Here is a 72,089-nt window from a genome sequence, read left to right on the forward strand (position 1 = left end):
AGATCTTTAGTAATATTTACTCCAAGATACTTCATCTGCTCCGTTTCCCATTTCAAATTGGCTTTAGCCTTAATTTCATAATTGGGCTCATAGTTAAAAGTTAATATCTGAGTCTTCGATATATTTAGTTTATAACCTGATATTGAACTAAAGATCTCCAGAAGTGACAATAGCTTGGGGAAAGTAGTGTTTGGATTTGTCAAATAAATCAAAATATCGTCAGCAAACAAGGAAATCTTATGCTCTCGACCCCTAATCTTGACTCCAGTAATAGTATTGCTTTGTATTACACTTTGACTCAGGGCCTCTATGAAGAGAGCAAAGAGTGAGGGGCTTAGAGGACAACCCTGACGTGTCCCTCTCTGTAGGTTAAAAACATTTGAAAGCGCCCCGTTAACTTTGATTCTTGCCTTTGGTGATTTATATAATGCTTGTATAATCCTGATAAACGATTGATGGAATCCGAATTTATCCATGACTTTGTATAAAAATTCCCAATTAACCCGATCGAAGGCCTTTTCTGCATCTAAGCTCATAAGGACCATCTGAATTTTATTTTTCCTAACATAATCAATAACGTGTAGTGTTCGGCGAACATTATCTTGCGTTTGTCTCTGCTTAATAAAACCAGTCTGATCCAAACTAATTATCTGAACAAGAATATTTTCAATTCTTTTGGCAAGAATGTATGTAAATATCTTAAAGTCCTGGTTAAGAACACTAATGGGGCGGTAATTTCCACAGTCAAGCCTGTCCTTTCCTTCTTTAGCTATTATAGAGATAGAAGCCTCATTCCAAGATGGGGGAATTACTCCCGTCTTTAAAATATAGTTGAATGATGTTCTCATCAAAGGAATCGGTACCGCTTTCATTTCTTTATACCAGTCTGATGGGAATCCATCTGGGCCTGGGCATTTATTCGGTTTCAATTTTGTAATAGCTTTTTTAATTTCAAATTCAGATATGTCCTTGATTAGGGTTATATTCTGTTTTTCATTCAACTTTGGTAAGTCGAATGAATCTAAAAAAGATATCATACCTTTAATATCCACTCTAGGTTGTGTATATAGTTCTTTGTAGAATTTTAGGAAGGCTGACTGTATATCTTCAAGTTTATACACAATGTTATTTGTTTGAGGGTCCTTTATTTTATATATTGTATTTTCTAATTGTTGTTTTTTTAATTTATAAGCCAGTAATTTAGCAGATTTGCCTCCTACCTCATAGTATCTTTGTTTTAAAAAAACCATATTTTTTTGTATTTCACTTGAAAAAATTTCATCGATTTCGTTTTTCTTCTTTTGTATTTCTAATTGTAAGTTTGTAACTGCGCTTATTTTATGGGCATCTTCAAGAACCACCATTCCTTTTTGTGCAAAAAGTTTAACAGAAGAAAGCAGTTTGGTGTATTCACGTAAAAAGCTCACATAAATATTTGATAAATGTAAGAAAAATGTTGGTGTCATGGTGTCCCTTTTCTTAAAATGCCAGTACCATGTAACAGCAGAGCCAATAATCTACTAGGAGCACTGGGATGGTCAAAGGATCAGTTTGTTAACCAGTAAGCTAAATAGCCTGCTTTATCTTTACCAGTGCTTTACAGTAGTTTCCATGCTGTATGCTGTGTTCCTGCTATAGATTACACAGGAAGTGCTTTAGTTAGCTGAATGCACTCCACGTCCTTGTGTGCTCGCCTGGGTTTGTGTGTGCAAGTGTTTGTTTGTTAAGTGTGTGCAATCTGGGTTGTTTGTGTTTATCTAGGCCTCTCAGCTCTTTGTGTTTGAGGAGGGGTCTCCGGCCTTGCGGGGCTGACCTCAGGGTTACTATGGAGACCGCAGGAGCCACTTCCTGAATTCTCAGCCCATCCCGCAATACATTACAGAGCAGGGGACCCAAACTCGAAGTGAGGACTGGACTGGAAACGAGGGAGGAAGGAAAACCTAATTCTGTTTTAATGGGATTATTCTAAGAAATGGAAAGTAATGGTGCAGAACTAATATGGACCTGAGCTGAAACAAGCTGAATGCACTGCATGCTAACATTTGAAGACAAGTCTTAGCTTTAAAGTCTGCATGATCCTGCAGAGTCTCTGTAAAAGTGAAAATTAAGATGTCCAAATTAAATCAAATCAGATAATTAGGTAATCCCATAAACTTGGCATCAGACTGCTTTCAGTACCAAAAACAGTTATTAGTCTATAAGCTGGCCTATCAGAAGAAAGCAGGCTAAGAGGGAAGTAGCTAAAACTATTGGGGATAAACTGAAGTTGTATATTAAGGGTCAATTTAAGATTTTTTTTTTCCAGCTGTTTCATGCTTAGCTACTGTAGTTGAGTCCAAGAATACCTGTATGAACATAGCTACCGTTACATCATCCAGGGATTTCTAAAGTCCTGTTTTAAAGCCTTGAATTGACCTTTTCTGCCATTGCTTTCGTGGTCGTAGACAACCGGATGTGACAAGGAGGGGTGTGCCTGACTGGGAAACCACACGCTTATTGGTTAATGACTTGTGGTTGCACACTTTTTAGCCAATAAACATGCGGTTTGAATACTATAGATGGACCTTCATTTTGTAACATGGTGTAGCCAAGGTTTTTTAGCACTAACTAACTAAATAATCAACTTGCTCTAAATATTTAGCTTAGTGCTTTTCCAAATTCTTCATTCCGTATTTAGTGGTGAATTGAACAAAATTCCATTGTGGTGACTGTTAAGTTCCGTATGGGAACCTTACGTTGAATGTGGCGCATGATAGAAATGCAAACGGAGAGTGTAACACTACATTCACAAAGGGACATAATATATATAAAGATCAAAAGAAATTGGGATTTATATTAAATCTTTTTTTTTTTAAAAGCATTTAGATGTTAATTATCGCTGCAAGTCTGATGATGTTTGTACAAAGTTTCATTCAGATTATCCCACCTATTGCAGAGAAGATGGGTTCATACAGATACACATGTAACTATGGTCATCATAGTAAAGAAGAAGATTAATATCATATGTCTGGTTTTTATTAGGTTACAATTTATAGGGGAGAAAGTCAGCCGTAAACAGCACTAGATAGAGAAAAGAATACTTTCTGCTGGCATTTTGGAGTCACTGAAGAGGGCTGGTTAAAGAAATGGTTTATTATTAGCTTGCAAAGCTGAGCTCAGCTTAATTTCAGTTCAGTAATTAATGCACAGACCTGAGAAGTACAAGTAAATAATCTTCTCTCACTTTTGGGAATAAACGAATAAGTATTTCCAAAACTGCTGGATCATTTAAAACTGTAACAGTAAGTATTTATATTTACAACTGCTAGCATGTTGGTGTTGGTGTATTTTAGCAATGTAGACCAAAAAGTGTGTGAAACACCAGGGCATATTATTACCAACTTTTCCAACTAAAGGTTCCTGAGAGTCTCTTTTGCTTTGCAGCCAAGGGTGTTGAGAAACATTAACTCCTCATTTTGGTCCTCTAGGAGTCAGCGATGTTAATAATCAGAGGTTCTGGTTTCACGGGCCACCAGCTCTGTTAGTATTCACAACCCTGATCGGAATATCCACCGGTCCGTTAAACTGCTGACAGAGACTCATACACGAGGCCAGGTCATCAGAGAGAGAGAGAGAACTAAAGAGACAGATCTGAATGGCAGAGGAAGGGAGGGCCTTAAAAAAGGGCCGGATTTGTGCTATCAGATAAAGAATGGAAACTTGTAGAAAAACTCCAGCTACACTCAGTGCTGCTGTGAAGGTCGTGGCCAGGGGCGAGCCTGTTAATGAAGGTGCATTGTAGTCTGATTCTGAGAGCACTTGTTTTACTTCAATGCTAGTCATTTGGGAGACGGTGTATTTGTGTGACGTGTTTTCAGAAACCTTTTGGCTTAACTGTGAAAAGCTTGACGCTTGAGCCATGGAGTGAAGCTTGTAAATGTAAAATCCACTTAGCTGAGCAGTAACTAGCCAAGTGTAGGTGTCAACTTGATAATCCAGGAATCCAGGTACTTGGTCACCAATTGTACTTTTATTAGGAGTCAGGAGTGTTCTTGGTGGAGGTGTGCGGGTTGGCCAAGGGATATAGTGGCGTGTACTGTAAAATCTGGACTCTAAAGTGTTATTGCACTTATTGGTCACACCATATACCTTCTTAATGCTTATACGTTAGTAACTTGACTCAGAAGTGCAATGATACTGTAAGCAACCAGCAGTTACTAGTATTTGTATTTTGACCTTAAAACTCATCCATCAATGCAATTCACAGGCCTGCAACATGTTTTTGGCCTGTATCGGGAACAATGTTTCAGCCACACTTTAGGTAGGAATGTGCACCATGTGAAGCTTGATAGAAGCCAAAATATTGTAAGTAAAGTAATTCTTCTGAAGTTTGATATTAACTTTAAGAATAGGCAATAATGCAATGAGAAATGTGGTTCTCAGGCTTTCAGAGCCCAGAAAAGCTCCTCGGTTTACATGATTGTTAGTTATTTATTCTAATGACCAGTGTAACTATAAGTTATCACACAGCAGTTCTAATGTGGTCATCTTAGTCATCCGGTCCCTTATCTGGGCAGAGTTAACTTTACATTCAATTGTCACCAAGACAGTGTCCATTCATTCATCCATCCACCCATCCATTTTATGCTGCTTATCTGGGTTTGGGTCACGGGGCCAGCAGTCCACACAGATTTTTTTGATTTTTTTAAAAGAAAACTGAATCAGCTTGCTGTGTAAGTTATATTTCTATCACTGTATTTGCTCTAGAGTTCTTCGGTAGATTTCACATCAGGATTTATTCAGTCAGTGATATGTATCTGTCTTCTAATGTTCCAGCTGGCATCAGATGCACCACATTTACTAATTTACAAAATTGTCGAGTTCAGCGTGGGACTTTTAGCTCTAAAAAGCTCATTTTATTTTACTCCTGCATGTCAGATGACTACTTATAGAAAAAGATAATTTATGGCACGACTAAAAAAAAAAATGTTGTTGTTTGTCCAGAGTATCGTAGCAGATTTCAGATTTACAGATCTGACTGATTTGACAAAAGAGCTACAAGAAATAGATGACTAGCAAGACCAAAAAAACCCCCCAAACAAACCTCAAACCCCTAGTTTTAATCAATACAATACGTGAATTTTAATCTCCTCTAAAAAGTCAGCAACAAATCTTCTAGTGTACGTTCTCTGGCAACTGAACAAATGAGAAGCTGCTGGACTTCAAACGCTCACTTTGGCACAATACACTGCTAAGGTCATCTGAAGTGCGTGTCCTTGATCTACTGTACCTTTTAATGGTGTTTGACCTGGCTCACTGTGGCTTTCTCATTGTGCTGGTGTATTTGTGATGTCAGTGAAGTGCCTCTCGAGTGCATGAAAGAATGTGCAGACACAGAGTTTGCTATGCTTTAAAGGTTTCCTCTGTAGCATTTTTAAACATCCATGTATCACCTCTAAACTGCCCGTCACCTTGGAATATTTACTGTACACAGATCAGGCCATGATAGATGGCCTCTGCCTTAGAACACTGATGTTTTTAGTGCTGGAAGTCTTGCAAATTCTAGAATCAATTTTTCTTCATTCTGCTCATCCCTGTTATGTACTTTTAGTCAAAAGTATTTTGCTGTATATAATTTAATTATACTTCCTTTGCTAATATGGCTGAGGACAGGTTCATGACCTCCTGTTACCTGTCTTCATATGGAGTAGTCTGGTAGCCCTTGCTCCACCTTCATCCTTATCTTACTGTTTCGACTGCCAAATATCATTTAACCCTTTAAAATAAAGTGATAAAATAATTTACTGCCATACTCTCTCATTCAAATTGTACACTTCTCTATACCCAAACCCTCGGTGTAAATTCTAGTTTTCCAGCTTTTCCAAACAATAAAACTGCAAAAGAGCTTAGTTTTTCAAAGGCCTTTTCCTCGTGTTTAACCAAATGCCGGCTTCATTTTGGCAGCGAGCTGTGTCAGGAGTTTATCTTCTGGATTTTACGAAAGCCAAACTGAAAAGCAGCCCGTAGTCATGCACTGCTTTAGACGATAAGACAGGAGGCGTCTGACAGCCTGGTTTTAGAATTGGATTTTACTCTTTGTGCTGTTCTCTACCGAACGCCAAAATGTCAAACTATTGCTACATAAAGTTGATACAAAAATCGCAACCATATTTCTAAATGTCTTGATGGATGCTCAATCATCCAGGTAAGGAAATCCTGAAAAGCTGGACATAGTGTTTTCCGTGGGATACGCTACGTCCAGAATCAACTTTTTGGGCATATTTCTAAATGTTAGCTCTAAGTACTTTTCCTGTATCATGTCTACAAAACTTCATTTTCACATGAATTTCCTATTCCCCATTTTCTCTACAACTTTAGACCACTGATAGAAGGTTTTTGGTTGGAAATGATATTCATTCTGCTATTCTTGGATATAGGTAAAGGGCACTCACACTGCACTACTACACAATTACACAAAGACATTCTTGCAAATACATTTTTCAAACATCATTCACAATAGAACAATAGGAGCTGTTTTCCTCCCATTTCAAAATCTGCTCTTGGTTTTTAGATCATCTGGCAGCCTGTTAGGCAACAGTACAGATTGTATTCAAACCTACAGTAGATGCTGTGAGGAAAGATCAGTAGTGCGTACATTTTTTTATTTCTCCTCTTCTGTCTTCCGCTTGTCTCTCTCTCTCTCTCTCTCTCTCTCTCTCTCTCTCTCTCTCTCTCTCTCTCTCTCTCTCTCTCTCTCTCTCTCTCTCTCTCTCTCTGCTCTGTTTTTAGCTGGTTGCCAAGTGCTAAGAATCTGGGGAATGCAGGATTGCAATGTCCTGATAAAGTTTGCTTTGTTCCCCAAAGTGACTTGAGTGAGAGAGGGAGGACTAGCCATAAGTCCACATACACACATATACAGTCCACATGCATGCATGCTTGCACATGAGCAGTTTGTTTTTCTCCAAAAGGACACTGGAGTGCGGAAAGCAATAGTAACCGAAACTTAGTGTAAAGCAGGTGCACACACACACACACACACACACACACACACACACACACACACACACACACACACACACACACACACACACACACTATATATAAATGCAGACACGGCTCGAGGCCAGTAGCATGTACTATTGCGTCAGCAGAATTCATGAAACGCTGTCTTTGTCTTGCATTGTTAAACCATCCATTTACAACAGACAGATTTCTCCTTTAAGGGTTAACATGATATTTCATTTCTTTTAACCCTATAATTTTCTTTGTGGTCCAGTGGAGGCAGCTTGTGTGTCACTGGTATGACTTAAATGACAGAATCTGCTCAAAATGTGAGGAACAATCTTTGTGCTAGTGGCTAAATTACTATAAAAGTAAACAGGTTACAGCTTGAAGGTGTAATAAGAAAATAAAAAAGTTGTTATGTACATGCACAACGGAACATGCAAAATGATTTCCTGTTTTATTTTTACTCAGCTAGTTAGCAGTGACCGAGCAGCAAGCTTTTAACATCCAACAAATCAGTGAAAACTCAGTCGGGGTTAGGGCTAAGGGGAGCGTTTGCCTTAGCTACATGCTAAATTAGGCGATTTCTAGAAACTATGAGATTCATAATTTTGTCATTACAGTTTTTCTTTTTGTTAAGATTTTCCTTTTGGGTTTTCCAGACAGGAAAAATGGTCTAAAAAGATGTAGACGTTAAACCAATCATAACCCTATCCATAGATGGCTCACCAATGATGGTTGTCTTCCCTGCTGTAGCATTCTCGTAGCAAGGAAAACAACATTCTCAAGGCAAAAAGAGCACTGTTTAGCTTTATATGGTCTTGTGCTCAGTCTTACTGAATTGACACAAATATTTCTGCTTATACGTTATTATCTTGTGGAAAGTCAGTATGTACAGCAAAACCTGTAACTTCATTCTTGGTTTAGGAATTTAAGAAATTTCATTTAACCACATTGTTAAGTAAAGTAGACATGCTCAGTATGCATGTAATGTCTCAATCAGTGTCTGTATGATGTAAATCTCATCATGCATCCATCTCCACAAGCTAAAAAAAGCTAACAAAACAATCAAGTGTCCTCTTTTTGACGTAATAAACAACGCAGCTGTTCTTTTTGAACATCATGAGGTTGCTATTGTGTTTTATGAGTACAGTGTGATGCTGTAGACATTCTTCAGATTGTGGTATGTATAGAAGTACATGCAAATCTGTAGCTGTCCACAACAACATTAATGACATTATAGAAAATGACAGCTGGCATGTTATATTTGATTTAAGCCAACTGAGAAGTGGCAAAAACTCCAGTTCCTCTAATGGTCACGTGCAAAAACAATGTCAATCCCACAGTTCTCAAAATGCCCAACTTTGCAATAATAAAACAATATTGTTAATGTAGCAAACAGTGGTTCAGGTCACATGTTTGGATTTTTAAAGGCTTACAGTTAGGGGTGTGGTTTTGACTGACAGGTGTTCAGACGTCTAAACATTTTGCAGCATTTTTTTAGAAGATGTTTGTGTCTTTGAGTTAGGGCTTCATACCCGTACACTTTACAAAAGTAGCTTGCTAACTGAGCTTGCTAACTGAGCTTGCTAGCGTTAGCAGATAACAAGCACACCATGCGTTCGTCACCGAATCCAGAGTCCAAAGTAATAATTGCCCATCTTTTATATACAGTCTATAGCTCTATAAAGAAGCCTGGTCTTTCTAACATGCACAAGCCGCTAAAATAGAACAATGATTGGTGTTAGTTATATGTAGTAGCAAATGTCAAGAACTCCAAGTGACTTTACTAAAACTGGGTTAAATGTAAATGGTAAAGATTGATTTACAATAACTTAACACTTGAGGTCTTTGTTATTGGAGCAGAGGGAGGGAACCATGGGGAAGCAGCATTCCTGTCTTTATCTCAGTGCAGGACACATGTGATTACATGCACGCTTGCTCTTTCACTCTCAATCTCTACCACACACACACACACACACACACACACACACACACACACACACACACACACACACACACACACACACACGGGCACATTCATGCTCTCAAAGCCATGTACACTCATTTACATGTACTCTGCTGTCTTTCTAACTCTGTCTCTCTAGTCTCTCTATCTCTCTCAGACACACACAACACACACACACACACACACACACACACACACACACACACACACACACACACACACACACACAAGAATGCCATTCCATTATTGTATGTATGGAGAAAAAGTGGAGGAGAGAGGAAGAAACAGGAAGTAGGTGTTTGGGTTGGGGGAGGAGGGTCAGAGAGGGCACTATGGGAGTCCTGCACATTTATTTGCGTGTGAAGAAGTAATTAGATTTGTGTGTGTGTGTGTGTGTGTGTGTGTGTGTGTGTGTGTGTGTGTACATATGCTGAGCTGTGGGAGTGTGTATGGTAGCTAAACAGAAATGCAGGGTTGTGTTTACATGGTAAATAGTGTGTATGTGTGGGTTGGGAGTTAAGGTTGTGGAATGTCACATGCTGATAGAATGCTTACTGGACAACAAAGGCAGGGCAGCAAAACATAGTGGAGACCAGTAATTATGCTGGTCTGTGCTGCTCAGCACTTGAGTCAGCATAGAATGAAGGCTGTAATGTATGAACTTTGCTGGGGAGGCCCATCATCAGTTGTTTTCTTTGAAAACTTATCTCGCATCTATGTCACTGTCATGAGGGTCGCTGTTAACTCTCACAAAGACTAGTTTTACAAAAAAGTGTGTAGCGATAGGTCAGCCTAAGTTGTGGTCTTAGATTAGATCCGAGTTAGTGTCATGAAAAGTAAAGCCAGACTTTTCATTTACAGCCTAAATTTGACAGCTTCTGTTGTCATGGATGACTTCAGCCTCTTAGTTACATCATTGGTAAACTGACCAAAATAAACTGCTTCGCATATACATACTAAAAATCTGACATATATGAATTTAGCTGTACAGCCAGTTGGCATTGAGTCACAGTAACATATATTTTCACACCTTATCATCAAATCCTCTGATATTGCTCGCTTTTCTCAAAGCCCTCTCCTCTTTCTCTTGTCTCTATATAAAAGTGGAGTGGGACCTTACCAGCTCCGGCTCCTTTCACACAAAATCAAAAATGATCTTACTTTACTTTTTGTTGGTTTGGGTGGGTAAGATGATGTGTTTGCGGCACTGATCCCAGCTCGAGCACAACTTTACATTCACCCTGAACTTGTGTTGGATGATGGATTATACCCTAAACAGGGCGAGGCTGTGTGGAAGTTTGAGATGTCAGAAAGACTGGAAGTGACACAGACACCGCTGTTGCCTTTCAGTCCAAGTTGGCAGGAGGACAAAAAGAAATCTTCCCAGTAGAGATGTGTACTCTTACGCTGATAATGTGTCCAGTCCTTTGTTTTTAAGACTCACTCCACAATCATGAGACTTTCAGGTGATGACACTTGAGTGCATAACTGTGAGGATCATTCTCATTTTATTAGTAAGGTTGAAAGGCACATGACGTGTGCTTTGAATTATTTCCAGTGCAGATCACTCTGATTCAAGCTTGTATTTTTAAGTGACTGTTGATTGGCTAACGGAAATGTTTGTGTGTTCATAGATTCTTCATCCTCTCCGGGCCGGTTGGCAGTCAGGGCTACTGTAAACATCCTTGACTGGAAGCTGGTGTTAGTTTCTGGGGCTTTCAGTCGGATGTTTGCAGCAGCCAACTGCTAGTACCATCACTGCGACAGGAGTGAAAACAGCTGTAAGTATAGTGACTGAACTGTCATGAACAATATAAGGGAAAGATCAGACATAAAGGAGAACAGTGTCAAAGGAAGGTTATGGTTTAAACTGAGTTTGAAAAAATGGTGCTAAAATGAGTTCTGTGGGCAACTAAGAAAGCCAAGAGGTAAAATGAACTATTCTAGGGAATAAGTGGGCCTGTAAATGGACCACTCCTCAGAAATGAGCTGACTCTTCTGCTTGGGAACACAGGAACATACCTGCATCCTAACCAAATGAGAGGAACCTGAACCTATAAGCTAATGCGCAAAACGATTTAAAGCAAAGGGGGGAAAGGCATAGAGACCGCGACAAAACTCAATACGGAGAAGCCATGTGCCCCCTGTGCTAGGACAACAGGTGGTTCGTTCCAAATTCAGTTCTTTCTGTTTCAAACAGCTCCACCTCAACTTCATAAAAGCAGCACACAAGTGAAGTCATGAAAGTTTTTCTAAATCAGTGACAAGACGCCAGTGAGGATGGTGTGAGTAATATTAAATAACATTAACCAAATGACTAAGTATACTTTTTTAAAAGAAACTTAAATGGAGTAATGATGTTGGAATGTTAGAAACCATAAAACTCTGTTTAATTAGTGCTATGAATGGCAGATGATACAGAGTTTGCTGAAAGCTAAACTGTTATCAGTGATTGGCTGATTTGGGGGAAAAAAGGACCGTTTCCCCACTGTCATGTTCCCACATTGTTTAGGAGTGTTTTGATTAACGGGGTTTTGGATCCATTTTTAGGCACTAATGGTATTTTCAGCTCCCTCATTGTGTATATGAAGCTGTGTAAACTGTGATCTAGACAGGTGATCAGGTCACTCTGCCAGAGAGCAACGCACACGGTCTAAGAGGTGATCTCTGCAGAAACCATCACAGAAATGTGTATCGTATGGCTGTGAAGAAATGAAAAACATTTCAGAAAACTTCATACTGCATTTTTTTTTTTTTGTTGTAAAGCTGTAAGGTGGTTACTAAGTAGCACGCTTAGCAAAAATACAAAAAACTGTGCACCAGTGTGAAACGGCTGGCTTTGATAGCTGTCTCCACTCAGGCCATTCAATTCCCAGTGGATGGGAGCGGCTTCATCCTCTCTTGAGACAAGGGCTGGGGGGAGGAATGGGGAAGAATGAAAGGAAGGAGTGGGGTTGAAAGGAGAAAAGCAGGGATAGAAGGTGAGGATGAAGATGAAACGAGGGGTGGAAGAAGATGTAGGAGTGGTTAAAGTTCAGAAAATTTGACTTAAGGGTCTAAGAGTGTGGTGGGTTTTTTTTTTTTTTCTTCTTTCTTAAATTTTTTTTAAAATAAACCATGTCATCAGAGCTGAGGGGAAATGGGTGTAACACAGACTAGAGGGCCACAGACAGGGAAGGAAGGAAGCTTTCTAATATTACAAACTGCCCCCACCCCCACATTCATCATACATGAATGAAAACATGCTGTGCTGCTTGTCGTTTCTGTCTAAACAGTCTCAGCGTTCCTTCCTTGGTGCTGGAAAACCCAGGAAATGGGCCTGTTCCACTCACAAAAGCCCCCCCTGCATAAAAGAGGGTCTCACCAAGGAACTTAAAGATGACGAAGCTGCATGTTTGTTGCTGCACAAGCTTCTGTGCTAAACTGGAGGATATAATTGTAACTCTGCAGACTCACCGGTAAAGCTATGGACCGTGTTTGCAAGTATTAATACTGTCAAACTGAGAGTTAAAATAAGAGTTCAAAATAATTTGCTTATGAAACAATATAGTTTAGTGTGCTTTACAAAGGGGGCAGGGTGCCGCAGTGGTTAGCAAGACACGTTGGCTTAATTGGCGAGTGTAAACTGGCTGCAGGTGTGAGTTGTTTGTTAGCCCTGTGTTAACCAAACGGGCTTCACCCTGAATGTGATTATGTGAACCCGTTCACATAATGAGTACTCAATGTTTTGGCATGGATGTGATGTTGGAAGAACAGCAAGGATACTTCTGTTTTCTTGCCTGTTAGAAGTGTATGTATGGGACTGAAACACAAGGAAGCAGGAAGTGTAAGTTGGTGCTGTGAAAAGTAGTGCGTTCTGTAAAGCGTTCTGAACTACCTCACTTCTGAATTGTGATGTCCATATCAATTTGCCATGACAAGGGATTTTTTTTTTTTTTTTTTTTTGAGAGAATAAAGAATAAACACTGATTTTATTTTCTGTGATTTGGAATTTCTGTTATTAAGGTATTAAAATTAAACTTTGTCCAGCCTGACATTTCCTTCTGACCTCTGAGATCCAGGAAGTGTAAACATCCTACACTCTCGGCATCTGCCCTCTGGTGGCCGGGAGTGGGACTGTTTGCACTCTCCGGCTCAGGAACTCTCCAAACAGCAGAGGAAAGTTGACACTTCACATCTAAATCCAGACTGTAGATTGTATCAAATTCATTTGATAAATGTTAATCCTGAATGTGTTCTGAAAACTTTGAGTTTGCTGATATATAAAAGTTTTTCTTTATACGAGTCAACAGCTGAGCCATGGACCCACTACTTGCTTTCAATAGGAGTGTGGGTTTTTTTTTTTTCCTCCATTTTAGCTTCATAAGGACCTCGTTGGTGTTAATTTGAACTGTCTGTACAAATGATGGAAGTCTGTGTAAATAAAAGGCTATTAAAGTTTCAACTAAAGGACTAGTGTGATTCCTTCAACCTCAGATGCTGTGAATGCTTAGCATTTGGGACAGGAAATGGGGAGCGGCTGACTTCTGATTGGTTGTTTTCCCTGACCCAGAGACCCTGTTCATGCCTCTCCCACTGGGGCTGGGGGTGACACGCACTCTTCAGAGCATGTGACCGAGTCCAGAGAGTAGAATAGAAAAATGAGTTTTCCATAACTCTCTTTAGGTACCAAAACTCTTTCAGCACTAGAAGATGAAGTGAAAGTCTACATAAATCACCACGTTGTTTTCTGACCTATTCATTTTCATTTAGAGGAAGCATTCAGTGTGTTTCCTGTACTTAAACTTGACTGTCAATCTACACCTGGGGGGTGGACAATTTTACAGGATGGTGAAGTTTTATTATTGTAGGTCTTTACATTACAATATAATGCGGAGAAAACCTCAAGAGTCAAACAATGTCCAAGCACGTTAAAGACAGTAGAAATGGGGAAAACTCATGACAGAAAGAAACCTCCAGCAGAACCAGGCTGAGGGGGGGGTCTGTCATGACCAGTTGGGAGTGATGGCAGGAAGAGAGCCAGAGGTTAATAACAAACTCCCCTACCTATATACTTTACCAAAAAAGAACATTTTAAACTTGGACACCTACTTTTAGGATTGTTTCAGGAATCCAAACTGGGAGCTGCTTCCATAGAAGAGGGCTGTGTAAGCTGAAGGCTCTGCCTCCTATTCTACTTTAAAGTACTCTAGGTTCAACAAGTAAACCTGCAGTCAGAGAGCAAAGTGCTCTATTAGGGTGAGAAGGATTTTAAATTTGATCCTGGATTCAACAGGAAGCCAATTATGCTCTCTACTCCTGTCAGGACCGTTAATGCAGTGCTTTCTTACTTTGCAGTGACCAGTACTCCGGTTTTAGCACAAGTAATATGAAAACTTTTTCTAAATATATTTAAAAAAAATCATACATCATATGAGAAGACACAAATCCATAAGATATAGCTTATTTTAGTTTCAAAACAAGCAACCTCTGAAAAAACTGAGCAAAGTCAACTATGGGAGTGTGTGTGTGATTCAGAGAAGGTATAAATTAGAGATGGACCGATCCGATATTACGTATCGGTATCGGTCCGATACTGACCTAAATTACTGGATCGGATATCGGAGAAAAATAAAAAATGTAATCCGATCCATTAAATATCACGAAAGCACCTCACAAAACTTGCAACACGCCGTAACTCGCCTCAGAACGTTAGCACGTCGAGCAGTATGCATCACGTGATAGAGCGGCTGTGGCATGCGGGACCTGTCGGTGGTCTGGATAGCATGTGGAGCTTCGCTAGCAACCCGGCATTTCATCTCCGACAAAGTTATCCCGAGAGAAGTAAAGCAAGTGTGTAAGTCCATCTCTGAATGTTTGTAAAGCATTCCTGCCTTAAGCTTAACAAGCGACTGTCTCTCCTGCTGCTACTTCAATCATGAAACTGCTTAACGATCAGCTGATCGGCTTTTCTGTCGCGAGTCCCTGTCTCTAGTTTGCTTTTGGCCCACTTTGCACCAGAAAGAGGAAACCAGCGGCTGAACAACAGCAGTACGTTTAAGCTTGATAAGCTGTTGTTAGAATTTATTTAATATTACTTTCTACTCTTGGATCTTTTTCTACGTAGCTGACGGGTGGTAACTGTGCAGGGGCGGATCTAGCAAAGTTTAGCCAGGGGGGCCGATAGGGCATTAACAGGGAAAAGGGGGCACAAAGACATACTTTTCTTTCTTATTCTCATTTAAAATGTCGAGCTTTTAATAAATAATTATCTGACACCCAAAGTTTTAATTTGATGCAAAATGAATAGAAGTCCATTACTGTATATAGTAACTATTAAGTCTAATATACATTCAACAAAAATATAAACGCAACACCTTTGTTACTGCTCCCATTCCCCATGGGATGGACGTAGAGACCTAAAATTCATTCCAGATACACAATATAACCATCCCTCCCAAACAGTGGTCACAAATCAGTCCAAATGTGTGGTAGTGGGCACATCTGCTATATTGAGATAATCCATCCCACCTCACAGGTGTGCCACATCAGGATGCTGATGTGACATCATGAGTAGTGCACAGGTGTACCTCAGACTGCCCACAACAAAAGGCCACCCTGGAATGTGCAGTTTTTTTGCGCTATTGGGGGTCTGGGGACCCAGAACCGGTCAGTATCTGGTGTGACCACCATTTGCCTCATGCAGTGCAACACATCGTCGCATGGAGTCTATCAGATTGTCAATTGTGGCCTGTGGAATGTTGGTCCACTCCACTTCAATGGCTGTGCGAGGTTGTTGGATATTCGTGGGAACTGGTACACGCTGTCGTATACGCCGGTCAAGCACATCCCGAACATGCTCAATGGGTGACATGTCCGGTGAGTATGCTGGCCATGCAAGAACTGGGACATTCTCAGCTGCCATCTGCCCTGAACAATGTGAACCATGATTCATCCGTGAAGCGCACACCTCTCCAACGTGCCAGACGCCATCGAATGTGAGCATTTGCCCACACAAGTCTGTTACGGCGACGAGCTGGAGTCAGGTCAAGACCCCGATGAGGACGACGGGCATGCAGTTGAGCGTCCCTGAGACGGTTTCTGACAGTTTGTGCAGAAATTGTTTGGTTGTGCAAACCAATTGTTCCAGCAGCTGTCTGGGTGGCTGGTCTCAGACGATCTTGGAGGTGAACCTGCTGGATGTGGAGGTCCTGGGCTGGTGTGGTTACACGAGGTCTGCGGTTGTGAGGCCGGTTGGATGTGCTGCCATATTCTCTGAAACGCCTGTGGAGACGGCTTATGGTTGAGAAATGAACATTCAATGCACGGGCGACAGATCTGGTTGACATTCCTGCTGTCAGCATGCCAATTGCACGCTCCCTCATTGCTTGTGGCATCTGTGGCATTTTGCTGTGAGACAAAACTGCACATTCCAGGGTGGCCTTTTGTTGTGGGCAGTCTGAGGTACACCTGTGCACTACTCATGATGTCAGATCAGCATCCTGATGTGGCACACCTGTGAGGTGGGATGGATTATCTCAATATAGCAGATGTGCCCACTACCACACATTTGGACTGATTTGTGACCACTGTTTGGGAGGGATAGTTATACTGTGTATCTGGAATGAATTTTAGGTCTCTACGTCCATCCCATGGGGAATGGGAGCAAAAACAAAGGTGTTGCGTTTATATTTTTGTTGAGTGTGTATATATATATATACCCTAGTAAGCTATAGTACTTTTTCCTTTGGGAAGGTACCATCTGTGCAGTCTGCAATTTTGTTGAAGAAAGATGTTGAATCTATTTAATATTTCTTGAAAAATAATTGATTTCTGTGCATTTTTTTTTCACACTGCATCAAAATAAGGTTGATTACGTCGATTAAGCATCATGAGGTGGAGCGTGAGGGGTGGTTCCCTATTTTTTTAAAATTTATTTATTTTTGTTGTTGCTGGGAGTTGGAACCCTATTAGTTAGGTTGCTTAATATTTATGCTAAGTACTCTTTAAAATACCAGAATAGGGAGGATGGTGTAGGTTTAAGTTTATTAGATTGATCAGTATTGCTGAACTATGAAATATTTTTTTTTGCATACAGGTATAACAGAATAGCTTTAGTGTAGTTGTTGTTTTAAACTTGAGTATGAACTTATACAAAATGCAGCAAGATATTTAAAAAACAGTTTTGTTGATTAAAAAACACTATATCGGATTCATATCGGTATCGGCAGATATCCAAATTTATGATATCGGTATCGGACATAAAAAAGTGGTATCTCTAGTATAAATGTTATACTTGATTCTAATCTGCTGGAACTGTAGCTGTTAGAACACAGAACACACCATGAATACCTTTTCAATCAGTCAGGTTTCACTTTCATGCTCATTTCTTGCCACAAGATGGAGGCATAAAATCACAGTAACATCACATACTGTAATCCAGTATGTGCTTCAGCGGCTACCAACCTATAAGATGTCATCTTTGACTGAAGTTCAGGTTGAAAAAGCAATAAGGAGGAAACAAAAAAGCACTTAAGGTTGTTGCAAATATGTCTCCATAAATGTGTGTCACCGAAACACCAAACAAGTGCACTCATTTCCATCAATCACTTCATACATCATACAAATTACACACATGTTACAGTATGCAAACCCATTTTCATATGCTCAAATGTAGCCTATACTCGTCCCCTCCTTCCTCCTTTGAGCACCGCATTTTCGCTTTGAATGCTAAACATAAATTAAAATGCTGCCACTGTGCTGACTAACCATGCTACACATGAGCCTGTTGTTGGAGAAAAACCACTAATGTCACATCTATGATGCTCTTGCTGAAAAACAAGTTGTTGCATAGTTGAAGTCAACAGCTTTGTGACAGGGAGCAAGGTCAGGAAGTACAAGTACTCTATTTCCCAGCACACCCATCAAAACTTCAGACAAGCTGCTTATTTTCAGTGGAGTGTAAAATAATTGAGTAAATATTGGCAGTGCAAAATTCAGTTAATTTGATTTGAATGGTCACAGATCTGGCTCCTCTTTGGGCGTCTTTGAGATGAGTTTGAAATGTGTTCAATGTTATACATTTTCTTCTTACACGTATAATGTTATTCTAGATCTCAATTCATAAGGAAAATTTATACTTTAAAAAATATATATTTTAGGTTTTGGTTTATGCAGTAGTACCATGACTTAAACTGGTTTATTGTCCCAAGGCATGGTATTCAGAATTATCTGAGGGCACATACGCAATCTCTTCTTGCACATAGTTTTCTGCTTATAAGGCAGACTAGCAGCAAGTTAAGATGAAATGACAACTCCCTGCTTTCTGCATCTCATAAAGCAGAAGTATACTCTGTGTCATCACTATAGTTTCTGCCACAATCGAGAAAAGACGGGGAAAGCCCCCGAAACCAAAACAAACCACCGAGACAGGAATAGCGCTAGTCGAGTTTTTACACAATCACAAAAGTATAAACATCCATGCTCAGGCGACTCTGATGCTCATTGAAGCAGCAACTTAGATTAAACCTACATGGAGCCATTTGGAGCTGTACTTTGCAGGGGAAAAAACAAACTTTGACCTGTGTGAAATAAAATGAAATGAAAATGAATATATATTGTCAAAGCATGTTTTTCAAAATTGATTAAATATGCTTAAAGTTTTTAATGTTCAAATATAGCTATAAAAGTTTCCATGCATGTTATACCACTTGACTATGTTACAGGGCAGCAGTTTTTACTTCCCCAGGCCCCTCCTTCAGCTTGTCTGAGGGTGCACAGGGGTGTTTCCAAGTGAGATGATAGAGGTCAAAAGAGATGTAATCTTCCTCTGTCCTCACATATTGTGAAAAAGAGGGTGGGGTATCTCTGAAGCACATCACCTAGGAGGCATCATAGTCAGATGCTTTATTCACTTCAACTGGGTCCTTCTGATGCGGCTCATCCGTGAGCCCCAGGGACCATTCAGAGGAATCCCATTATCAACACTTGTTTCTGCAAGCTTGTCAGTCGATCAGTAACAATAGGCTTTCATGCTGAAGCTCTTGCTTGACCACAACAGGGTCCATCACACTGCACCACTGTTGCACATCGGAGAACCTGAACATGCACGAAGATCTCCAACAGCAGCAAGTTTTCCCCAATCACAGTTTGCCATTTATAAAGAGATACTGAAGGTGCAAATATAACTTCCCAGATGAATAGATGAAATAATGCCAGCTGAACACTGCTTTTGTACCATCTTGGGGAGCTCTCTGCATTGAGTGAATGCCTGTCCAGGGTTGTTTCATTTTGACTGCTCTCACTCTCCTCCCCACTCTTTTTCTTTTACCACTTAGAATTTGCACAGTTACTCTGTTTGTCCAAATGCCCAACATTTCAACCCAGCTCTCATTCCCAGATCTGCACAAGATCCTCCTGCATATTTTCATATTTTAATAAAGTTTGAGTGGGGTCAGGTGAGAACCTTTTGCAGATTTGACCAGTTCTTACGGGAAAAGAACCACAGTCAGATTGCTAATGGTGGCAACGTTGACTTGTAATGAGGGGAAAAGTGATTGAGTGAAGATGGGATGTTTTAGACAGTCTGTAAATACTGTATGAGCGTTTGGTTGAATAAGAACTTAGATTTATCATCATTTAGATTACTCACCTCAGGAGATCTTTATCTAACATCCAACCTGCCATCACATGGGTGCTGCAGTATTAAAGACTATGTTACTGTATTTGATGTAATATGGCACACCTCAGAATGAAAACAGCCTCTGACTGGGATTGATTGATAGACAGCTGTGTGTTGTCAGGAAGCTGAAAATGGTTTCATGAGGTTCATTTTTCCACCGGTGGTTTTAGTGAATGCAGCTAGGACCAGGAGCATTCATCTTTCAGCCTCAGTACTGATATCTGCAGACGGGCGAGAGCAAAACAAATCTGCTGCTGTGTGTTGCAGATCTGGCCTTTTAGACTTACTGTTGTGAAAATAAGTGAGTTTTGGTGATTGTCAGTCTCCAGCGGTGTCTGAACTTGTAATCACCCCTTGATGATGAGAGTGGAGAACATTGTGAAATATCTCTTTAAAGACGCAGCGGTGTGTTGCAGTACATGCTGGGAGGAAATGGAAAACGAGAGGAGAGGAAGCACATGGAGACACCATCTGCTGTTGGGCAACAATGCAGAAAAAAAGTGCCAACCCCCCCATACTCCACCCACACACACACACAATATAAAGAAAAGGGCAGACAGAGAGAAAAACAGCCAGAATCAACACTGTGGGCATGTCAGAGAGAAAGTAATGTGTCAACATTTAAGATCCACAAAGGATGAGAAGATTTGATGCACAAAATCACGATAGCAGAAAATGAAGCAAGTATAGAGCACGGATATTGATGTACTTTGTTTAATTCACATACATTTTCTATTCTTTGCATCCAAACACCTACAAAAATGATGGTGTTCCTATTAGATGAAGCCGTATTCTTAAAGTGCCCAACGTGAGAAACATGGGTACCCACAATGACACAGCATTGTGACATTGTTACTGCTAGCCAAACTGCTGTGTGTGTGTGTGTGTGTGTGTGTGTGTGTGTGTGTGTGTGTGTGTGTGTGTGTGTGTGTGTGTGTGTGTGTCATGGGGGTGCGTTTGTGTGACCATCAGTTTATTATGCCACTGTGAGTTACTTCCTGGTTTATTACAGGAAAAGTACTTTTCATTACAGCATTACAGTAAAAATGAAGACAACATGCTACATTTATACTTCTGTATTTTATATTTAGAATATATTTATGTAAGTTTCTGTGCTTGTATCTTCTTATGTATTCATGCATTTTTCATCTACCTATCTATCTTTTAACCCCCACCCCCTCCCAAAAAAAAGAGAAAAAAAAGAAATCATACAGAAAAAAAACACACTGATATGAAAAATGACAGGAACATTAGCAATAACAGCTCTGGTAAACTCTGAGGGAGAAAAAAGTCGATCATAAATCTGCCTGGATGCCCAAGGAAGACAGTGATAATGGATGACTGCAGAAACTGCAGAATCCTTTCTGTGGTAAATGAAAAGTCCTTCACTGAATTCAGTGACAGTACACAGTACAATCTGACAGTGACTCAAAACACACTGCAACATGAAGTACGGAGTTTTTGAAGTTTTTGAAGCTGAATTTTCCTATTGCTTGCTAAACTGAAGACTAAACTGAAGGTAGCTACAGTAAAGACCCGGCAAAGTGTCGCTTAGAAGCTAACAGTGTCTGGTGACATCCACTTGAGTCTTTACCTGCAAAGAAAATTGGCAAAGTGTTGAAAGTGAACTTTTAATTTTTTAATATATTTATTTGACCTCCTCAAAATGAGGGACTCTACATGAAATAGTTGTAATTCTAATACAGTTAACTTGGTTAAAAGTATATGGGTATAACTCTCTAGACCCTTATGAAAAGGACACCGAGGGAACAGTTTACCCTGCCCGGGATAGGGTTACCGGGGCCCCGCCCTGGAGCCAGGCCCGGGGAGGGTGCCCGAGGGCGAGCGTCTGGTGGCCGGGCCTTAGTCCATGGGGCCCGGCCGGGCACAGCCCGAAGAGGAGACATCCTCCTGCAGGCCCACCACCCGCAGGAGGCGCCATAGGGGTCGGGTGCATTGTGTGCCGGGTGGCGGCCAGGAGCGGAGGCCCTGGAGGACTGACCCCCGGCTGCCAAGACTGGCAATAGGGACATGGAATGTCACCTCTCTGGTGGGGAAGGGGCCTGAGTTAGTGCGTGAGGTTGAGAGGTCCCGGCTAGATATAGGAGGCTGCTGCATTGAGCTGCGGCCGCAAGGTGGTTGGTGCCTGCCGTGGTGGTAATCCCCGAACCAAATGGTGGACACCAGAGGTGAAGGGAGCCACCAGGCTGAAGAAGGAGTCCTATCGGGCTTGGTTAGCCTGTGGGACTCCGGAGGCAGCCGACAGGTATCGACAGGCCAAGCGGAATGCGGCTCGGGCAGTGGCTGAAGCAAAAACTCGGGTGTGGGAGGAGTTCGGAGAGGCCATGGAAAAAGACTTTCGGACTGCCTCGAAGAGATTCTGGCAAACCGTCAGACGTCTCAGGAGGGGAAAGCGGTGCTCTACCTGCACTGTGTATAGTGCTGGCGGAGTGCTGCTGACGTCGACTGAGAAAATTGTCAGACGGTGGAAGGAATACTTTGAGGACCTCCTTAATCCCACTGACACGTCTTCCGAGGAGGAAGCAGAGTCTGGGGATGAGGGGAATGACCCGCCAATTTCCGGGGGCGAGGTCACTGAGGCAGTTAAACAACTCCTTGGTGGCAGAGCCCTTGGTATGAATGAGGTCCACCCTGAGTTCCTGAAGGTTCTGGACGTTGTAGGGCTGTCCTGGTTGACACGCCTCTGCAATGTTGCGTGGAGATCAGGGGCAGTACCTGTGGACTGGCAGACCGGGGTGGTGGTCCCCATCTTTAAGAAAGGGGACCGGAGGGTGTGTTCCAACTACAGGGGGATCACACTCCTCAGCCTCCCTGGGAAAGTCTATGCCAGGGTGCTGGAAAGGAGAGTTCGTCCGTTAGTCGAACCTCGGATACAGGAGGAACAATGCGGTTTTCGTCCTGGTCGCGGAACACTGGACCAGCTCTTTATCCTCTCCAGGATACTTGAGGGTGCATGGGAGTTTGCCCAACCAGTCTACATGTGTTTTGTGGACTTGGAGAAGGCATTCGACCGTGTCCCTCGGGGTGTCCTGTGGGAGGTGTTGCGGGAATATGGGGTGTCTGGCCCATTGCTACGGGCCATTCGATCCCTATACAACCGTTGCAAGAGCTTGGTTCGCATTGCCGGCAATAAGTCGGACTCGTTCCTGGTGGGTGATGGGCTCCGCCAGGGCTGCCCTTTGTCTTCGGTTCTGTTCATAATTTTTATGGACAGGATTTCTAGGTGCAGCCAAGTGGCGGAGAGCTTTCGCTTTGGTGGCCTCAGAATCTCATCTCTGATTTTTGCAGATGATGTGGTTCTGTTGGCTTCATCGGGTGAGGGCCTCCAGCTCGCACTGGAACGGTTCGCAGCCGAGTGTGAAGCAGCGGGAATGAGGATCAGCACCTCCAAATCTGAGGCCATGGTTCTCAGCTGGAAAAGGGTGGAGTGCCCACTCCGGGTCGGGGATGAGTTCCTGCCCCAAGTGGAGGAGTTCAAGTATCTCGGGGTCTTGTTCGCGAGTGATGGGAGAAGGGAGCCGGAGATCGACAGACGGATTGGGGCTGCAGCTGCAGTAATGCGGACGCTGCACCGGTCCGTCGTGGTGAAGAGGGAGCTGAGTGTAAAAGCGAAGCTCTCAATTTACCGGTCGATCTACGTCCCTACCTTCACCTATGGCCACGAGCTGTGGGTAGTGACCGAAAGAACGAGATCGCGGATACAAGCGGCAGAAATGAGCTTCCTCCGAAGGGTGGCTGGCCTCTCCCTTAGAGATAGGGTGAGAAGTTCGGCCATCCGGGAGGGGCTCAGAGTAGAGCAGCTGCTGCTCCACATCGAAAGGAGCCAGCTGAGGTGGTTCGGGCATCTGACAAGGATGCCCCCTGGGCGCCTCCTGGGTGAGGTGTTCCAGGCATGTCCCACCGGGAGGAGGCCCCGGGGCAGACCCAGGACACGCTGGAGAGATTATATCTCTCGGCTGGCCTGGGAACGCCTTGGTATTCCCCCGGATAAGCTGGAGGAGGTGGCTGGGGAGAGGGAGGTCTGGGCCTCTTTGCTTAGGCTGCTGCCCCCGCGACCCGGCCCCGGACAAAGCGGATGAAGATGGATGGATGGATGGATGGGTATAACTCTATCACAGACCTGACAGTAGACTATTACTTAACCCCCCATGATGGAGACTATTCCTTCATCTCTAAACTGCTGGTATTCAGATTGTATCCCACACTGATCCACAGGCTGAGGCTTTCAAAAATCCACACATTTGAAGTTGACATTTTTAGATAATTAAAAAACATTTGAGCTAGGATTCAAACTACTTACCTCTGCTGGCCCCCAGATATCTCCATTTAGTTGCTGTGTTAACTTAAATTTCCCTCACACTTCCTGAAGGTGTTTTTGTGCCTGTCTGTGATGTAGGCTGGATTTTTCCAAGGAGAACTGAACGACCTAAACTCACAATTATTTCTGCCATTTATTCCTACAAACCGCATCACCTTAAAGCTGGATCCTTAATGTAAGAGTGGCTGATTGTAGTGATAAAAATATGCAGGGAGTGCAGAATTATTAGGCAAATGAGTATTTTGTCCACATCATCCTCTTCATGCATGTTGTCTTACTCCAAGCTGTATAGGCTCGAAAGCCTACTACCAATTAAGCATATTAGGTGACGTGCATCTCTGTAATGAGAAGGGGTGTGGTCTAATGACATCAACACCCTATATCAGGTGTGCATAATTATAAGGCAACTTCCTTTCCTTTGGCAAAATGGGTCAAAAGAAGGACTTGACAGGCTCAGAAAAGTCAAAAATAGTGAGATATCTTGCAGAGGGATGCAGCAGTCTCAAAATTGCAAAGCTTCTGAAGCGTGATCATCGAACAATTAAGCGTTTCATTCAAAATAGTCAACAGGGTCGCAAGAAGCGTGTGGAAAAACCAAGGCGCAAAATAACTGCCCATGAACTGAGAAAAGTCAAGCGTGCAGCTGCCAACATCCCACTTGCCACCAGTTTGGCCATATTTCAGAGCTGCAACATCACTGGAGTGCCCAAAAGCACAAGGTGTGCAATACTCAGAGACATGGCCAAGGTAAGAAAGGCTGAAAGACGACCACCACTGAACAAGACACAAAAGCTGAAACGTCAAGACTGGGCCAAGAAATATCTCAAGACTGGTTTTTCTAAGGTTTTATGGACTGATGAAATGAGAGTGAGTCTTGATGGGCCAGATGGATGGGCCCGTGGCTGGATTGGTAAAGGGCAGAGAGCTCCAGTCCGACTCAGACGCCAGCAAGGTGGAGGTGGCGTACTGGTTTGGGCTGGTATCATCAAAGATGAGCTTGTGGGGCCTTTTCGGGTTGAGGATGGAGTCAAGCTCAACTCCCAGTCCTACTGCCAGTTTCTGGAAGACACCTTCTTCAAGCAGTGGTACAGGAAGAAGTCTGCATCCTTCAAGAAAAACATGATTTTCATGCAGGACAATGCTCCATCACACGCGTCCAAGTACTCCACAGCGTGGCTGGCAAGAAAGGGTATAAAAGAAGAAAAACTAATGACATGGCCTCCTTGTTCACCTGATCTGAACCCCATTGAGAACCTGTGGTCCATCATCAAATGTGAGATTTACAAGGAGGGAAAACAGTACACCTCTCTGAACAGTGTCTGGGAGGCTGTGGTTGCTGCTGCACGCAATGTTGATGGTGAACAGATCAAAACACTGACAGAATCCATGGATGGCAGGCTTTTGAGTGTCCTTGCAAAGAAAGGTGGCTATATTGGTCGCTGATTTGTTTTTGTTTTGTTTTTGAATGTCAGAAATGTATATTTGTGAATGTGGAGATGCTATATTGGTTTCACTGGTAAAAATAAATAATTGAAATGGGTATATATTTGTTTTTTGTTAAGTTGCCTAATAATTATGCACAGTAATAGTCACCTGCACACACAGATATCCCCCTAAAATAGCTAAAACTAAAAACAAACTAAAAACTACTTCCAAAAACATTCAGCTTTGATATTAATGAGTTTTTTGGGTTCATTGAGAACATGGTTGTTGTTCAATAATAAAATTATTCCTCAAAAATACAACTTGCCTAATAATTCTGCACTCCCTGTATAATCATCAACTTTAAAGTTCTTCTAACTTTTGTGGAGTTGTGTGTCCCTGCAGAGTGTATTTTACACGATATAATGAGCAGAGAAGTCATTTAAATTTTTTTTTGTTTCTTTATTGGGATTTAATAATATTCAGCCTATAAATTTTCACAGTTGTGTTAGCGACAACTTTGTTAAGCATCAGTGGCTGTGTCAGCAGTGTTGTTTTGAGGAGCCTTCTGGGGAAACGAAATCACATGTAGTCTTCACACTGCACATGATTATTCTCTCATTAGCATTTTATCTGCACACATTGTCTGCATGTCTTCAAACAGTGTGACATCAACCTTGTTTTACAAGCTGCAAACCTGCCCTACTGACATCCTGAAATATGTATGAAAGTAATACAGCTTCAACTCCTGGATCAAACCATGAAACTGTCCCTGCTGCTGTTTTTTTATAGGAAGTGGATGAACCCAGAATCTGAGTTTCTTTCTTTTCTTGTATGTTATTTTCTCTCACAAAAACACAATGTTTTCAGTGTGCTAATATCATAGCATTTTAACTTAACATCCATTAACATCTGGAGCCAGAATTCAATTATATTCTTTAAAAGGGCTTTAAAACACTCCCAGTAGCACCATGAATACATTAAAAAAAACCCTGATTTAAGGAGTTAATATTAATTTATGCCCCTCTTTTAGCAAAGATATACCAATCTCTTTTTTTAAACTACTTATGCTACGGTCATACCGGATGAATGGATGAGTATTTTATTTGTCCCGGAAGAAACTTAGACATCCAGTTGCTTGTAAAACACAAGACATCAAACAAGAGACAAATACAGATATATATACACAAGAAACAGTAAATAGAGGCCACATGGGAGCAATACCAATATGGGATAACAGAAGTTTTATGGTGAGGAAACTACAATAGTGAAGTGTTAGTCTAATGTCAGACTCAATAAAGAGAGCTGTTCCTGTTATATGATGTCTGTGGGGTGTATTTTATGGCAGGTGACTTAAAATGAAGGTAGTCATACAGGCAAACAGCACATAATTCATTCACAGCACAAGATTTATGACTACTGTACAAATTGGAATAAGCTGTACCAGAAACTACATTAAAGTGAAGAGTAAAAGTTTCCATGGAACTAATATAGTCTGTATCCAGAATCTTAGCACTGGTTTGCACAGAGTTATGCTGAAAAATCAATGTCTCCCCTCTATTTCTGCAATGCAATGAAGAGTTTCATGGCTTGTGGTGCAGGAGCCCTCCTCAGTCTGTTGGTGGTGCAGTACAGTGACAGCAGTTTGTTGCTAAACATGCTCCTCTGTCACAGGAATGTGTAGAGAATGGCTTTTGTTGTGTAGATGGGACCTAAGTGTTACCTTAATGTGCACTGAAATTTGAAATGGTTGCTTTGGAAACGGGGACCAGTCCTGCGAGCACATGTTGAGGTTTTACAAATTCACTTTCTGTGCAGCCAGTTGGTCACAGCAGCTACTTGCAACTGGTCATTGAATGCTGAAAAGTTCAGTGGAATCACTGGGCAACTTAGTTGCAAGGTGTTGCCATCGTATTTTTTTCTCTAGTATGAGTGAGGTATTCTCTACCTTAAGGTTGTAAGGTAACTATTGCTCCCAGCTGTCCTAGGTATGCGTGCCGGACGGGTCCTCAGCCTTAATGTCATATCACCCTGAGCATAGCTGGTGTGATCTGACCTTGTTAATACTTGGATGGGAGACTGCCTGGGAATACCAGATACTGCAAGCTTGAGGGTGGCTATAGTTCAGGGGGTAGAGCAGGTTATCTACTAATAGGGAAGTTTGGTGGTTTGATTCCTGCTCCACTCTGCATGATATTGAACCAAGTTGCTCTATAATGTGTTCATCAGAGAGTGAATCCTAGACAGAAAGCACTTATGCATAGAAGAAAGTGCTTGTATGAATGCGGGTGATTGAGGTATGTTCTAAAAAGAGCTTTTAATGCTCAAGCAGAATAGAAGAACCAGTCAATTTACCATCCATCACACATCTATAGAAGACAAGGACAAAACCTTACGCAACCTTTGGTTTTATCAGTGGTGGTTAAGAGTCCAGACGTTATAGCATGTATACATCCATGTGACAACTCAATATGTTGGTTTACTGAAGATAAACAGATCAGCCTGTCTGTGAAGGTTCTCAGTCATCCAGGTTATCGTAGTCTAAGGAGCTTGGAAAGAAAAGCGTCTGAACTTCTTTAAGTTTCTTAAAGACGTTTCACCTCTCATCTGAGAAGCTTCTTCAGTCCAGCCTAACTATTCAATTTAAGCTTAATTAGGGTCAAGAAAAAATGTCTTTCATGGTTTACTGTACTGTGGAGACATCAGGAGCCTTCTTTTCAATATTTTCTACAAAATGCATCGTGTACTGTAGATCATACCTCATGCTGATTTTTGGAACCACGTGAGGCTGCTCCTCTGATGCTTCATTTCTTTTGTCTAGCTTCATCAAGGCTCATCAACAGCAGCAAAGAAGAACAGCTGGATTGACTCTGTCACCAATGGGACAAAGTAGAAAGTCGTAGTAGGAGCGAGATGAGTCGCGCTACAACAGAATCCATGTTCTTTGAAGACTCCGTCACATCTTTCTGCTTAGGCAGCAAGTGTTCTAATCTTATCCCACTTCTTATCTTTCAGTTTCTTTGTAGAGAAAACTCCTCTCACAGAGGGTTCTTCAGTCAGTTGCTATTCACATAATCTACAGCTCCTTCTTGCGCTCCCTTTACTGAGGACTTTAATCCTATTATTCAGCTGGTAGATCTGCTGCAACAGATGTGTTCTTTGTACCAGAGAAGCAGAGCGTTATTTCTTTCTTGCTGTGGCTCTGGAAGGCACAGGCAGTCCATGATTGACTGTAAGATGCTTCAGAAGTGACTATGCAAGTAATGAGTGCTTAACAATACTCCTAAACTACATTAGAAACTTAAATAAAGGTTGTCAAGTGTTGTGACAAATGGAAGCAGCGCATCGTGTCATTTTTAAAAATGCATTTTATAGGCAAAGTATGTGCTGCCTGAGGTCTTTTAGCCCTGCTGTTGTTAATTTATCTGTACCTTTGTTTGTCTGTGCGTCAACGTATAATTAAACCATGTATGAATGTGCAGTGGTGTTTTACGCCTGCCAAACTTGTAATTTATCTCTTGTTTAGACACCATGGAAAATGACAGTGTAATTGTTTTATTAAAAACAGATGATTATGCAATAAACAATGTTCTCCGCAAATAATACTCGTGAGTAATTTATGCACGCTTCAAGGCAAAGCTCAGAGTGACATATGCAGTAATAAATTCTGGTGACACTCATCAGCCCAGTGTAATAGAAGCTAATGACTACAGCTACAACAGAAAGTACATGACATAGGACATAAAACTAGGCACTGATGTTTTGTGATCAAAAGGATATTGATTCCTTAAAGTCCCACATAAACACACTTAGTAGCACAGGGCAAAGCCTAACTGGGGGATACATAGCTACATGTATCCCCCAGCTATGTATCCCCCTGAGCTGTAGCTCAGGTGGCAGAGCAGGTCAGCCACTAATCAGAAGGTCATTGCCAGTGTGTGAGTGCGTGTGTGAATGGGTGAATGACTGAATGTAGTGTAAAGCGCTTTGGGGTCCTTAGGGACTGAGTAAAGCGCTATACAAATGCAGGCCATTTACCATTTGCAGGCCATAGCAAAGGACTAGCAACGATGTGGCAAACAGAGAAAGGAAAATATGTCTACTTGCTAACAGATGAAATAGCTGAAAAAGATCTAAATGAAAATCAGCTGAGGTAAGTGACTGAAGTGAACAAGTATTGCAAAGCCATAGTTTCGTGTGAATTACTATGTATTTGGACTGGACTGAAGTGAATAGGGAGAGAAAAAGTGATAGAAATTGTATGACTATATGTGAAATTTTCAGTCACTAATATTGTTATTACCAGTTGTTAAGAATATCAAAAATTACAAAAGTGATTTTTATTTGAAGTAGCCAAAAATGCTGAAATACACTTCGCCCACAAGCCTGGTATTCAGATGAAAAGGAGACTACCTTGTTAGTTACTGTGTGAAGTCTATATTGTTTAAAATATACAGTATAGCATGACAGGTATTTATTTATTTATTTTTTTAAGATTTTAAGCTATATAGCTAATTAGCTAACTATTTAGCAAATTTTGCTGGCTAACTTAACAAAACTTGTTTTGTTTGTAGATAAGTGAAATATGTGTTCCATTAGTTTTTTCTGTCACAGGGGCACCAGACTTCCCTGATCCTGGCCACCTCTTCCAACTCATCCCTGAGGATTTCCTGGCCAGCCAGGAGGTATAACCTCCCCAGCCAGTCCTGGGTCTGCCCCAGGCCTCCTCCTGGTAGGACTAGTATCAGTGCTCAAAAGACCTCGCCCACGAGTGTCCAACTACGTCATAGTCAGATGCTTGAACCACCTCAACTGGCGCAGTAGCTATACTGCGAGTCCCTCTCAAATGACCATGACCCTGTCTCATGGAGACTCAGGCATCCTTCAAAGGAAACTCATTTTCGCCACTTTCATCTGTGACTTCATTCTTTCGGAAATCTTCAGAGCTCGTGAATGTAGGTAAGGGTAGAAACATAGATTGACCAAATCAATAGCTTTACATTTACACTCACCTTTTCCTCCCCACAAGAGATTAATACTGCCCCAGTCCATCTAACATCTCATACGGAAGAGGATTCTCAGAAAAAAGTCAGAATTATGGCTTTAATCTCAGAATTCTGACTTTTTCCTCAGAATAATTTTTTCTCAGAATTCTGAGATTAAAGTCTTAGAATTCTGACTTTCTTCTCAGAATTCTGGAAAAGAAGAAAAAAAAGACATGCCCACTTTTTTTTTCCAGTGGCCCTAATCCTCTTCCGTACATCTCATGCCCCACTCTGATGATGTTTATGATGATTTGGATCATTAAACAGTCTCTTTAAGATCAGGTCAAAAGCATTTCAATACCCTCATTTTGTTTTTTGTTTGTTTGAGGCACAAACTGATGGCCGGACATTCTACTTCAGGATTTCTAGTCAAGAATTCATGGCACATCAGTTACAGTAAGTTGTACAGGTCCAGAAGTAGCATAGTAGCTTCAGACCATCACACTACCACCACAATGTTTGACTGCTGGTATATGAGCTTTTTATGAAATGCTGTTTATGAAATTTTAAATTCTGTCTCGTCAGTCCACAGAATATTTGGGGATCAGCAGTGGTTTTGTTCTTGGAACTCTTCCATTGATGCCATTTCTACCCAGTCTTTCCTATTGTTCAATTGTGAACTTTGACCTTAACTGGCTGGCCATTCCTGAGAAGGTTCATCAATGATCTCTGTTTTCTCCACATATGGGTAATGGCTCTCACTGTGGTTGACTGGAGTTCCAAAACCTTGGAAATGGGTTTTAAACCCTCTCCAGACTTCTTCTTCATCCTGGCGTTGTTCCCGCTGGTGCAGGGTCCGTGCTTCGGCAAAGGTTTCTCCATTTGGTTCTGTCCAAGGCGTCCTCAGGTAATGTGTTGACGGTCTTAATGTCCTCCCTAATTTTGTCCATCCACCGTTTCTTCGGTCTGCCTCGAGGCCGGCATTCTTCTGGGTCGATCGTCATAGCCATTTTTGCTACGGAGTTCTCATCGCTTCGAATCACGTGTCCATACCACCTCAGGCGGGACTCAAGCATCTTTTCCTTAATTGGGGCTACGCCTAGTCGCTTCCGTATGTCTTTGTTCGTAACACGGTCCCGTCTTGTAATTCCTAGGCTCCATCGGACCATGCGCATCTCCGTGGTGTTTAGGGCCTGTTCATGTGTGGTCAATGCGGGCCAACATGCGCAGCCATACAGGGCTACTGGGCGGACCACCGTTTTGTAGATTTTATCCTTGAGTCGATCTGGCACTCTTCTGTCGCAAAGGATACCAGTGACCTGTCGCCATTTTAATCAGGCTGCATTTATTTGTGCTTGGACATCGGAGGTGATATTTCCATGGTAGCTGATGACTGAGCCCAAGTAGCGGAACTCTTCTGTCTTCTTCAACTCTTCGTTGTCAATTATGATGGTGCCAACAGTTTGGGGGCCTCCTTCCAGGTATTCGATCTTTTTCGTGTTGAGCCGCATACCATATTCATTGAGCCGGGTCTTCCACAGTTGAGTCGTCATTTGGGTCTCTTCTCTGTCTTTGCTGGTGAGGATTACGTCATCGGCAAAGAGGAGAGACCATGGATGAGGTAACTGGAGGTTGGCCGTGATGGTGTCCATACATAGAATGAAGAGGAGGGGTGACAGAGCTGATCCTTGGTGGACCCCAACACTAACTGGGAAGGGAGATGATAGTCCAGCGGCGCATCGGGCTGAACTGGTGACGTTGTCGTAGAGGAGCTGTATCCATTTGACATACGCCTCAGGGACACCATGCGATCTTAGGGAGTGCCATATGAGGTCATGGGGGTACCCTGTCGAAAGCCTTATCAAGGTCTAGGAAGGCCATATGTACTGTCTTGTTCTTTTCCCTATTCTTCTCCAGCAGGAGGCGGGCGGCGTGTATGGCGTCAGTTGTTCCGCATCCCTCTACGAAACCACATTGGTTGGGGGTGACGTTGACAATTTCCCGAAGATGTGCATCGATGACTTTTTCGAAAATTTTCATCGTGTGACATAGTAGGCAAATAGGACGATAATTTGAGCATTCGGCTACATCCCCTTTGTTCTTCCATATGGGTATGGTAATGCTGGTCGTCCAGGCCTTCGGGACTTCCCCTGTGCTGACAATGTTGTTAAACAGTTCTGTCAGGATGGCCGTTCCTGGTTGCCCGAGAAACTTCCAGACTTTGGTTGTTTCCAGTCATGGTTCCGATATTGATTGTTCCAAAACGAAGATGGAGTCGTCTCTTTAGCCCAATCCGTCCATGAGTGGGTAGCCCTTGCTGATTTCCCATGTCGTTCCGTCGAGAACGGCACGCGTCGCCTGCGGGGGACGCCCTAGCATTTCCCAAATTTTGACGTTCCATTGCTATTTGATGCGACAATTTGAAGATTCGATCGACTTGTCGCACCGCCTGACATCGAAGACCATCACCGTTGGTTGGTTATCCAGGAGGCACCGCGAGGAGGTGGTGATTGGATTTTGCCTCCCTCTCCAGGGAGGCCCTCTCCAGACTAAAAGATTAAAATTAATTTGTTTTGTCTCATTTTGAGTTTTTTTTTAAATCATAGCATGATGTGTTGCTTTTTGAGATCTTCGCTTCACTTCTTCACTTTGTCAAACAGGTTGTTTTGATTGATTTCTTGACTCAAGAAGTCTGGCAGTAGTCAGGCCTGTTTGTGGCTAGTGAAATTGACCTCAACCACAAAGATTTTTCCAAAAAATCTTTAGCCAATATTAAAATGTAATGATCTGAAACATTTTAATGCAGAAAAATGGCTAAAAATACATCAGGAAGGGGGAAAATATTCATTCATAACACTGTACCTGCTTGAATTTAGTTAGTACTACTTGTGCATCAAAATGAGATGACAAATGAAACGAACACTGTTAATCCACAACCCCATTTTTATTAGAGTTACATGTGGCAAAATTCACATTTCAGGGTTTATGTCCACTTATTGTGGCCTGTCAGTTCTGAAAACCCCCCAAAACAAAACTGTGTTCAGCAAGCATAGTGAACATTTATCAATGTAGCAATCACAATTTATTCAAAGAAACAATACAAACAATTTCAAGTGTTATATAGTATTAACTTTTCCTCTATATCAGTTCTTCTAATGTATTCCTGCCCATACTCATATACTCATAGTGTACATGACTATATTGTGGACAATGATGTAGATATCAAAACGCTGTACAAAAAACAGGATGTACAGGAAAGACACTCCATACAGCATCCAGATAAAAATTAAAAATACAAAAGAGGCACTTAAGAATATCACACAGACATACACATACTCACATATGTACATGTGGAGTATACTAGAAATCAGAATACTTGAGCCCATGTTATCATATAATTCACCTGAAAAGTTATTTTTACAATTATATCAGATACACTTGGCTGGAAAGCAATGTCAAAACCTTGTTAGCTAACATACGCATGGCCGCCTCCTACAGCAAGAACAGCCAACTAAAGAAGTTTTAAACTTCAATCTTTCTTATACTTAACATGGCTTTTAATCTATTGCTACTAGAAGCATACAAATAACTATTAAGATAACACCTATAATTAAAAAACTTAGCTTTTAGTTTAAGTTGACTGGATAGATCAATGCACACTTCCTGATGTCTAATATTTGCCTTTTATTGAAAACTAAACATGACCAAGGAAATGCTGGGGGCGATGAGTTGACATTAACCTGAAATAAATTATTCCAGATTTGTTTTTTGTTTGTTGTTTTGAGTGGCAAGCAAATTCATCTTAAAAGATTCTGGCAGAAATATCAGCAGCACTGAAAACCTAGCCCTAGAAACATTTGAACTCTCAAAAACATGGGCTGAGCTATGGTTGAAACCTAACAAGGGTGTTTAACTTCTCATTTCAGTAAGTCACATTATTGCAAGGTTAGACAGTATCGTCACTATATCATGACTATGATGCACAGCCTTTTAAAACCTACAGCACTTTTAACAGGAAGACACAGATTGTCCAAAAAGTGCAACACACACATAGACAGTATCAAAGTCTGACATAGCTTTGAATTAAAATGAAGCCAATCCGGATTTGCCTGAACCCTGCTTTTTACCTAAAGTCCACCAGATGGCGATAGCTGTGGATGCAAAAAGGCTTCCAGTGCTATAGAAGCCCGTGGAATTCAATTTTTATTTGGTCTTGACCTTTCTAAACCCTTATCTGATGAGTTTATGGGCTTAGTTACTGAATAATAAAAAGATTAAGTCTATTGTTGTAAATCTTGGTCATACAATTTTTCCAAATGGAAGATTATTTGTGGTACAAAATGCTCATTAGCTAACAAGACCCACCCCTCCTTCTCATATCCATACATTTTGGGTAACACTATGGTAGCTACATCCATCTTTTATACTGTCTATGAGAACACACTGCACACCACCAGTCTGATCACATTAACTTCAATCCATAACTTCCAGTTAAGAATGGAAGAAGGCTTTTAGGTGGCATAACACACTGTGGAGGTGTGGCAGCCAAGCTAGCTCACGGCTGTTTTTCACGTCACTAAAACTCGATATATATAGTATATTATAATATAATGTGATTACAGTAATTCCTACTTTGGAATATGATTTGTATATTTTTATTTATTCATAATTTAACCAGTTTAATTATGCCTGTTTGCTAGTACTGATACAAACACCATCTTTAGCTTGTAACTGGTGGAAATTTCCGGTAACATTGGTACTAGCATTTCTACTCTTTGCTGAAGGATTAATAATATTTTCTGAATTCTTGCCTACAAGACCAGAAAAAAATGAACTGCGACAAACCTATCTGACACACTTTGTATTTTCCCCTTATCTTTTAGACTGAAATACAATGTGCATTATTTTAATCAGTGTAGTCACTGCCATTGGATAATTGGCTTTAAGCAGCCCTGGGTTGTTATATAGCAAAATATTTATTGCACAGTTTTAGATTTCACAATTTTCTGCAGAGTTCACAGGTAATAATGTCACCTAAAGCCTTTCTTTTCTTAAGTATTTCTTAAAGATATCAGCTTACCAACACGTTTTATTTTTTGCTATATAGTTCTGTACAATTTTCAGCGGAATTGGCTACCTTTAACATGTAGAGAGTAAAATCGCAGTGCGGATACATAACTGAGCTGTGCCTAAGATTAACAACAAAGTGAAAATTTCAAGTCAGTCAAGTTAAAAAAATCTATAAGTATTGCTGACAAATTAGTCTTATTTCATATGCTTTTTACATGACATGGAAATAAGACAAATTCTTCCTGATCTCCCTTTTCACATTTGCTGTACAGACCCTGTACAAAAGGAGCTCAATCCAGGGTGTTGTTTGGTGGAGCTCCAGCTACATATTTCAATAATCTCACCATCCCAACACCAGCAAACATTCAGCATTCCAGGCCAAAACTTTAAATAAGGCTTCTGTCAAACTTTCTCTACTAGTTTAGATAATTTTGGGATTCGGCTATCTTAGCTCAGGATACAAACCCCACCAAAAGCACAAACAAACAAAAAATAACCCAGTTTTAGATTATAATCCCAAATTCAGTTAAGATAATTCTCTTGCAATAAATAAAGTACTGTTTGAGTTTATAGTCAGCCCTTAAACTAAACAGATTCTAATGATGTGTTCATTAACAGCTCAAACATCTGTACCTGTGTTTTACTGCCCTGGTTTGCATGTCCTTCCACAAAGCAAGTTTATTTCTTTACAATTTAAGTGGTTCATTTTGTTTTTTGTTTTCTGCTTTCAAAACTTTTCCCTACAAAGGAATCATCTCATTGAACTCATTCCTCTCTGCTCGAGCTCCCACCATCATCAGCGCTCCTCCCATGTTGGGACCAAGTCCCGTGCAGCCCTTGAGTCCTCCTTCAGCCAGCTCATGGCACATCGTGGCATTGTGGGAAGACACAATATTTCCACTACCTGCAGGTGTGAATATGGTGCTCTCCATCACCCTCCTCTGTTGCTCTGGTGTTGGAGCAGGCGCCCTAATCCCACTACTTCCAGCACCCACGCTACCTCCAGCACCAGCACCACCTCCCCGCTTTTTAGTTGGTGGTCCCCAGAGGAACGCGTGGGCAGGTCTGTAGTGTTGGCGGGCATAGCAGAGCAAGCGTCGGCGGGTGGCTGGCAGGCGGATGGTGTAGACAAAGTATTCCAGGATGCTGTGCTGCATGTTGGACAGGGTGCCGTGGCACAGCGACTCCTCCAGGAAGAAGCGAACCAGCGGGGCCTTAAAGGCCTCATAGCCGAGCTCACCCAGGGACTTCAGGATGCGAGTGATCCGCAGGTAGTTGTGGTGGGACCTTCAATAAACACGGCGGTTGAGAAAGAGAATTTTGATTGATTAGAATAGTTTGAAATAGCTTTTCTGAAATAGCCATCTAGGACCTCCTCTGTAATAAGTGTCCAAAATAAGTATTTGGACACTTATTTTGAAACATAATCAAATTAACTTTAATTTCAACGGTCACTGGACTGCAAGACTGCACGTACCAATCATTTCTGTTTTTTAGAAACTTTATTTCCTCCTGGAAGTTATTCTTGTATCACCATCTTCAGACCCCATTCCTTCAGTGTCTCTTTTATAATGTTTCTGGTGTAACAGCTTTTTTCCTGCACGATTTGCACGTCCATATCCACTAGCATCAGATAACCCTGTGTTGGTATAATGTCCTCCCGATAACCATCACCTCTCTGTGGACACGGGCGGTTAAAAGTACCCATTTATTGCTCTACCTATACCACTTATCACACGTATAGGTTAAAAGATGGACAGATCACAAGCCTGTTCCACAGCTGACACACACGTCCCTACACAATCGCACATCGATGGGCAGTTTTATGGAACAACCCAACCACTGTTCATTCTGTGGTCTAGATTGAAGTAAAGGTGATGGCCTTCAATACAACCATGATGTAATGTCTGATGTCTCTGGCAATATAATTATTATTTACTGTTTGGTGTGGCTACTTGGCCCATGAGAAATCTAGAAACCAGATTCAGACATCTTTGTGCATTTTAATGGCAAGAGAATGGAAAGAAAATACACTGTTGTCAGCTTTGTTTTCCATGTGTTTAGAGCTTAACGCAACAATTAGATTCAAATGGTTTAAGGAAGGTTTGTGACTGGAGGAGATTGTGGTAATAAAAGGGAAAGTAATGCTTTCCCTTCTAAAAGGTTTTAGGTACAAGGACAAGCACACGCTTTAATGTAAACTGCAAAGTGCGGCATTCAGGTGGTCCTTTGGCAGGAGGAAACACCGTACCTTATCTCAAGCAATGAAAACATCGAAACGGGATGTGAAACAAAAAAAACAACAACAATTGTTCTTTTAAATTGCCCTTTAACCATCTGTTTGTCCATTCAAAACATCCTCTTTCACATTCAGCTGCTGTTAGAGGAGCAATTAAGTTGCAAAGGATTTAGAATGATTGCCTTGCTAAAGGACTGAAAAGCAGCTACTGGCAACTATGCGATAACTTCACACAAATTGTAGCTGCAATTTTATCCCCCCCAAGCTACTGCACAGTGCATTTAAATATATAACGTTCGCAAGTGTGTGTGTGTACTTACTCATTAAGGTGTTGGAAGCGCTCCTGCCAGTTCGGAGCCCGAGCAACATTGCCACTCTTATCCAGCAGCTTGACGCCGTAGAAGTCCAACATGAGGGAATAGGCCGCCAGGAATCTCCGCTTTGCTTCCCGAGTGCTTTGGAATTCCTGATGTGATTCAACACAACAAATCAGAAACAAACAGACAGGTTGTGTACAAAAGCAGCTTTTCTCTTTAGGTGATCAGAAGAAGCAGAAGAGAAAGCTGTATGCAAACACTGGGTAATCGCCCGAAAACGAGTCTGAAATTTCATGAGGGACACATTTCTACCTACTTTTAATGGGAGCATGCACATGCAAACCAGCTGTGTTGTTCAAACAGATGTCTAATTTAGTCAGAGCCAAAGCTGAATGAGTATTTCCCAGAACGGTTGTTTGCTTTGTCACATTTGAGCGACTTATTTAAACGAGAGTGTATCGGCATTCTTAAAACTTCACTCGATTCAAAATTTGCTAAATTTGTGCTAAATTATTTGGGTAGTGAAATGTAAAGACTCAACCATGGGAAACACTTGTGCGATGAAAAGCCACAACTAAAGCAGTGATGCAAAACATTAGCAAAACCGTGACACTGAGCTGTGTTTTCCCCCTGCACTGAAAGCGCATTATAATGCACCTGAGCTGCCAGCGACACTCCACTAACTGTGAGCAACTCATAGTTCTTTGCAATGAAAGCATCAAAATCGGTTCACAGGTGGAAAGCTTTCAGTGTTATATGTCTGAATATAACCACATTTAAGTAAAAAAACGATCTAATATGCTAATGTAGGAAAGCAGAAGTGAAATCTAACACCAAACAACAGATATTTAGGTAGAAACTATAAAAGAAGAGTGACCGCAGGAGCACAGCTGGAGATCAAGCACATGTCATCACAGTTTAATGAAGCACAGCATTAATAAAGCGGACCATCACAGACTAGTAGAGACAGAATATGTGTACGAAACTCACTTTGATTTCGTCCTGAGTCAGTTCATGTGCGTAGAAGTTGAGCCCTTGTTCTCTTAATGGGAACAGCCTGGGGTACAGAAATGGAGTAAAAACACTGTAAAAACATACAACACAATAACTACAGGGATGTGATGGTCAAGAAATACATCTGCCTACCAAATAATGAAGATAATTACTCAGTGTAATTTCTCAGCAGGTGCTACTGTTTGCTCACTGTGCATGGTATGTAAAGGCTGTCCACCTCTTTCTTCTAGGCTAGTAAAGTGACTGCTAAAACCTTCCCACCGAATGTTAACCTGGCAACCCTACCAGAACTATGTGAATCGCTACATTCACTATATCAAACATGTAAAGGTCAGCAGCAAAAAAGGCAGCCTGCACATAGAGCCTGGAAGTTGCTGTGTATGTACATGAAGACCAAAAACACAAGTAAAATAGTACTGAATAGGAGTGTTTGCCTACTTAACAATGAAGCTAGCATGGATGTGCCAAATAACTGCAGTTCCTTCAATGGCCACATGAGGCTGGCCCCAAAAGCAAGTCGTTCCCCTTTAACACTTGTTGTGCATTGTAACACTTCCATGTTACATATCAAACATGGAAGCCATATCAAGCTAACTACAGTTGTCAAGCTTGATGTGACAATCACCGTTTAAGCCAACGGTCCCCAATCTTTTTTGCGCCACGGACCGATTTAATATCAAACAACATTTTCACGGTGGTAGTCGCGTTGTGTCGCGGATAAAGGTGTCGCGGACAAATACAACAAAATAAAATGATACGACCAAGGCAAAAACTGTGGTATTTTGTAAATATAATAATAAATGCGAATTCACTGTTTAATTGTGTAACTTTATTAGCAGTGTCCTCCTGCTAATAAAACGACTCAACAACATTGAGAGTCACGTGTCTTCTCTGCCCTTTAATGCGCTCTGGTCTCTATGGTAACGCGTAAACATTTCTTTCAAAATAAGACACACAACTACAACACAGGAAAAGACCCAGAGAAACGATAAAAGTTAACAATAAAAACTCCGAAAACCATAAATTTCACACCCGAGCCTCAACTCTCGCGGCTTGGTACCAAACAACTCACGGACTGGTACCGGTCCATGTCCCAGGGGTTTAAGCCACTAAAATCAGTTCTGAAACCTGACTGGACAGGTTAAACTAAGTGAGCGGTCATTAAAATATTCCTGTTTTTTATTGAACTTTAATCTGTAACAGGATAGAAAAAGGAAGCTTTGACATGTCATGTTACCGTGCCTTCTTGCAGGCTAAGAACAACTTGATGCACAAACACACAAGCTGCATGAATATTAAAACAAATGGAGGGAATGTCTCACCACTGAATATAGGTGTGATTGTGCTCCAGTTTGTCATAGTCGCCTCTCCACTTAGAGAGAATCTCCTCTATGTAGATACCTGAGAAGAAAGAGGAGCTAAATAGCTGCAAAATAGATCTGTATTGCATGTGTGTGCGCTTGTGTGTGTGTGTGTGTGTGTGTGTGTGTGTGTGTGTGTGTGTGTGTGTGTGTGTGTGTGTGTGTGTGTGTGTGTACGTGTGTTTAAACAGTGGATCAGTCCACTAATCTGCTGGGCTTTCCCTGTCAAACTTGACCTTTAGCCAAACAAAACTCACTAAGGCCAGCACTAACATCACTTCTCTCCAGTGTTAACAGATCTGCATGGAGAGTGCACTTTTTTCTCTGTGTGTGTGTGTGTGTGTGATATCTGACCATCAGGCACTAGAGGGATCTTGTTCAGGTAGAAGCGCAGGTTGCGGTACTCATTGGGCTGCCGGGACCTTCTGAAGTTCTTCACATGAACACACACAGATAAAATATATCACAAAGGGTGTCTGCATTAGTGTGAGTGTATGTGTGTGATGAAGCCTGTCTATTCTCATTGTAGGGTACACATGTGTGTGTTCATGTACCGGGTAGCTGTGCCGATATTTGTAGAGGTCCCTGGCGGCATAGAAACTCCTCTTCATCTTTGGAACAGACTCCGGGGAGTCAGTCAACTGAAAGAGGAAGAAAGAAGGAAAGACAGAAAAAAAAGACTCTTAAGAATGGAAAAAAGAAAACAGATGGTGTGTTGCCCTTAGATGCCATTTAGCTGAATTAAAAACATTTAGTTGCTTGGAACATTAATATCTATGTTTTTCTCATAAAAATGGACAATTTACATCAGCACTAATGTGAACCACCACCAACCAGACACCTCTGTCTAATCGGGGTCATTTTTTTCATAAAATTTAAAGTGAAATGTGTTTCTTTGGTCTTTCTAACCTTTAGGGCCCTGCATGGTCAGGCTCCTCAATATTTATCTGACCTGCTGAAACCACATACATCTTCTTGGGCTTTAAGGTCATTAGATCAGAGACTGCTGGTGGTACCGCGCACTCGTTTTAAAACTCGTGGTGATCGGGCCTTTCAGACTGTGGCACCACGGTTGTGGAATTCTCTCCCACTGTCTCTTCGCTGAACGGACTCCATTGATTCTTTTAAGAAACAGCTGAAGACATTTTTATTTAGAAAAGCATTTGATTAATTTCTTCTTATGCTGTTTTTATAGTTTTATTGTTTTACATTGTTTTATTTACTGTTATATTGTTTTTATATTCCCATTTTCTGTGTTGTAAAGCACTTTGTGATTTTTATCTGTGAAAAGCGCTATATAAATAAATTTTACTTACTTACTTCTTAGGTCATTTACTATAATCCATAAACTATCTCCCTCCTGACTTTAAAAAAAAGTCCAACTTATAAAAACAGAGCAAAACCATAAGTCTGGTTTAACTTTTAAGAAATAATCTATGAAAGATTGCTCCTGTTCGACTGTTATAACCTGCTGGTTCCTGTATTATAAAACAGTGTGAAATAGCCTAATAACAACAATCCCGTCAGCTACTCTTAACGTTATTGCACACAGTTTATGTGTCTGTAGCCTAAAAAGAATAAAACGTTTTCACTTTCTTTGTAAACCTGTAGGCAGTGTAGGGTTGGAGTTATGGTTCCTTAGATTACTTTGATAATTAACAAACATCACGTGAACAGGATGTAGCCCATAACATGTATGACAGTAGTTTACAGTAAGAAACCCAAGACTGAATCCATTTCTTCTCAAATTTGGCATGATTTTGACACCTAGCTTGCACAGTCCCACCTGGCGTGCTGATGCCTACAGTAAGATCACAGCATGGCTGTAGCATGAGGGCTGGGGGGATAAATACGCAGTATTTTAAATACTAGAATTTATTGCACTAACGCTCTCTAGCATTCAGAATTTATTAGTTATTTCTATCTTTACCGTATTTAACATTATCTGTGCTGAATCAGCACATGTACAGACACGGTTTACTCTGAAAATTACACTTGGGAGTTTGAATAGGTTATAATTTTGCGGCAGTAACCTGCTAAATGCATCTAAACTTCCACAAAAAACAAAACAAAAAAAAAAACAAACTTATTTGGTTGAGTCCATTTAAAAATAAAACATCGCAATAAAGGGCGACCTCGTCCTTATCCTGCCTGGCTGCCGTGTGTGTGGTCATTAACCTGCCTGTACACGGTCCCAGAGGAGGCTGAGCTGCTGCTGATCGTTTGTTCCCGGCAGATAATTCAGTGGTTATGTGAACTCATAACTCATATTGAAATAATGGCAGTATGGCAGAAGGATTGTCGCTATGATTTTCTCATGTGGATTTTTTTTCCATTTTAATCTTGCTCTAAATTACGAGGAGAACCTGTCCCCTATAATTTGTCCCCGCGTAAATGTACAGCCGTTTTCCACAGCATGCGTGTACAGCACGTCTTCACGGTACATGAACTTGACGTATTTCTGAATGAAAGTTTGGTGTGAGCTGTGTCTCGGGTGCAGACATCACCGTAGCCCGGTTGTCCTTACTGTGTCCCGGCCTTTTTGCCGGTGGCCCACATGTCCCGGCTCTCCGGCGTGAAACGTACCTGCGGTGTGCTGTCTCCGGCGTGCCCCGCGGCCCTCTCGCTCTCCGCCGGGCTGACGGAGTCGGAGATGCCGCTATCATCTTCAGCCGCCGGCTCGTCGCTCTCCGAGTCCGATCCCCACGTCGAGTCACATTCCTCAATCGTGCTCGGCTCCTTGAAACGCCAGCTGCCCACCAGGTTTCCCATCTAAAAAACATGCAATAACCGCCTTCTTCTTCTTCTTTTTAATTATCGCTTTTTAAAAAAAAAAAAGGTATAAATACTACATAATTTTGCCCCCAGCCTCGTTTTTCGGTTTGCAGAGCGGTGGGTTTGCACTGCGCTCAGTGCGGAGCTTTTAAATGGCAGAAAAGGGGGATTTCCACACTGGAAGGATGATGCGTGTTTCTGTATGAGAGGCCATTAGTGCCGCAGAGGCAAGAGGCGGTCTTACACCTGTGAATTGTATGAAACAAGGTTACAGTTGAGTAAAGCTAAGCTAGAGACTAAAACTATGAGTGGAAAACCTCCAAATAAACCCCCCCCCCTAAAATAACAACAAAATAAAATAAAAAAGGGTAGATTACTAATATATGTGTAAGTATACATGTAGTCTACGCTGCCAGTGATGTTGAAAAGGTGCAAAAATGATCAAGAATCAATGTCAGAATTTAATATTGATTCAGTCAAATTAAAGTTGACAGTAAAAGATTAATTTAGCACAGTTTCAATTATTGTTTGCTATCTGGGATAACTAGCAAAAATTGATTTTTTTTTTAACATCAATACAATCAGCTTGAGGACACTTATGCTTACATGTTTATTGGGACTACGAAAGCGTAACACTAAAACAAACACTAATAAAAGCTAAACTTAAATGAGCAAACCCAGTTTGGAATTTTAATAACTGAATACAAAGAATCATATGCTCTTTAATGAAACACAAATTATGATTGAAAAGGTAAAATTAAAACAACTCTCATAAGAAAAAGTGAATGTTGTATCATCAAAATACACATTTGTAGTTAAGGTTAATGCCAAATGTTAACTAATTTAAGAACTTAACAATGTACAGTGTTGTTAAATACATAATTTGTGTTGTATGCTATTGATACAAGGCTTTCTGCAATCACAAAATATGTCCCAGGATTTTTCTTTTGGAATATGTAGGCTATTTACAGTAGCTTAAGCATGTGCCACTGTCTGTCCCTCTGCAACTACTCTGATAAAAACAGTAAGAATGTTCAAAGAGTCCCAAGTTGTTCCCTTTGCAGTCATGGTTACTGACTGAATCCTGGGAGGTTTTTCAGGAATTAATTACAAAAATAATGCCACAAAACTTTTATTCAATTTTATATACTATACATTAACTGTGAATATGTAAAAATGATGCAAATATGATATTTACAGCACATTTCCAACAGAGCTCCAAATCAAATACCTTTATGTTGCTCTTTATGATTCTTTGTAAGTATTTTAAGGAGTCTATCATCATTACTGGCAGATACAATGTTTCTTATTTGCTGTATTCTATTGCTCTGTGGCATTAATCACCTTCTATACATATCATTACAACAACAGCATCAGGACCAGAAGTGCATCACGTGACACAAGAACAGCGATTATGTCTCTCCAGGAGGAAAGTGAAACTGTGTTGGTTGTTCCTTTGGAAAGTCCATGTGATCTTATTGATTTTAAAGTGGATTTCTTAAAAGTGTTATTGTATTTGCCGTTTTGTTTTTAACCCAATTTATAGAACTTAAAAAACTTTTAAAGTATGGATATAAACAGAAAAGAATTACATCCTTATGGTGTAACAAGAGCTCATGTAAATGTTTACATCATGCCACTCTTTTTCTCAGGATAAAAGCTTATAATGTTTGTAAGTGCATACATCTTGTGATAAATTGCCAAGATACCACTTACAGATTTAATAAAGGGAATTCCCTATCGTGTGGCTTGTGGCAGGTTTCAATCAAGCATCTGTTTGTTTCTTATGACTCACAAAGTTGCTTAAATTATCTTGCCATGAAAATTCCTGTAAAGGACTGTTCATTGTTCTTCTTCTTGCTGTTCCGTTTCAGACTTTCTATGAAACTATTTTCTTTCCTCATTTTCCTTTAGTGGATCTTGCAACAAAAAAGCTCTAAATTCAAGAAAAAAAAATGTTAAAAAAAATTTTGCAGTTCGGCCAATTTTAGCTATCATTCAAAGATTTTAGTCCTTTTAGAGGCACAGTCCTTGAGGACAAAAATCTATTTACAGTGTCATGCTAAGCTTTCATATAGGTTCACCACTGACAGCCTGGGTTGTTGGTGAAAGAGGGTTTATTGCAGGGTTTGACTGTATATGTATACATATTAAATAATGAATTAATCAATCGTTAATCATTAATGCAAATATCTAACAAGCTAATCACATTGCAGAAACTAATCCTACATGCATGCAGATAATGAGTCCGTTCCTTGTTGACCACCTGTTAAATCCGGACTTTCAGTCAGGTGACCAACTTGCTACCCTGACGGGTAAAATATTGCTTCATCATGACGGCTAAGTTAAAATTAAAGATGCTCGAAGGATGGCTGGCGGGTAAAGGACCACAGTACGTCACGTCATATGAAAACTATGGATAGCAGCAGAAGACCACACGTGTCGCTCGTGGTAGCTAAGAGCAGAAAACTGAAGCTACAGTTTGCATTGACTTATTCAAACTGCACAACAAAACATTTGGAAAAATGTTGCCTGACTCTTCATTTCTGCTTTGACAGTTGGATGGTAGAGTCAGAATTTGGTGTAAACAGATAAAGATCAGTGCATCCTCCTTTGTATCTAACTCAAGCAAAGTGTAGTTAAAGCAAATACCCTATTTCTAAAAGTGATTATCGTTTAAAAATTTAAAAGAAATTTTTAAAGCAAATGTCATAAAGTCAGCTCTGACCTCCAAAAGCACATACAAGTCCAGATCGAGTGGGTGTTTTTGATTTGCTTAAGCCTGTGCTTTGGCTTCTGTTAGACTAGGAAGATGATTCATCAGAGGGGAGTCTGCAGTTCCTGGCAGAGTGAATGACACTGATGTGACTCTGAACTTCCAGCCCTTAAACAGGGATTTGTGGTGGCCTGGGTGAAACGTGTCAGTGAGGTGAGGATAGAGTCATTTGTTGGTCAAGAGAAAACTGCGCAATGTGGAACTACAGTGAAACTACAGTGAGGCAATCGAGAGAGTATCATCAGTGCTTCCTGTCAGCACATCAAACACAGAAACTGAATTTGGTATATATGGTATATGACTCAAATTTAACATTATAGAAAATTTTATCTGAAATTAACATCTGAAATAGCTGCAGTTAGTCAGCTCCTTCATGTTAACCTGTGTAGTTTATTTTGGGATTCATTTCTCCATAAAAACGTAATGTTGTACCAAAGTTGTGGAAATGTATTTAAAGAATTCTTACAGCTATAAAACCATTGTTGTCTATAGTGGAAATCCAGGACCAGGGTAGCTGATTGTTTTTGGTTGCTAACATGTTAAAAAGAAGTGAAAAATTACAAATTTTCACAGTCAAAATGAAGGTCAAACAACTGCCTTTTCAAGTGACTCATGTTACATTAAAATGGTTTAATTATCTGACAAATACAAACATGTTTTCATCCAGGTGCTGTTGTTTCTGTGGCAGTTAGCACACTGCATTGGTCCTCTATTTTACTGACAACTGCGGAAGCAGTGGAATTTACATTTACAAAATGAGGAATTAAGTTTAGAACTATCTTACTCAAGCAAAATTCACTAAGAGGATGTATTTAAAGGGCTGTGAAAACAAGAAAACTCTCTCGATGTTGTGTATACTTTTCAAACTGTCCAAGATAAGGATTTTTTTAACCACATGCTAAGCAGGCAAATTTAAAAAAAAGTAATAATAATTATTTATGTGTAAAATTTATGTGTAATATTACATTGGTTAGATTCACCATAGCCTGTAGTCTGGATTCAGTGCTGGTATACAGCATAAATCTCCAGAATAGTAAAACACCTCTGCACTTGAATATTCCCGCCAACATAATTTGCTGTGGGTTTGGCAGACTGCAGTATCATCCTCTCAGGCTCATTACATTATATACATCCATGTACTCAGAGGTTAAAGTGGGCTGGAACGATCCAGTATGATATTCCAACACCTCCAGTTAACATGCAATTAAAACCGATAGGCAGGTTAATGCATTTACTGTCGAGTGAATTCATTTTTCAGTGTGCTGCAGCCTGACTTTCCTTCCAGTTGTGTGCATCAAGATAGTTACTCAGTAACAAGCTGGCATCAAAGACAAGGGGCGAGAACAAAAACAGAAATAAGTGCCAGGTAATTTCAAATGGAACTTTTCAATCAGTTTAAACATCCTGTCACTCTGTTAATACCCCATCATTTCATATTTCATGACTTTGCCTAAAAATATTATTTTGGGGGTGTGTGGGATCAAAAAAACCAATTTTGACCACTTCTACTGAGAACTATGGAGGAGGATTAGGGCCCCTGGAAAAAAAGTGGGGATGTCTTTTCTTTCTTTTTTTCCCCAGAATTCTGAGGGGGAAAAACTGAATTCTGACTGGCTGACCGTGACTGAGATGATAAACTGTCAAAGTTTTACTTCTACAATAGTTAATTAAGGCAAGGCAAGTTTATTTATATAGCACAATTCAACAACAAGGTGATTCAAAGTGCTTTACAGAGACATTAAAAACAAAAACAAATAAAAAGCATGATTTAAAATTGATTAAAAAAACAGTAGATAAAATCAGAACAGTAGATAAAATCAGTAGTTAAAATTTAAGTTTTGAAATTTAAATTTAAATTAAATATGTTTCTTACATTTCTGTAGCTAGTCGTGAGATCAATGAGGTGTTTCACTGTGAGTCCGCTGTTTTTATACCATCTCTATTTTAGTGCAATGAATGCCAAACGTTACAATAAATTCATTTCTAAATTTTCACAAACTTCTTGGTCTGTAATAATTATAGTTTTTATATGTATTGGCTGCTGTGTTTGTTGTACCCTGTGTTTATTAGTTTATTCTAATGTGTATTTTAACTTTATGATCTTTAATGAATTATCTAAATCATTCATATATTAATAAAAATTCAAATTAACATGACCAACTTACTTGGCAAGTATTTTGCTGTTGTTGCAGGATGGTGTCAGAATGATGTGTTTTGGCAATACTAGTGCTCACTGTCAAGCTAATGCTACTATAGTGAAAAATCGCACAAAACTCACTGGAGATGCAGCCTCAAGTTCCAAAAAACAGTGTACTGAATAACAGTTTCAATAAACTCAATAAAGCATAGATGAAAAGTAGACAAAAAGCGCCCCCAGGGGATTAAGCTGTAGACAAACAAACTGGAACACAGTAGAAGACAATCTGAGCCGTTAGCCATGCATAAACAGGGATCCAGAGGGACGCAGGTGGCACCCGTCTTAAAACTACGCTCAAAGACAAAAACAAAAAAGAACCACAATACATGTGATACACACAGTACGTGACTTAGGTGAATACATAATCGTTAATATACTGATCACTCATGCTCAGATCAGCCTATTTGCTGAAAAATAAAATGCAACTTCTAAAATGTTTGAGGCATTACATGAGAACTAAAATAAAATAAAACCTGAGACAACTTTAAACACTCCCGTGCGAATGACTTTCCAATGCTTGCTTTGGTATAACTGAGGTTTAAACATAGTCTACTAAACACACTGATTAATAAATGATTAATGAATACAAGGTGATAGTCCTATGTCCTTTTGCAAACTGAACACCACATGAACAGTCGTCATACCAGCATTGATAAACAACAGAAAAAAGTACATACAGGTAAAATAAGTTCAAACAAGTTTTCCAGTGCAGTTCAATTTTATTCAGTCTAATTCAATCCAGTTTTATTTGTATTGTGCCAAACACAATAACAATAACCTCAAAGACCTTTATATGTAAATTCATGACTTTACAATATAAAAGAGAAATCTCATCAATCAGGTTTTCACCTCTGAACAAGCGCTTGGTGACAGTGGGAAGGAAAAATGCAGAGTGTTACTTTTTATGATGGACCAGAAACTGTCCTCATCAAAGTTTTCTTAAGAGGTTTATTGTATCTTGGATGGTTTGTCAATGTTCCTTTGTCTTGTTGGCTTCTTCTGACATATCGTTCTGAATTTGTTGCAAAGTTGAAAGAAAGATGTGGCCAGCGGTCGACTAGCTAACCCAATCTTTAAAGTAACTCAAGTCGTGTGCTTGTGATGGTAAACATCTGGACCACAGTGTTGATTTGTGAAGAAGTAACTCTCATGACTCATCCAGTGATGTCATTCCCTGGCCAACCAGGGTCATGCAGTCTGTTGATGTCACATTTTTGGCTCGACACAGCTTGTTTGGTACGACAGCAGAATAGGTACTAATAAAGTACCGTGTACTACTACCTAATTGAAAACCCCAGGAACGGATTAAAATAGTTTTAGTTTCTTTTTCTTCTGAGTCGGTTGTTCTTTTACTAGTTAGCTAAAATAAATTAACGAACAACGAACCGTCCCCGTGACGTCATATTGTGTACTGGCACAAAATGGTGTTAAATATGGTCTAAAATCGTTAAACACGCATTCTTAAGTTCCAGCTTCATAGACAATGTTATATTTATGACAGTTTTCAGAGGGGCTTAGAGCTCCATGGTGTAAATGAACTAAAACATGCAGTGTTTTAGTTCATTTTAATTCCATAAACATCAAATATATATGTGTATAAGTAATTAAATAACATCCCAAACAAACAAACAAACAAAGACAATATACTACTGCGGCTTTAATGTTGCAACAAACATTGGTGTTGCTTCCTCTCCACGATGCGGGAGATTACATGATACTCATATGTGATAATCAGATTCACGTTCTCTGTGAAACACCACAAAAACACAAAGATAAATGCCGAGAAAATTAGGATGAGATAAAAAAAAAAGGGAAAGGAGTGTAGTTTTTGTGGCAACGATAATGACAGAGGAAACATATGTGTTTTAGATTGGCTGAACGCACGCCTACAAATAAAAATACAGATGGCAAGCCAGGGCCAAACTTGTAGGAGGTAATGTGAGATTCAGCCTCTCTGAGTGATTAGTTCCTCTTTTTCCTCCTTACTGACAGTAAAAGTACCACCAGGGGGCACTGTTTCCCAAAGAATGCTGCCAGCTTGTCTCATTACAGGCGTCTCACCAGTCTGCTTGAGTGTATTCACGCGCTGCATGTATGTGATTGTGCTTATAGGCAGATCTCTGCAGGGGAATTAGGCACACTCACATAGTGTGTGTGTGTGAGTGGGTGTTTGTGCTTGTACAAGTCTTAAAAGCCAATCGGTTTCCCCAGAGATTGGCTTGCCATTACATTATGTTGGCTACCTGAGATAGAAAGGCAGCGATCTACCATAATGACCTTAAGAAAGTCTCAGTAAAAAGAGGGGAAGGTGGATGAGCGTCTAAAAGACAGACACACTCTTTTTTAGTTGATGTACCTCTTAATGAGATTGAGTCCAGGTCCCTCTCTTTAAACTGATCATCTCTTAGGAGTTTTTTTTTCCAGCAATCTTTTGGGTCAAGACCTCATTACCAGTGTGCCTTTGTTGCCAGGCTTCCAGAGGTCACCTGCCAATCAAATGGCGTGTCGAGTCTGCCAGTGTGACACCAGTAACCTTTGATTTTATTATGGTGGAATGTGTGTGAGAGCTGCTCCTTTCTTGGGATTGCTTCTGAAAAAAGAAGGGTCAGTCATGAATGCACCCACTCAAAGTCACACCTATAGCATATACAACTTTCATTATGCTGCATTCTCTTCGTTTTAATAGGAAACCTACAAAGCACTTTCAGTATGTGTGAAAATGTGAGTTACTAATGCCGTCGATAATAAAGATTGAAGTTTAGCCAAATATTCTTCAATATCAGCCAATATTTTTAACCAGAGATAAGTAGTCACAGATTAGATGGGACGTTTTTCCCAGTCAAACAGTAACTTTTTATTCAGGAAATGTTGCATTTTATTCTTATTTTATTTATTTTACTCTCTTTTCAATTAAAGCAGATAAAGACCAGGATGAAACTCACTGCTCAGCTGACCTATTTTAGCAGTAAAAATAATTAAGCTCAGCTCTTTTGCACACAAATCTATTTAATACTTCAAATTTAATCTCCGTTTATTTATTCATACTATTTGTATTTTACCTGTTCTAGTTCTATTTGCACATATTAACCGGCATCTGTGTATGGACAGAGAAATGCTTTTCTTTGCACACATGACAATAAACGCTTTGAATCTTGAATCTCTGTTCTGAAGCAATAATGTTATTTAATTAGGTCAATGGATGTTCTCAAGTGGCTCAAACTAAGAGATAAAGGAAGAGTATTGACGTCTCAGAGACACATGTGTTTATGTCTGTGGCTGGGCTAATTTAACAGTGCCCTTTTGACTGGATTCAATGGGTGCTATGGTGCTGCTGTTTGTCCTGCTATAGCTCTGAACCTGGGGATTTACCCACAGAGAAGACAGTGCTCATGGCAGCAAGTGTCTCTCATTTCAATTGTGTGACAAATGTGCTGTTATGGAGGGGTGTGAAGGAGAAAGTGAATTTTAGTTTTAGTTTTTATAAATCTTGTATAAATCTTTTACAGGCAGATGACAGGTGTTCAGAGGATCCTATTAGTAGTGGGTGAAAATGATGGAACAGCAAACTCATCCTCCAGACTTGCCACAGTCTGCAGTCAGCATGCTGTTTGAAATAAATCAACCTCCCACCATGGGTGGACGGCAGCTCTTCTAGAGCCCAGCTAGTTGCTTTGTTCCCCCGCCCCCTCATTCATAAGCCAAATGTATTTCAGTTTACCAAGCTTGAAAAATGGATTTTGAAATGCGTTTGTATTTCATGTGTTAGACCGGTCCTACAGCAAACCTAACGACCCCTGTTATCAATGTGACATTGTGCACATGACATGGCAATAGGGCAGAAGTCAGTGAGCATCTCAGATGACATCAGTGGAAGGTTGTCTACATTTAACCCAAGGGAACTTTAAAGATTTGATTTTCTTTGGAGAAGTAATGGAATATAATATTAATAATAATAATAATACATTTTATTTATAGGTGCCTTTCAGACCCTCAAGGTCACCTTACAGTGTGCTTATAGGCAGATCAATACAGTGCGTATTGAAGTAAATCATATACAAACTCAATTAAATGTCCACTTGTGAGTCTCTCAGAGACAAAGACTAATGAAACACACTTATATTTGTACCCCTCAGTGGGCTCAGTATTAAAGAGAACTCAATATGGTCTGTATGTAAAAAAAATGAATGTAGCCACGATCAGTTAATGAAGACTTACTTTCTGAATCCTTGAGTTTAGTATTTTAGCCACTGCGTGCAGGTTTTTTAGAGCCAAAATGATCACATTTTAGCATTAGTTGTCACCTAATGCTAGCAAGCTTAGTTAGTAAACTACTTCCTCACTACAGATAAAATGCACAGATGCATAGCTGCTAATGTATTGCTAAGAGACTAACAGAATAGTAGCATTACACGCACCAGAACTGAAGTACATGAATCTTGGTAGGCTGTTAGTGCAATTAACTGCCCAACAAGCTGTGTCATTTTTAGGCCTTCTATTAATAGAGCTCAAAAAGGCACGTGTAACCTTGCAGGCAGCTAATGGCTACAGTCAGCAGCGTGGACTACAGCCTGTCAATCAAAGTTGACACACCCATAAGAATGATAACTCTATGAGATGAGTAAATGATTCATCTTGCATACAGATGGGTAAGTTAGCGAGAGAGAGTATAATTCAATTCAATTGTATTTATACAGCGCCAAATCACAACAACAATCACTTTATATTGTAAGGTAGACCCTACATACAGAGAAAAACCCCAAAATGATATGACCCCCTATGAGCAAGCACTTTGGCAACAGTGGGAAGGAAAAACTCCCTTTTAACAGGAAGAAACCAGCAGAACCAGGCCATCTGCCAAGATCAGAGACCAGGCTGTAAACATGCTTAGCTCTGCTGCTTCGTGTCCAGCACGAACTGTATACGTTCGTGCTATATATTTATGCATATATACATCTGTGTTTCTGACAGTCAGGGGAATTATAGCTTTGGGGCTAAGGAGGAAAGAAAAGTCTTTACTCTGGTGGAAAAACACCTGCACCATTATCATCATGGAGAAGATTCACAAATGAGCACGACAATCTGAGAGCGCCGCATCGAGTCATTTAGGATTAACAATCAGCAATCAGCACAGATTACAGCTCACGGGGAAAAAAACCACAATCTCTCCGCTCTGGTAATTAGGACCTCTAGCTGATCTTGAGTCAGGTGTGTGTTGGTGTGTGTGCATGTGTGAGAGAGTGAGTGAGAGACACAGCAAGCGACAGACTGAGAGAAACAACTGGAAAACTATGCTGGGTAAAGTTTCTCCCAATAAATACTGGTTACTAAATCTGTCAGACCCCACTACAAATTCACTTCTAACCACTTGATGTTGCACCCAAACACATTTTGTCGAATTTCCCCTCCATTTTCTAACCCCCTGCAGCTTTTAAGTAGCGCTGCGCTAGCAGCTAATCTCTCAGCCCGACAGTCAGGCTCATGGCTAACGACTAAGTGTCAGCGTAACAGATGGGGGTGCTGTCTACCCTGACCTGTTTACAGACACTAAAAGCTACAGGCATGAATGTAGCCTGTGATAAATCATTCACAGCGCGAAAATGAACTGGTGGCAAATAAACACCAACCTCCAGCCCACAATTACATTAAATCAATACATCAACCACTTATTGATCCGTAGTATTTAATCAAATGTAGAACACATTTAATTAATTCATGTTTCTTCAAATCTACCCTCAAATAAATACAATGTGCACAGCACCAGTTGAGAAGCAGTCTTCTGTTATTCATAAAACAGTAAAATGAACATCAGTGCTTAACTGAAGAGCTCCATCAGCTCACTAATTTATTTCCAGTTTGCCTATGCCAGTGATTGCAAGCAGTACTGTGATAGATAATATCCAGTTCAGTGCTTGAGGCATTGCATGTTTGTATTTTTGAAAAGTAAAAATAACATTCTGGTTTCCAGTTTGAATTAGAAAGCTAAAGTGATAGATGAGCAGGCAGAGGGAAAGAATGGCAGGTGCCACAGTGAAGATGGATTACTCCCAGCTGCAGTGCACTGGTGCTATAAGGTAATATATAGGACTCCAGTTTAAAATGCGCTGTTTATTCTCTGCTGAAAGAGTCAGGCCGTCCCAAGTGGGGCTATTCTGGGTATCAGGTATAGAAAAAAATGAGACCCTATTGAATTCTTACTGTCTGAAGCTAAATCAGATATTTGAATATACACTTCCTCCAGCTAGTCTAACACCTAGATGACTTGTAACTAGTTCCCCGTGTTCTTCATCTTTGGCCAGGTAAACATAAAAGAGCTGTTTTTTGAGAAAGAGTTAAATGGAAAGTTGAAGATTGAAGGAGTTGAAGTATTGAAGGTGAATGAGTTCAAATACCTGGGAACAACCACCCAAAACAACAGAGTGCACGCAGGGTGGACCAGGTGAAGATGAATATCAGGTGTGATTTGTGACAGAAGGACAGCTACAGGAGTGAAGGGGAAGACAAGATGGTAGTGAGACCGTGGTATGGAGACGGTGACTCTGACAGAAAAAACAGGAGGCAGAGCTCGAGGTGGCCAAGCCGAAGATGAAAGGTTTTTGTAGGGAAATGAGTACATGAGGGCGATAGCTTGGGTAAGGCAGGTTGGAGACAAAATTAGGAAGGCAATGACGAGATGGTTTGGTCATGTAAAGAGGTGGAATAGTGGATGTATTGGACAAATATTAATATTTAGCTGAGGAGGAAGACCACAGAGAAGATTCTTGAAGAAGGAGGACATGCAGAAGGTTGGTGTGACAGAGTAGGATGCGGGAGATGGGGTGAGTTGGATGAATCCAAAGAAGGAGACGTTAAAACATACACCAAACCTGTGCTAACTAATCGTTAATGCTTTAAGGTTTTGTCTTTTGAATTTCTCCTCCATTCATCCCTAAATTTGAAAAGTGTAGACACTGTCCAACAACACTTGGCCCCTTTGCTGTTAACTGTCTGTTTGGCCTGTCAGCCAAATACACTGTGATCAGGTTTCATCCATCCATCAAGTTTCTTCACCACTTATCTAATTCAGCATTGTAAGGGCCCTGGAATCTATCCCAGCTGTCATTAGGCAAAACGAGAAGAGGCTTTGATACAGTTACTGGATTGTACTCATAGAATTACCATGAAAGCAAAGTTCCCACACGTGGGACTAGTAAAGGTTATCTTATCTCATCTTATTTTAAATAGTAGTTATAATTTAGCATCCTGCCAACCATGAATATCTGTGAATGTGACTAATTCAGTTAGAAGTTTATGTAGCTAGAAGCTCAGATTTATAAGCCTGCAGGTTTACAAAGAAAAGAAGGTCATATGAAATTGAACCTCAACTTAACAATGATTGAAAGGACTAATATCTCATATGGATTACTATATTAAGTAATATTAGAACATGTGTGTGTTTTGTTGTGTTGAGACAGAGAGGTGCAGCACAAGGTCTGCATTTTCACACCTGCATGCTTGACTATTGTTGCTTTGACCTTTCCAGATTTCGGCCTATTGAAGCTTAAAACAAACTTATATTTGTGATTAAAGACGTGCAGAAATGTTTAATTTGATCGATTTCCCATTTGTGTGAAAGGGTCGCTGTTTGACACACTAGAGGACAACCAGCATGTTTACTGTCGCAGACAGACAGTCTTCATCATAGTAATCATTTAAAATGATGCATTTTTACATTGAGTAACCTAACCCTAACCATGCCCTAACTCCCTGACCCTAACCCTAAACAGGTCTCTGGTGACCTGGTAGATGTTAAGAAATAAAAACAGCCCAGTTCTAGTTGAAGTGCTGTCAGCATGCATTTCTGTATTTACTCAGCCGAACCCAAATGGAGTGTTAACATCACATGCGTGCACAGTGCACAAAGTTTACATTTATGTTGTGTTTCTAAAGGGAAGCCCCCCTCTGTTATGCTAATAGGCCTAGATATAACCAGTAATTCAAGATTAGTCAAACAGCAGTTTGTTTGGTTGCTGGGCACGCTCGAGAGACTTTCCTGTCCTGGTTCGACAGCGTGCTGGCAGAGCTACAGCCATCAATGTCACTGCACAGACAGTGCGAGGTACAGCATTTGTTTCCCAGTCCAGCCCTGTGTTGTACACAAAAAAGGAGCCGGGCAACGAGCCAGCAGAGAATCGCATGGAAAAGTACGAAGTGCATAGCTGCCTGCAATGAGACAATCTGAGCGAAAGTGGGATTTGGCACTGCCGTATGCATACGCAGGGCTTAGACATGTACACTTTAAAGGGTCCTGACAAACATTTTGTCAGTTTCACTTGCTAAAAAATCAGTGTCCTCACAGCAGCAGACGGACTCCTTGAGGATGAATCTCAACCTACTGTTGTGTGTGTGTGTGTGTGTGTGTGTGTGTGTGTGTGTGTGTGTGTGTGTGTGTGTGTGTGTGTGTGTGTGTGTGTGTGTGTGTGTGTGTCTTTTCTCAAACAGATCAGCTTAGATTGCCTCAGTGCTCTTGAAACGGGAGTGAGAAATAGAGATTAATATCAAATGAAAGAAGAAAGGAGAGAATACGATGAAGGGGGGGTGGGGCCAAAAAAAGCCACAGGAGGAAAGAAGAGACAAAGGCAGTGAGTGAGAAAGAGAAAATGATAAACAGGGAAGACCGTCACAGAAAATCTTCATTGCATTTTCACCCTGTCTGCATGGTAAGAAAAGAAGCAGAAAAACAGAATTATTCTTTTGAAGATTTGATTTTAGAAGCACTGTGAGTTTAGTACACCAGCAGCTTCTGCCAGGAACACAGAAGAGGCAATTTTACCCTTTATGGTCTTCCTCACAAGGTCTCATATTGTTCTGATTTCAAGCAAATGCGCAAAGATGTTATTATTATAGCCACAAACTTGACTGCGTCAATTCCATAAATGTACTTTGGTTTTGGTGGCAAAATCTGAAAAATAGTTTGTTTCAGTTTTTGTTTAGGCATCACTGAATCAGGTGTTTGTTTTTTGGTTGAACCCTGTGAAGGTCTCCATGAATAGTGACATTTAAATCCAACATTGTTCTGCTGCTTGGGAGTAAATTAACTGAACACATTGTGATTACTGAAAGCAAATTTGTTCTTTGTTTTTGTGTGTGTGTTTTTTTTTTTCTTGTTTTCAGTCTCAGCAGCATAACGGCGGTATTTAGCAAGGATTGGCCGGCCTGGCTAAATACAGTCCCAGGTGACCAAGTGCTCATGGGCCCCTGCTGTACTGCCTCTGTTTGAAGCAACTGTTAACCTTTGGAAAGGTCAATCAACTGAAAAGGGAAAAGTTCCAAAAATCAACCAGAAAAAACAAATAAGAAAAAACAAACAAAAGTAAAGAGGTGATCAAAAATGAATGCAGTTTACAGAATGATGTGTAGAATGATTTTTTAAAGACCACAAGCAGACAAATAAAGTGCAATAATAAGATGAAAAACTGTAGCATGAGCACACACACACGTGCAAACACACACACACACACACACACACACACACACACACACACACACACACACACACACACACACACACACACACACACACACACACACACACACTGTCCAGAAAGTCCAGAGCACTCAGACCAGCTAAGAATTTAAAATATTTCTGTTTTTTTTCTTTGTTTGTTTTTTGACAGAAGTAACTGTTTGTAATGAGTAGTTTGATCAAATCTAGAAAATCTGGTATTCTGTTAAAATGATCAGTAAACAAGGGTGATGTAGAGTCACCACCTGATTTGAAAAGAAGCATGTCACATGACATATTTTTTAAATGGCTAAACTGTTTTTGATTCTGTGTGGATCTAAGTCTAAAGTCTAAATAATCAAAGAAAACCCTAAAGACAACCAATCAGAATGTGTCATTTCTGACCTTCCCCCAAGGTTTGACAACCAAGGGACAAAAATATCGCTCTGACAAACAGAAAACTATTTGCGTTTCTTTTAAAACACAAAAGTTTTATTTTCATACTCCCAAACATGTATGGTTAGGGTGAGATGTCAGCCTTCTTTTCTTTTGGTGTCTTTTGGCGTTCACATTTCAGACCACCTGTATTCAAACGCTTTCACCTTAGCTTAGCAACTGGTGTAATCACAGCAAGAACTGTACAATCTAGCAAACATTACATTGCTAGACTAAATTCTAGCAGTGTGATGCTGAGTCACCCTAGTTGCTGCTTAGCTTCCCACTGGAACTGTGCAAACTAATTTTGATAATAGCTAAGTTACCCAACCACTACTGGGAAATATAGTTCAGCTAACAGCTTTGCTAAGTGGAGCTCCTACGCCCCAGCACTGATGACGCTGGTATTGTTCTTGCTGCACGTTTGTCCGTGTTCTTTCTTTCTGCCATTATGTGTTTGTCAAAAATAAATATATAAATACAAATTTAAAAAGTTAATGGTGTACCAGCCCACGCAGATTACAGAAGCATGCATCATTGTCTGCAGCCAGTGCCCATATTGTATCACATATGAGAATTGGATTAGGCAGTAAAAAGCATCACAATAAAGAGCTGTCATTAACATACCTGGCAAGCACAAGAATCAAATAACAGCTGCATGAACATGAAAGTGCTTCAGCTTCAAGAATTGTGAATTGCACTGTACTGTATGTACAAGCGCTCCTCTAGCTGACACACAGCCACATGTTAATAAATGTTATCAAATAATAATAAAAACTGAAACATGTGTACACTGTAATGCACTACAGTCAAGCAGCCCTGTTACACATTCTGCCTCTGTCAGTGTTCAAAGATAATCTAACTTGGCGCACATTATAAGCTGTAGCTGTAGCTGTCCAGTTTTCCTCAATACAATATAACCTCATTTAACATCTTTATACATTAATATTTCTGTAAATGGCAAAGAATGCTAAAAATCTTCACAGAAAGACTTTGTTATGCAGGGCCATTGTACTGGCGCCACGATATATTACTATATTTTTGATCAGTGAGTATAAGAGATAATATTTTATAAAAACGAGGCTGTGGCAGTGGGTTTCTGATTGTGTGGGGGGACATTTGGAGCTACAATGCATCAGAGACTTTGGGGAAAAGCAGGCAAACAAGAAAATCACTTTCACCAAGCCAAGCGTCTTCTCCAAGAGCGAGAGTCTCATGTTTCGAGTGGCCTTTTACTTGAACTTGACCTGCGATTTTCGAGTTTGGCGATTAATAAAAACTTATCAATGCTAAGCATCAGCAAGTGGCTGATGCAAATCATGCAAATCTAAAAGCTGATGTGACAGAGAAGCTACTGATGTTGCATGCACGTTATTAACAAGTAGCGTGCCTTGTAATGGTGAAGTGTTTGACTACCCATTTTTCAGCCTTTATTAGTGGCGTCTCTGATCCTCTTCTCACTGTAATTATTCATAAAGACTCGCGATGGAACCATCTGTCTGCAGGCAGCGTGCTTTTTCTTGTTATACCTCTAAACCTTCGGCAGCCATGGCCCGAGGCGCAGGGTTGTCCTTATGTCTGTAATATCTCTGAAAGCCCTTGAGGGGATTTCTTGAAATTTTGCACCGTTGTTCACTTGAACTACAAGGATGAACTGATTAGATATTAATGCTCAAAAAGCAAAGGTCACTGTGGCTATAACATTTTTGCCCCATAAACATCCTGATGAAGAGCCAGTCATGTTTTCAGACAGCTTCTGGGAGTCATATTAGCCCACTGGGTCGTTGCACAAACAGAGAGCACCTTTGATAGTGACAGCATCATAGTTGAGTGCCCATGTGTATTTTTGTTTGTTTGTTGTGGTTTCCTTAAGGTATCTGTGGCATAAAAGAGTATATCTGTTGTTCATTTGCACAAAAATGAGAATGGGCAAACGAGCAATGAGCCAAACATATTAAGTGAGCTGAGCCTTAAATACAACATTAGTTAGGATGATGAACTTGTCCTCTTCTTAGTACATGTACATTTACAAGGAACTACAAAACTTGTGTCTTTCCCTGACAAATTATTTCTCCTCCATTCATCCCTGTAGTTTAGGCAGTACCAAAGTGAACACTGATAACAGTTCAATTCAATGCAATTTTATTTACAATAACAGTGAGAAAACCCCAACAATCATTTGTCAACAGCGCTAAAGAAACATTCCTATTTAACTCAAAGAAGAACCAGAATCAGGGAGGAGCGGCCATCTGCGGTGAAGGAGACAGAGAATCAAATAACACTCTCTGACTCATCACCAGCTCATTTACACATTGAAATGGCTCCGCATTAAGACAAATAATCTTAAATTATTCCTTAATTCATAAAGCATCTCAATAAAGAGCTCTATTTAACATACCTGGCAAGTACAAGAACCAAATATTAGCTGCATGAATATGAAAGTGCTTCAGCTTCAAGGATTATGAATTGCACTGTGCTGTATGTATACAGCAACAAACAACAGAATTACATTACTACAAACCCCGCCTCCACATGGTTTAGTTCACTGATATAAAAACCAGCAAATGCTCAGCATGTCCTGTGGTAATCAGTGTGAAGTATGTCTAAACCCCCCAAAGAATATGTAAAAGGAACAATAAAAAATAATTAAAACAACTGAGACAAATTTTTGACTGTGCGCTTGATTAAACACATTCAAACGCTTTTATGTAAACTGCAACACATTAATGCTAACGTAGACAAACCCAGCAAAGTGGATCAATGTTACCCTAAAGATGGCAAAGGGTAGCAACCGAAAACAAGTAGACAAATACATAAAACTATTACATATGTGATTAATAAAGTAAGAAAGTGTTAAAGCTGCAAATTGTGATGATAGGGAACTTGCACCCTGGTGGACATTGAGGTGATTAAACTTCATGTTGGACAGTGGAGCCCCCTAGAAAATGAAATTGCCCAATCCTGGTTTCAGAAGACAAAACAACATTCCTGTTCCTGTTGTGATGAATATCTATTGTTCATGAAACTACATGACTCCAAGTGACAAATACACCCCAGGTTTTTAAAACAGATGCTCCTGTTAGGACCCTGCCCATAAGCCAAACATGAAAAGGAAGCTCAAACCAGTGAACTCTGGTTCTAAATCAGATACCAGATTCACACCCTGCTACAGATAACGTGTAAAAAGATTAGCCAGAAATGCTGTCCTCAGCCAGCTAACCCGGGTGGTGATAAAATGACAATAACCTGGAGTCAGGTTATTCAAGCTGGCAATGACAGTGATTAAATCTGTTGCTGGCTACTTACACAGAAATTCACATTTAAACATAAATTTATATTAACTACTTACATACAGAGTCCAACTGGAACATTATACATTTAAAACAGTTATTTAGAAGTAGTGACATAATTGCTGCGGTCATTTAACTGTAAAAGGATCATAAAAATACAACCAAATACAAACAAGTCTAATAGTGTAAAGAGTCTAATAATGTAAAGAGATGTGTCACTGACGGTTGTACTCATCAGCGCTGACTGACTCAGAATAATTGCAATGTGTCTGCAGTCAGTGTGAGTCAGAACTTGATTGTTTGGAGACAAATAGCCTCCCTCCGTGTGACACCCCCCCCCCCCCAAAAAAAAAAAAAAAAAAACCTCTGGGGAAACAGTTTGTTCCTGCAACTTGCAACCAAATACAAAAAAATCAATGGTTTACCAGGCAAACACAGATTTTTCCAAGTAGTAAGTAAGTAGTTATCCTACTTTTACTCTAATGATTGAACTATCACCGTATTGCTGCCAATGTAGTATGGACATATAGTGCGGACAATTAGCTTGCAGGGCGGAGTAGCTAATAGTAGTAGGAGTTATGCAGTTTTTTATATTTTTTGTTTCGTTGATGCAGAGTTAAATTTAAAGACATTGCATATCTGCATTTGTTGGAATATAAACAATTTAAAAGCAATTCAGAGTCCAAACAGGTTTTTTCAGCAGCCATTGTGATTTTAATCACTCACATTATATATGATATAAATATTTTCCTTCCATATTTAAGAGAATGCCAGAAGAGCGGCCAATTTAACATCTAACCGAGTATTAAACTCTTGACTTTTTTATTGCTGATGCCATCAAATGTCAAGCCGCGCCTCTGGATGACTTCTCATCCGGGCGCAAAACACATCAAGTCCGCCACCAATCTGCAGGAGTGCGGGACAGAAACTTATTTCTATGCTAATGGTGTTGACAAATGTGTTGCGATGGGGTTGCCATTTTTGAGCGGACCTGAATTGTCGCCCTGAATTGAATTGTAGTGTGAATTATCATATAATTGCATTTTCAGCTGTGATTTATCTGCACGTTGAGGCTGGTGCGCTCCAGTTAGTTGGTCGTGGCGTTTGTGCGGCTGGTCTGACTCAAACACTGCAGGATGTTTCTCCACTTGCAAACATCAGTCTTCACCCCCCTCCACACACACACTTCTACTTTTCTCAGCTCGTTTCTTTTTACAGTCATTTTTTTTCTTACTTTCTCTTCATCTTTTACTTGTTTTTATTCATTCATTTATTGACGGCCTTTTTTTTCTTCCACTTTCCTCTGATGCTTTCATTTTCTCCTTTGTACTTTCTATCTTCCATTTTCTGTCTCAGTAGTATTTGAAGGGGATGACAGTGAGGTACCCTCAGGGTTATACAGTAGCTCTCCTTCACAGAACACACACACACCGGCACACAAACCCAAACTCACATCTGCTCTTCTCAGTCATTTTCTTTTCTTTATCCCAGCATTTGGCACTTTCTGTCTCCTTCTCTCCATCTATAAGTTCCAATGCATCATCCTGCATATAATGTTGATGCTATACTGTCTGAATATGCCTACAGATACCAGGAATTATCAATATAGGCTTTCAGTTTAAAAAAAATAATCAAACTAAAAGAAGAACTCTCAAACTTTCCTAACACAAACCAAGCAAACCAACAAAAGACTGCAACAGACTATAAATGTGAGAGGTGGATTACTGTTCAGCTGTGCAGTCTCTCCGTGTGTGTCCACTGGTCTGAGCATGATCTGGTCCGTAGTCTCCTCTGTAGACTCTACTGTGCGCGTTGCAGGCGAGGCCTCAGGCATCCATGTGATTCTGTGTCACCACACTGCCTGTCCCTGACTGGCCTCAGTCGCACAGACTCCTGACATTTGACATGATGCCACATAATTGCAAGGCCTCAAAACATCAGCATCTCCAACCTTTTGCAGGTTACAGGCAGCTGACTCAAATCATTTTGAGGATATACATCATGAGGGCTGACATTACTGGGACCAGTGTGCTTACTGGGGATGCATGTAATCTTGTGAGCTTGACAAGGATGGGTTCTTCCAGAGTGAGAGTGTAAAAAAAAAAGGGCTGTGTTTTTGTTTGGTTTTGTTTGTGGCGCTGCAGCTACTGCTATCACGCTTTGACAAAGTGCTCAGGTAATGCTGAGCAGACTGGAGTTTTAGCTGTGCAAACATTTGTCAGAGCTGCTCTGGACTAATAGTGCCGTCTATATGCTTTCTTCTAAAATGACTCCATGGCTAATACTACAATACTGCATGGAGAAAGAAATGACTGACACATACACCGGTATGGAGCCAATACTTAGAATTAACCCATTAAAAATACATAGGATTGCTATATAAAATGGTCAGTATATAAAATCTGTCTAATTAACTAATAGGTACCAAGTACTGTGGGTATCTCTGTAGCTACTCTACAGATTGCTAAAGTTAGTGAGTGATGACTGATTTGCACTTGCAAACTTGCAAACAACCGTATTTGTTTTTACTCCAAGAAATGAGTAAAACACTAATATTTTCCATAATTGCAGTTCTACCATTTGTCCGAAACTTCACGTATACAGCAAATATTTAAATTGATATGATTTTTTTAAAGATTTATTGTAAATTCAAATTCTTTCGATTTTGGATTTAATCATCCCCCTTTGCGAATTCAATGTTTCGGTTTCACGTTGTGTATATGTAGCTCATGTATAAGTTAACAGTCACCAAATTGTGTATCCAGGATGAAATTTTGTTAAACTCACTAAGTCCTAATAAATTATTTGAAGATTCGCAGCAGGCCTGGCAGAGCATATTCAAAGATATAAACACATGTGGTGCTCAAGCACCGGTGCTTTTGGCTGCTTACTTTTTACAGTAAGCATCTTTTTTGCAAGACAGGGTTTTTTTCAGTTTCAGTTTTATAGTTTTAGAATTTTTCATTTTAGATTTGATCCATGGCATCATATCCAAATGAAAAGCATGGCATGCTTTTTGTATTTTTATAGTTTTGCTAGAACACATGAACGCGAGCCCCTCCTTGGACTCCTTGTCAGCTGTGCATGGCCGTGAGCTATCCTCCAGCATCACATCACTGATCTGCTTGTATTAGTAACAGCCAGGTAACAGCAGCGTTTGCCTTAGCCTTGTCACTGTTATGAAATTAAAACATTTTATATCAACACAGCCAGTCAAACATAAGTAAAAATAGACAATCATTAGGTTCTAAAAAAGCAAGCTACTCTGATTTAAAACATACAGTTGAAGCTCATCAGTGTCTTTGAATTACATGATCGTTCTACACAAATGTCAGAATCTCTCCTGAATCTATCCAGATACCACGGAGACATTTTCTGTACATAATATTGATTTGTCAACATTTTCATTCATTAAAGGCAAAGTCAGAAATGTTTTTAAATTAATATGATGTCACAAGTACATACAGTGTTGAATGAAAACAAAGTCCACACATCCTTATGATGTGGATGCAAATGAACCAAGTCGCAAGAAAGAGCTTTCTCTCTAAGTGGACGGTTGAAAAAAACCCTCGAGGTTTGTGTGTGAGTCCATAAGAAATGTCATGAGTGGGTGACCTACTGACCTACAGCTGAGGAAGAACAACAGCGACTGTCTGTGATTATGTAGCCAGTTTGTGTGCGATAGCCTGAGCAGCTCAAGTAATTTGTGTACCGCCTGCACACGTAGACAGTTTTAGACAACAGTTTTGTTTATTTAATAGAAAAAGAATGTTGTACTCATAAATATGTATTAATTAGTGTGAAATTACATGTTATGACAAACATGCACTTTCATAAACTTAATTGTGAAAGCCAACATATTGCCCGTGCATCCTGAGTACAGTGGGCAACACGGACATCGCTATTCTGCCTAATCCTCTTTTATGTATATGTAGTATGCCAAAGGCTCATAGGTGTTCATATAAACATGCTCAAATATACTGTGTACAAAAATGTTTTTATACACAAACAGTAGAAAAACCATAACCATAAATTTTATGTCTATCATGAATGCCATTTCAGCCCAGACTCTTTGTTGTTAATATTGAATTATTAATACTGACTTTGATGAGGCAAGTGAGCTCTGACGTTCTTTAATTGTTGTTCTGGTTTCCTTTATGATTCGCTGGATGAGTCGTTGATGCACTCTTGGAGTGATTGTGGTTAGCCGGCCACTCCTGGTCCAGGTTTTCTCCATTTGTGTGTAATGGCACTCACAATAATTCACTGGAGTCCCAAAGCCTTAAAAATGACTGTAGACATCAATAAACAAGAGGAGCCTATAGAGAATTAGTAGAGCTGATGTTGGAAAAGCAAAAGGTGTTTGGCACAACATCTTAATAGATGAGATCATCATTTAAAAAGTGCATTTTGTGTTTACTTCTTATCTTTGTCTAATAATACAATTTGTTGGATGGTCTGAAACATTTGTGCAAAAAAACTAAGAAATCAAACACTTTTTCACCTCGCAGAAAGTAAATTGAAATAAAGATTTCCCTTCTGAGGCTGCTGTCATGTGCTCCAGCTTTGTATACAGTCTATAGCTGTGAAAATGGGAGGTCAACTAACTGAAAGCAAGCTAACTATGTCTACATACTCTTTTTATCTGGTAGCATGAGACTAGGTTTTCATTATATCAGCTAGCTCTTCTCTTATCTTTTGCTCATCATTGGGCTTATGCCTAAATTTACACACTATTTTCTGCCTATTGAGGCTTAATTATGTCTCCAGAGCACTGGAAAAAAAGAAAATCTGCATACTATCATCTGGCAAAGCTTTTGTTATTGTAAACCGTCATTTAATTTAGAAAATCATTCCTCAGCTGTGTGAATTAACAACATGCTGGGCTAATTTGTTTGAAAGCTGTTGTTCGGTGGCAGTTGCTTTAAAACTAAGGGTGCCCGATATTTACTGTACTTGCTGCAGGATTGGTTGCAGTAATGTATAATTAAATATGTCTATTTTTGGATCGGCTGTCCTTTCAGTTGTCCTGTCGTTTACATAACTTGCACAGTCAGGGGCAGACTCTTCCTATGAATAAAACAGGATTTATGATGTGGAGAGTGACGGCATTTAAGCCAGTCAGACGAGTGATTGACAGATACAACAGCGTGACAACAGGAAAGGGGGGCGGGGGCCGATTCAAGAGTTGAGACTTGAATGTCATGCTGAGTGCAATCTATGACAGCAGCTTTTAAAAGACAACAAGTATGATTATTTTGTACAATTGCACAAATTTGATAATTGTTCCAGGGAAGATAATCCAAGATTTACATTTACAATCCCCAGAACAAACGCCTGAGATGGGTCGTCCATCTGATTTCAAAGTCCTGTCTTTCCTCTTTGTTGGCTACTAATAACATCTGAAACAATCAAAGTGATCCCATTTAAAATGACATCCTGCTTGATGCATCGTCCTCGTTTCCAAATTGCTCAGTGTGTGTGAACAGATGGAAGAACATGCAATCAAAGTTGATAAAGCATGACAATTTAATTCTGGAATAGAGCCTATTAAACAACTTGCTATCACCACATCAGTGTCTTAAAAGTGATTTGTCATTGAGTAAGCCCATCACTTGGTTTTCACTCAAATCACCGAGCATGAGATTGATTAAGCCTCCAAAAGTAATTTTGTTTGAGAACAATGTAATATCCAATAGCGCACAGTGCTATCAAGTATCCCTGCTTTTCACTGCCCCTCCTTAAACATGAGCGCTCCTGTGTTGCTATCTAGTCCAAACAATCAAAGGTGCTTTCATCCTGTGAACATATAAGCTTGTTTGCCTGCAATTACTTCGGTGTGAACCAACTCAATTAACGTGGCTCAGTGGTTTCTCCTTTCTTTTCTTTCCGACAGATGTCTTGATCCATGGTGTGTGCATTAATTAACCATCAATGATTAGCTTCTCAACTGAAGTGGAGAACACCAGTTAGCTGGAAAGCTGCTGGACTAAATGTGCTTCAAGGACCTTTAAATGGATCTGCAATAAACTACTGACTCATAATCCAGCTCTTCTTAGATAAACTTGATGTGAGATGTTCCACTGTAGTTAACTTTGCCCTTGTAAAATCAGATAGGTGGTAATAACACTAGAGAGGTGAGAGTTTGTAATGAATATCTTGATTGGTTGTTCCCAGCACAACATCTTTGGCCTTCTGGCTTTAGGCGTTTGTGTTGGACGGCATCAAACACAAACAGTCTGTTGTGAAGAGAGTGCAGAGCATGAAAATGAAGCACTCTATTTACCAGCCTGTCTGTGTTTACACCGTCACCTGTGGGCACAAGTTGTGTGTAATGACCTAAAGTAGAAGAATGCAAATTCAGGTGGAGGAAATGACATTCCTCTGAGTAGTGACTGTGCCCAGCATTGGTCACTTTGATTATGACTCTTGGCTGGCTTGGGAACACCTTTGTGGCACCCTGGAAAAGTTGAAGGAGTAAATTTGGGCTCTTAATGATTTCCTTGGACTGTTTGTTTCCCAGGATGGAACGATTGTACTTCATATGTCTGTGTAGGTTCTCAGTCATCCATGTCATTCCAAGCTCCTTAGATTGTACCGCATATATCTTTAATATCCTCGGAAAACAAGAAGTGGGAGCATAAAGGTGAATTTATTTAGGATTTTCTGTAATCCACACAGGATTCAATGTGTACATATAATTATTTGGTTAGCAAGTTGCACGTCTGACAGACACTTTCATTTACAGACTATTTCACCAGTTTGCTGAGATCTGGAAGAAGACCCAAACTGTCCCCTCAGATGACAGATGACTGGTTAGGATGTTCAGGAACAACCCAGGAATCACTAAGGATTAAGCCTGCCACTGCAAACAGCTGGAACACCAGCGTCAAAAAGTTTCACATGACCACAGACTGTGAGGGTGCCAACCAAGATAGAAGCCCCTGCTCCAAAACGGACACCTTTAAGCTTGACTTAAAGTTGCAGCAGCTCACAGAAACAGGTTTCATGGTCAGACCAAATGAACATTTCTGATCGGTGGTTTGTAGCTGTTTTAGAATAAAAGATTAATAATGTTTTTGTGCTTATGAGAACATCAAACAAGACAAAGTTATCCTGTTTAATGTGTATTCATTTGCTGAGGCCAATAATAGTTTTCCACCCCAGCTCCCCATGTCACTCAGGCCGGGATTCTATCTGGCTGCTGTTGTGTAGCCTCGTGCTGAGGTCTTATTGACCTGTGAGGTAAGCAGCTTTAAAATATCAGAACAGTGTCATGTTAAGTTGGTAGACTGAGCAAAGCCCAAATAGGAAACATGATTTACTTGAGTTTTTTTAAAAATACAAAATAATAAAATTTGATATTACTCTGCAAATCTGAGGGCAGATATAGCACAAATCCTTGTAGCATCTAATTTAGCATGGATTGCATGTGTTACAGCCCCTCAATCCTCCATGTTTCCAGTGTTCAGAAGTAGACTGGAGTTCATGCATTTTTTTAAATCCCTGCACTCCTTTGCATTTGACACTTCACTGCCAGGTGGTCCTATTTTCTCCAAAGCCATACCAGTCAATAAATAATATTTTTCTATGACAATAAGAAGATTCTGCAAGTCTTTGGTTTGAAAAGTGGCAGAGCAGAAAATCTACTCCTGTACAAATGATCTCCATTTTTATTAAACGGAATGACTATTATTCCTTGGTGCCAAAGGGAAAGGAACATCAACAGATCATCACAGCGTAGAGGCTGGAAGCATCATTAGATTAACCTTCTGGGTGTCCTGTGGCGAAATATGATCACTGGGCCTCTAATGACGGTCGCAATGAATAGCAGATCTATTACTTCCCAAGCATCAACCGATACTGAAGCGATTAGATGACAAATCCACTGACAGAATATCAATCAGGAAATATTTCATGACAGATTATGAACTGTCAGCGCGCCTCTAGCTTCTAAGATTTTACTATTACACTATTCATACTATTACTATTCTGACGGGTTGTTTTTGTTTTTTAGCGGTTACAAAAAGATAAGAGATGAAGTCTGTTTTTTCTTCTTTATTTTTATTTGACATGCACATTTTTATGCACTAAACGGCCAGTTAAAGAAAATAGGTGGTAGATCGAAATAATTTTATGAAGCCTCAAAATGTTCATTATGTCGATTTGTAAAATGATTTTGTCTCTTTAACTCCTTCATGGTGTCCCACGGGTCCACATATCAAGTCCTTCTATTTTATCTTGGAGAAACTGGGCTTGACAAGCACAGCATGAGAAACACAACCTGCGCTGTCTCTTCTCCGGGTGTCTCAGTGTGAGCTGGGTTAATTCTCAGCGGACACTGACGCGCACAAGGTCTCTCTCGCTCTCCCTCCCGCTCTCTCTCTTTCTCTCTCCCTCCCGAGGTTCCCTCCTCTATCCCGTTTCTCCTCCTCTGCACCTGCTCCTCCCCTCCTGCCTTATTATCCTCAGACTCGGAGCAGCGCTCCTTCGTCCTCGCCAAGTGATGCTCCTCGTCTGCCCGCATCACCTACATCACTGGTTTATCACAGCGCGCTCCAGGTACGGCTGCTCCGGCTCGTTTTGTTTTTTCTTTTCTCTACTGAAAACAAGCACTGAAGAACGAGTGATGGGAATTTAACCAGGTTTCCGTGAGAGAGCAAGAGAGCTGGAGGAGGGTAGGAGGACGAAGAAGCACGCAAGTCCCATCCGAGAGAAGAGGAGGGGGAAGAGGAGGAGTAGTGGAGACCGGAGAGACGGTCCCGCCGGGACAGGGGGGAGAGCGGCGGAGGATTGTGTGCTTTACATAGTTTGCAATGGACTCAGCACGCTGCTGTGTGCGGGCGGGTTGTTGGGAATCAGCTCAGTGGATGTAAGGGAAGAGCTTCTTGGAGTTGCGGTCGGTCGTTCTTCGCCTTTCCGTTTGCGATGGAGTGAGAAAGACCGCGCGCACGGCAACTTCATACCAGCCATGAAATCTGTGTTTTTCAGCCGTTTCTTCATCCTGCTGCCCTGGGTCCTCATTGTCATCATTATGATTGATATCGACAGTAAAAGAACGATCCGGGCTCCAGCAGCCGGTCGGACCGGCAAGACGCAGCGAGCCGTCCGAACCGGCGCACCGGGGATTGGTGGCTCTCAGAACCAGTCCGCCCTGCCGATTATCTACGCCATCACTCCCACTTACGGCCGTCCTGTGCAGAAAGCGGAGCTCACCCGACTGTCCCACGCCTTCCGTCAGGTGCCCCGCTTCCACTGGATCGTAGTGGAGGACTCGACTGCGCGCACGGAGCTGGTTGCGCGGTTCTTGGCCCGGTGCGGGGTGCCGTATACCCACCTACATGTGTTCACTCCCCGGAGGTTCAAGCGCGCCGGGATGCCACGCGCCACCGAACAGAGGAATGCGGCTCTGACTTGGCTCCGGCAGCACCGGAGCAGGCGGGACTCCGGTGTGGTTTTCTTCGCGGATGATGACAACACGTACAGCCTGGAGCTGTTTGAGGAGGTAATGCCTTGCCTTTGTTGTCACTTTGCGTCATAGTTATCTTTCATCACAAGAGTATCGTGAGTGTGGAGTGGGTCTGCAGAAGTGTGGAGTAGCATCTCTGACTTTTCTCCACTAAAATCTGTCGTTTTACGTTTGCATGACAACAACATCCACACAGCTCTATCTCCGTAATATAAACTTTTAAATACTACGTAACTACTGCGTTGCTTTGTCACCTGATATCTGTGTATTACCTAGGTTTGATGTGAGCTCCTTTACTCAGTACATCTTCACTCTCAGGGTAAAAATCCGACTGTCTTTGCGCCAAGCCCTCAAAGGTCACAGGAATTCCCCCTAGTGGTGTTACTGCAAAGGAATTCAAGCCTTCACAAATAGAAGTCCCCCAGTTGTCTGTGTAGGTTCTCAGTCATCCTTGGAACGAAAAGCAACTTCAGTGAAGAAGCTTCTCGGATGAGAGGTGAAACACCTTCAGAAAACTTAAAGAAGTCCAGTCGCTTTTCTTTCCAAGCTCTTTAAATCCTCCAGTTCTTCATGTTGACAGGATCCCACTGGTAAACACCCTGCCTGAGCTTCAGACCCCAGTCTTCCTCAGTCTTAGATAAAATGGTAAAACTGCTCTGGTTTTAAGCGATTGTGTCCAAAATGAGAGAGACTTTACCAAATGATGAAAATGAATGAGATGAAAAGAAAGGAGTAAAGACAATGATGGGAAGATGGAGAGTTGAGAAGAATGAATGGAGACTGTGGTGCTGCAGTCTTCTGTCTGTTAGCCCTGAATTAATTTAGTTAGCTCTGGATTTTCTTGGAGCTCTTTGAGAGTTATTTTGAATTTCAGGAAGGTGTACTTTTTTAATTACTTAGATGGATATGAACATTAAATATTTCATATAATCTCATGTAAAATGCTCTGAGGCAATATTTCCCCTAATAAGAGGCACTTAAAATCGAACTGGATTGACTAGATGTGGACTGCGAAGCAGACCTAATGATATGCCAGTATTGACCTTCTCGAGTAGTAAAGTGATACCTCCATACAGAACAACATCTACATGCGCTGTGCTGATGCATGACTGTTGTTTGTATCTTTGGGAGTTTCTTTTAACAGGCATGCTTAAAGTGAAGCCTGGGTGTATTCCTTTAGCAAAGTGCGTAGGTAATGAAGACAAAAACAGCAGAAGCATAATAAGCAATAAAACAGTCCTCTCATAAATGAGAGTCTGGAAGAATGCCTCTAATTGCCCCTCTCGCTGATTACTGCCCATCACTG

At 40.6% G+C, this 72,089-nt stretch overlaps 2 protein-coding genes across 2 annotated transcripts in view; one reads left to right on the forward strand and one right to left on the reverse strand.

Annotated features, from left to right (window-relative positions):
- Nucleotides 1-33,345: 33,345 nt before the first annotated feature.
- Nucleotides 33,346-43,266, reverse strand: ogfrl1 (opioid growth factor receptor-like 1). The gene is made up of 7 exons (XM_080869349.1): nt 42,947-43,266; nt 40,915-41,001; nt 40,715-40,793; nt 40,322-40,400; nt 38,976-39,042; nt 37,989-38,134; nt 33,346-36,716 (listed from the first exon to the last, which is right to left on the reverse strand). Exons 1-7 carry the CDS (start codon nt 43,130-43,132, stop codon nt 36,170-36,172), a joined length of 1,191 nt encoding a protein of 396 aa, XP_080725475.1. The 5' UTR covers nt 43,133-43,266; the 3' UTR covers nt 33,346-36,169.
- Nucleotides 43,267-69,594: 26,328 nt separating this feature from the next.
- The window catches only part of b3gat2 (beta-1,3-glucuronyltransferase 2 (glucuronosyltransferase S)), a 63,945-nt gene continuing 61,450 nt past the window's right edge, over nt 69,595-72,089 (forward strand). Inside the window, exon 1 of the mRNA XM_080869354.1 lies at nt 69,595-70,819. Coding sequence (XP_080725480.1) covers nt 70,286-70,819 — 534 coding nt within the window. The 5' untranslated portion in view covers nt 69,595-70,285. The remainder of the gene's footprint in view (nt 70,820-72,089) is intronic.

This window comes from Rhamphochromis sp. 'chilingali' (assembly GCF_963969265.1).
Source record: "Rhamphochromis sp. 'chilingali' genome assembly, chromosome: 20".
In the NCBI taxonomy this organism is placed as follows: Eukaryota; Metazoa; Chordata; class Actinopteri; order Cichliformes; family Cichlidae; genus Rhamphochromis; species Rhamphochromis sp. 'chilingali'.

Excerpts from the sequence above, each read along its gene's own strand:
- ogfrl1 (XM_080869349.1), bottom strand. The coding sequence starts at position 43,132 with ATGGGAAACCTGGTGGGCAGCTGGCGTTTCAAGGAGCCGAGCACGATT. Across the intron at positions 40,401-40,714 it reads GATCCCTCTAGTGCCTGATG|GTATCTACATAGAGGAGATT; the intron begins GTCAGATATCAC and ends CTTTCTTCTCAG. Across the intron at positions 36,717-37,988 it reads CGCTTCCAACACCTTAATGA|GTCCCACCACAACTACCTGC; the intron begins GTAAGTACACAC and ends TGTTTATTGAAG.